The sequence below is a fragment of the Notamacropus eugenii genome, chromosome 2, assembly GCF_028372415.1.
Source record: "Notamacropus eugenii isolate mMacEug1 chromosome 2, mMacEug1.pri_v2, whole genome shotgun sequence".
NCBI classification, from domain to species: Eukaryota; Metazoa; Chordata; class Mammalia; order Diprotodontia; family Macropodidae; genus Notamacropus; species Notamacropus eugenii.
In genome coordinates, this window is record NC_092873.1 from 462,260,682 (window position 1) to 462,318,044 (window position 57,363).

Consider the following 57,363-nt stretch of genomic DNA (forward strand, 5'->3'; position numbering starts at 1 on the left):
CCAGTTGTCTGAATCCCTTATTGCCTTACTGTGGACAGAGAGTTCTGGAAGCTGCCTCTCCTGCTGCTGATTCAGTTACCCCCAAGGCCTGCTGCTGGTTTGCTAAGGCATGGTCTGCACTACACTAGCTCCATTCTCACCCTGGTGTGACAGACCTTTCCTGACAGCTTTCTAAGTTGTCTTGGGCTGGAAAAATTGTTTTACCACATTCTTTTGCAAGTTCTGCTACTCCAGAATTTGTTTAGAGACATTATTTAAAGATGTTTGGAAGGGAATTCCAGAGAACTCAGGTGAGTACCTGTCTTTTCATCTTGGTTCCGACCTCCAATTTAGTGTTAATTTTGACCGTTGCCTTATCTAATTTATGGTCAAACTACAGAGCTCATATCAATTATCTGTTGAGATCAGTCAATTTCATTCATTCAGTGCTCATCACATCAAACATCTTCCTACTCTTTTCTGGAAGAAAATATTCATGCTATACAGGCATGGAACTTCCGAAGAGTATCATACAATTGTACAAGTCTTTGGCCTCTTTCTTCTTTCAAATCTGAAACACATTTTCCAACATGTTTTGCTCCATCCTCCTCTATACTCACCTTGGCTTAGAGTATGCAATATCAAAGTATAAACTTAATTGGTTTGGAGAATCTTATCAAGTTCTTCATAGAATTTCTCTTCTTTACCCCAAATTAGTTTGTAAGGTCCTTGAGATGGGGAACTGTTTTTAGCTGTGTATCCTCAGGGCTTAGCAGAACACCTGGGTCATCACAGGCACTTAATAAATGCTGCACTAGGGCAAATGCTGGTGCATGAGCAGCAATTACCTTCATGATGGTCTTTTTACATATGTTCATTATGAGTACTTCCAGGCAAAATGAGCAAGTGTCTCATCAAATTATGTATGCATTTATCTCTCCAAGGATGTTTTATAAACCATCCTTCCATTTAGTGCAATTTTTTTTTGCTTTCTGGTTTTATCAAAAAAAATCAATATTAATGTCATTCCTTTCTTTCAATAGTATGGCAATTTGCTGGTCATTAGAGATCTCACATTTAGAATATTTACAGTTAAATTAAAGTTTCTAGATCAAAAAAGTCTGTTTCTTAGCACCCTTTCCTTCTCTTCCTGCCATTCTGTGTGTTATTCTGGAAGTCACAGAGTTAAGGGTTAAAATTAAAATTAATTTGAAATTAAAAGATAAGGGATGAAAAGGCCCCAAATGTAATTATAACAGCTTAAACCCAAGCTATTTAAATGAACCATTGATTCTGAAAAAATGGGAAAGTCACAGAAGTGAAGATGTTTACACTGATTACCACAGTTCCTTTGAGACATTTAAAAGATATAAAACATCCTTTGAGATGTTTAAATGATATAAAACAATCACCACAACAAAGAGGCCAAAAAACCCAGTAACCATTTCAACCAGCAAACAAATTTCTCTGTATCCTTCATATTAATCTTTTGAATACAAAACAAGAAAACTTTCATAGATATCTATATTGCAGACATTAAATAGGCACACAAATGAATGAGGGATTGTGGTTTAACCTGTGTTTTTATTGGTATAAGAAGCTCTTCTTGAAGTAATACCATCTACTAATGCAGGTTAGCCCCTTCTCTATAACGTTAAACATTAAAGCATTGCCTGTAGCACTGAGAGGTTAGACCATCAGTGTTTGAGGCAGAGCTTAAACTCAGATCATTCTGGCATTAAAGCAAGTTGTTTATCCATTATACCATGCAGTCTAGCCTCTCTTTGGGAGAGAAAACAAAAACAAAATAACTGAATGGCTCTGCCTTGTCTGAGTTGTCTATTGTCATTGCCTCATGCATTCCAACCAAAGTTCATGTCCCTACTTTTTTTTCTTAGGTCAGGATATGATAATTTTCTCCAGATATTTAAAATCTTGTCATGTAGAAGCAAAATTAGGTTTGTTCTTCTGGACCTCAAAGACCAGAAAGCTGACCAAAATTGGAATAGGATGCCTTGGTAAATATCAATAACTACTTGTCCACCATATTGTAAAAATGATTTTTACATGAAATTAAGGTTGGACTAGCTGACATTAAAGGTCATTTATGTCCTTTACAACCTCATGATTCTGTGAGACTAAGAATATAGAGTAGTCATTTGGAGGACCTTAGAAAAATGTTTATTTTCAGGAGAATGTACACTCCCTGAGGCCAGGGACTATTTTAAAAAATCTTTGTAATTCTGTGCCTAACATATTGCCTTGCACATAGTAGGGTAGAATAAATGTTTGCTGAGTTGAATTTTCTTTCCTAACTTACTTTCTACCTCACAGGGCTATTGTAAGGAGAATTCTTTATAAACTATATGGAGCTACATAAATGTGATCCGTTACTACTATTATTAGTAGTAAAAATAATAAAAATTATTCTACAATCCATCTCTATGCTTTTATCTCTACCCCTAACTGGTATGTGGGTTAATTTTTTCCAGCAGGATATGACTACTATAGCTAGCCTTTAGACATTTTTTTCTGTACTACTGTCTATATTTTTTCCGGAAGGGTGAGGTACAGGAAGGGAAGAAAGAGGAATTCCTGCTACTGTACTTCATATTCTTTCTACCCTTACCCTGCCCATCACAAAGGATGTCACAAATTCCTAGAAGCTTTCATCCCACAAGTTTCAAAAATCCTCTCATCCATTAATTAGGCAACATCAAATGAGGGTCCCTTCTCTTGTACAGACACCTATCTGTTGGTAGATGGTGTTAACTATCATTTATGCAAGTCAGAAGAAGACTACATGCCCAGCTGAGAGGGGTTATCGTTATGATCTAAAAACCTGAGAAATGAAAACAAGAAATAATTACATTCATACCAGTGACAGAGAGCTTTACTGATTCAAATCAATTCAACCAATATTCCCGAAGCACCGATGTATGTCAGGTGAAACGGACGAGAAGTGGCCTCCTGCTTAGTAACTAGGCTACGATTCAAATCCTGTCTCTGACACATACTGACCATGTGACTCCATAATCTCCAAAACAGTTGCTGCGTTGGTAGAGGGAGGTTTCCATTCCAACAAAATGACACAGACGGCCCAACTGATAATGTACAATGCTAGGTATAGGGGACCCAAAGACTGAAAAAACAAAACCAAAAACAAACACCAAAATTCTTAAGTATGAGGTAAGGTAGAATGCGATAAGGGGTCTAAGACAAAGTGCTATGAGAAAAATGAGAATGGTATCCTGAATTAGTTAGAATCTTCACATTTATATTCAGTAGAACATTGCCTCTTGGTCATAACTATTTATCTGTGGAGGAAAAGTAGTACCATAAGATTCAATTCCAAAGCATTAATTTATGAACTGTCCCCTCTAACATGTGTTAATTACATTAATACCAAGGATGTTTGGACCATACAAATGAGGTGAAACTTTCAAGCATGTAATTAGGAATCTGTTGTATCAATATACCAGGATATCACATAATAGGACGACAGAACATTATTTTACTCAAGTAAGAGGCAACGGACCACAAAACACGAGTTCTAGTCCTGGTCTAGTCACAACCCTTCTGAATCTTAGGTTCTTTACTGATAGGATAGTATTAGATGATCCCTAATGTTTTTTTTACTTATACCACCCTATTCTAGATTATTTGTGTCTTTTGCAAATATAAGCTGGGCTGCTATCCCTCCAAGAAGGCATCTGCTAGTCAACAGATCCAAGACATTTTAATCAGTCCTTCAGGTCCCTTTCCAGACATCTCCAGAACCAAAAACAATAGTTTCTGTTTCTACCCTTCTTTGAAGGACAGTCACACATTGTGGTTTTAGGCTGCGCGTGGTCCGTAACCTCCACTTCCTTTCTTTAATAGTCTATTTAGTCTCTGGACAGAACAAGTACTTGTAATTGTTCCTCTTGTATAATTTTATCTAAAATGCAATTAAAGTTGAATTTTTCCTTAAAAAAATTTATACAAAATTAAAATGCTGAAAGAAAGCAAACTGCCAAATGCTGGAGACCTAGCAGAACATCACTTGAAGGGCAAAGAAGCTTGAAACATTAAAGAAATATGTCTAGGCTTGTTCTGTAGCAAAGCAGTGTACAACTCTGTGCTAATTCAGAGCATGGACCAGAGGAATGCTCTGGGCACCGCCCAACCCTTTGGGAATGTGGCCTTTAATCAACCCTGAAGTTCTCTAGTGACCTCGTCTGGCCAACACAAGGAGAGAGGTTCTTCCAAAAACAGCAATTCCTCTGCTCCTCTCTCTAGCGAGGTAGTTGGAGCATGCATAGATCTTTGGGAGGGATGATGAAGGAGGGAAAAGTAAGTATGCTGAGGGGTAAAAATTAAAATTAATGGAAATAAATTTTGTAGCCTAGAACTTTAAAATAATACTAATAATGCATTAATTTTATCATAGTAATGTTATATCAAAATATTGTAACTAAGGTTAATAATGGATTATCATAACATAACAATAACTTACTATATTTAGACTTTTAAGCTTATACTTCTAACTAACTATACTTATACTTAACTATACTTATAGTTAATTAACTTATCACTTCCTGTCAGGTACCATAAGGTTAAGGTTTACAATTATTATTTCATTTGATCCTCACAACAACCCTGGGAAGTAGGTGCTATTATTATCTCCATTTTATAAATAAAGAAACTGAGGCAAACAAAGGTTAAGTAGTTTGCTCATGATTACACAGCTCTTGTTTGAGGCCATATCTGAACTCACTTCTTCCTGACTTTAGGCCCAGTGCAATTTTATAGTATTTACCAACAATTTCTAACAGGGATTAACAAGATGAAAAAAAGCCCACATATAGGTACAAGTTCCAAATGGAAAATTTCTAAAAAAAAAAAAAAAAAAAGAAAGAAAGAAAGAAAAAAAGAAAAAAGAAAACAAAAGAAAAGAAAGGAAGGGAAAAACCACTCTTAAAAAAACCCCCAAAGGCAATGGACTAGAGCTCCTACACAGTCCAAGCCTTACTTTTCCCCTACATCATTTATAGAATGACAGTGGCTTTCCTATAACCACACTAGAGCAATTGCGAACGGTGCCTCTCTCCCACTCCCTTTTCATGCTCCTCCCTCTCCCTGCCCCATAATGACTTACATTTTTATGTGCCACATAACTATTTCTGGGGCTCTATTAGTATGAAATTTCTGCAAACACCCCAGGGCTATGGCATCGGTATTTCAAATAATTCAACAATATACTCATTCATTCAGCAAATATTTGTCCAACAATATACTAAAAACACAGATTCCCCCCAGCCTTACTGGCTCAGAGTAACACATTCATATGTTGCTGACAGGCAGGACCAAAACCAAATCCATATATCCTGACACGGTGGATAAATGGTCTGAAAACCAAACTTTAAGCAAGATGGGAACTAGAAACAGTTTCTAGGAATATCGTGTATCAACCACTGATCTGAAGTAAGAAAACTTGGGGTTTCAATTTGGGTCATCTTCTCTGAGACTCACTTTCCTCATCTATAAAGTAAGGTGCCTCACTTATCAGTATGGCCCTGGGCAAGTTGGTTCCCCCTTGGAGGCCTGTTTCTCATCTGTAAAATAAGGAGGTTCATTGGACTAGAATTCAGATGGTCTCAATGTGCTGTAAGAAAACCTGAAACATCCCAGCTTTTTAAAAATTGAACTTTATAGTTTGTTAACAGCTATTAAAATAATAATAATTCAGAGAATTTCACTATAAAGGATATGCCAGAGTTTTGTTTAAAATGAAAGGTTCCTACCATTTCAGAAAAGTTTGTGAAACACTGGACTAGATGATCACTGAGGTTCCTTCCATATGTAAAACCTATAATTTGGTTTATGTTTCAAAGGAAGGTGAATTTTTTTGTTAATGAAAAATCAAAGTGGAAAGGGCAACATAATTCTAACATTACAATGATTTCTAATGACCAGAGTTGTTGTGAGTTTTTTTTTTAATATTTTCATAGTGAGAAAGGATCTCTGGATTCTTCACATCTAGCATCTAAGTCACCACTTTGGTACAGCCCTCATCATCTCACACCTGGACTATTGCAACAATCTGCTAGTTGGTGTCTCTGGTCCATCCTTCACTCATATGTCAAAATAATCTTTCTAAAGTCTGACCATGTCATTCCCCAGCCCCCTGTCCCCTTCAATCAATTCCAATATCTCCCTATTGACTCCCGGATCAAATATAAAATCGCGTTTGGCTTTAAAAACCCTCCATAACCTGCCCCTCTCCTACCTTTTCAGTCTCTTTACACCTTCCTTCCTTCCAAGATGCAGGGTAATGAATTGTTTAGAAAAATGTTTGCCTCAGTTTCCTCATCAGGAAAATAGGGACAATAGTAATAGAACCAACCTCCCAAGGTTGTTAAGAAGATTAGAAAAAATCATATTTTTAAAACACTTAGTGCCAGGCCTGGAGGCCTGAGGGCTACCCGAGTCTTCCCTTACCTCTATCGGAGCTCTTCGGTTGGCCAAACCGGATGCTCATATGAGAGAAAGGACGTTCCAGAGTCGAACAAGGGTTGAGCTTTATTTCAGGGTCTAGTTACAAGTGCAGGGGAATTCTTCCTTAGGAGGGAGCGAAGAATCTCCCAAGGAGGCAAAGATCTTACAATAAGAGATTGGAAGTAGAAGTATAAGTGGGGAGAGAGGGGGAGGGGAGAGAGGAGAGAGGGAAAGCGGAGCCTTGTTGTCCTCACACGTGGCCCCTCCGCCCAAGAGAACTTTCAGGCTTTCCTGATCCTACTTAAGCTCTCCAGCAGCATAGTTTGCAACTGAATACCGTGCTGTAGGTGTGCCCAGATCCGGGACAATCTCGAGGGCAGGGAGAGCTCTCTCCCATCACGTTTCTCACGGGAAGAGGCGGAAATACACGAGACAGCTTGGTTCACCTCGATTCCCAGTCGTTTCCTGGGGGGGTCTCGTGAGAACTCTAAGATTTAGAAGTTCCCACCTTTACCCGCCCGAGACTGTCCACATGGAATTGAGCTTCCAACCCCAGCAACTTAGCCCAATGACTGGCACATAACAGGCATTTAAAAATGTTTGCTGGTGTTGTCCATCATTGCTCTTTACTGGAAATCACGAAGCTTTGCCATTGAATGGAGTATCCCCAAATTCAAGCCAACCAGAAATCAGCTTGAAGGCATGAAAATAACCACTCTTGATCAAAGTTATTTTTAATTTGTTATCATTTTCAGTTGTTGTAGCTTTTTTGCTTTCTGTTGACAAAGGGCTGGGTCTCTAGTAGGTACTTAGCAAAGCACTGAGAGTGGTAAACATGTAGAGTGTCAGTATATTGTAGGTATGTGACTATATTCAAAGCTAGACAAGTGGTTCTTGATTATGTCTTCTTCTGTTAATTGTAGTCTTGCCATTACTGTAGATAAATTAATTTTCCTTAAACACAGATCTGACCATGTCATCCACTCTACTCAAAAAACTCCAGCAGCTCCTCATTGTCCTTAGGATAAAATATAAGTATATATACACACATATACATATACATATATAATATGCAATATTTTATAGATATATTTTATACATATACATATATATGTATAGAAACAGTGTTTGCGGGGGGGAGAGTTTGATTTAACAATCACCCTATGAGTAAATGTATGTGTAGAGCTTGGGCTGGGTATGTGGGCAGGTATCCCTGAGAGGAACAAGAAGACCCAATGATCAAGTTAAGTCCATTAACATTTATTAAGAGCTTATAATGGGCCTGACACTGAAGTAAGTGCTGGAAATGGAATGGCAAAAACATGATCTCTGAGGAGACAACATGCAAACAACTCCATACACTAAGTATATAACTAGAGGCTGTGGTCAGTCACACAGTTACTATCAGGATTCAAACCCAGTCTCTGTTGACTTCAAGTCTAATATTCTTTCTGCTATATCTTACTAATATGTGGAAAATATGGAGCTATTTAAGACAGCATGTTATAGTTATGTTGCTGATGTATGAGAAAAGGATGCAAATATTGCTGTTTTCTTCTTTTTTCTTTAAGTCCTTCTCTGGTTCATTTATTTATTCCCAATGCCTCAGGCAAAAATGGGTCAAATGTTCATTTGCCTTGCTGGGCAAAGCTGGTACATATTTTATCCTCAAGACCCTCAAGCTACTCCTGATTGTTCTGAGTGACCTCTACCTAAGCCTGATCTTCCTGATCATTGCCCTGTGCTCTTGATAAATTTATTCTACCACTACTCCTATGAAAATATTTCTCCTGAGTGCTGAAATACTGGAGTCAGGAAGACTGTGTTCAAATCTGGCCTTACACATTTACTGGTTGTGTAAGCCTGGGTAGGTCACTTAACCGTTGCCTACCTCTATTTCCTCAACTATAAAATGGGGATGATAATAACAGCACCCACTTCCAAAGGTTGTAGTGAGGATCAAATGAGATGATCTTTGTAAAGTACTTAGTGCAGTGCCTTGCACATAGTAGGTACTTAATACCTACTAAATAAATGCTTATTTCCCATTTTCTCTAGATTGATGAGAGATGAAAGGGAGGATTAATGTGAGCTTAATACTAGTGACTGTAGAAATAACACTCAAATTCAAATAGCATTCAAGTTTCACTGGGATTTCCTGAATATATACTGCCTTACCCAAAAAAGCAATTGAAAATGTTGGCAAACACTACAGCGAAATCAAGCAGAGTAGGAGGGTTATTTGGAGTTGTGAAGTGTTTCCCCTTCAAATCACATCATAGCAAAATAGAAGGGGCACTGAACTGGGAGTCAGTTGAGAAAGGTTCTAATTTTTGCTCTGTTACTAACTAGCCTTTGAGACCTTGGGCAAGTTAGTCAAACAGTTAGTCTATAGAGAGGTTGACCAATGGAACAGATTAGGTATATAACATACAGAAGTAAAAGAACATAGTAGTCTAGTGTTTGATAAACTCAAATTCCTCAGCTCCTCTTGGAAAAGAATTCATTATTTGACAGAAAACTACAGGGAAAACTGGAAAGCAGTCTGACAACAACTAGTTATAAATCAATGTCTTCCACTATATATCTAGATAAGCTTCTTATGAACAACAGTACTTAACCATAAGGAATGAAATCATAAACAGATTAAAAGAACAAAGAAGCAATTATCTTTCTGATCTATGGGATAGAGTTCATAATCAAACAAAGGACAGAGAGGCCACAAAAGATAAAACAGACAATTTGGATTACATAAAATTTAAAGTTTTGCACAAACAAAACCAATGTACCTAAAATTAGAAGGGAAGGAGGTTATGGAAAAAAATCTTTGTAAGCAAATTTCTCTGATAATCATCTTATTTTCAAGATATTTAAAAAACTGACTGAAATTTACAATTTGAATTTTATAATTTGTAATAATAACCATTTCCCAACTGATAAATGATCAAGGGAAATATATAGTCAGTCTTCAAAAGAAGAAATCAAGCTATAACAATTATATGAAGAAATGCTCCAAATCATCAGTTACTAGAGAAATGCACATTACAACAACTCTGAGGTTTCACCTCACACTCATCAAATTGGCAAAACTGACAAAAAGAGAAAATGTCAAATGCTGGATGGGCTGTGGAAAAATACACACTGCTGCTATGGTATTATATAAATAACAATCCTTGTTGATCTAATTACCATATACCTTCATACCCATTTATTATTTTTTCTATATGGAATATAATTACAAGTTCTCTCTGCTTACTCAAAACAGATCTAAAAATTTCTAATTGCCTACTCACAAGTTAGCCATATAAGTCCAGTAATTATTGCTACTCTAATACAATCTGCCTGAAGTTTTATAGGAGCAACTACCTTAATAATTGCCTGTAGCTCAATTAACATTAATGTGCCATTAATAGAGCTGTGAATTAGTCCAACCACTCTAGAAAGCACTTTGTTACAGTAACCAAAATGTTATTAAACTGTGTATATCCTTTGGCCCAGCAATAACATTGTTACAGCTAGAGATCAAAGAAAGCAGAAAAGAACTCAAATGTACAAAGTTACCTATAGTAGTTCTTTTTACATTAGTAAAGAACTGGAAACTAAGGGAAACGCTCATCAATTGGGAAATAATTGTACAAATTGTGGTATTTGAATGTAATGGAATACTATTATACCATGAATCAATCAATGAACTTTTATTAAGTATCTACTATGTAGCAGATACTGTGCTAAGAAATAAAAAATGATGAAAGGGAAAATTTCAGAGAAAGCTGGGAAGATTTAGATGAAGTGATGCAAAATAAAAGGAGCAGAACCAGAACAATTTGTGCATTGCTAAAATGAACCACTCTGATAGATTTAAGGACTCTGATCAACTCAATGACCAACCCTGAGTCCAGGGCACCAAAGACAAAGCATGTTTATCTGCCTCCTGATAGAGAGGTGATAGACTCAGGGAACAGAGTGAGACATTAAATTTTTTTTTGTCTTGAAAATCTGTTTTGCTTGAATTTGCATGTTACAAAGCTTTCTCCCCCCTTTTTTCCAATGAAAGGAGGACCATAGTAAGATTAGAAAGTAGATTTTTGTTCATAGGAAGATACATAATTTAACTTTAAAAATGAGTCTTTCTTTTAACTTTAAAATTTAAAGTTAAAATTTAACTTTAAAAGAAATAAAAATTAAATAGTGAGGGAAACGGTGTATACTAATCCCTAATATTTTGTACGGTCTCCCACAGCTCTAAAATTCTATTATTATTGTACTCACATGACAGAGGTAGTTTCCTGTTCTGCCTACACAGGTAGGGCCTTCTGGGACAGATGTTCTTTATTACTTTAGGAAACTAAGATTTATGAGAAACAAACTTATTTGGGAACAGAACACATCAAAACAGTTCTTGTCCTCAGAGAGTGGAATCTGTGTGATTGTGTCTGGACTTAGTAACATCTGGGTTTCCCCACAAAAGGGCCAGACTGGGTAAAACTACCCCAGAACATGATGAGTATTTTAACTGTTCCCTAAACTATGTTAACATGATAGCTAATGTTTTCCTCATGTTCGACCCAAATCCTAACAAAATGTTCTTCCAGATGAGTATGAAGGAAGGCAGGTGTTTTCCCAATATGCTATGGTGACGTCAATACTTCCAGTGTTTTCATCGCTAAATTGTAAACAGAAATTGTGGCAACCAATACAGTGCTCATTCAGTAGGGAAACAACACCAGAAATTATTTTTGCAGTGTCCTTCTCCACCATAAATTACTTCAAACAAATTCTTCAATTCCAAATGTGGTCCCAGATCACTCCTCTGACTGTTCTCAGCTGAAAATTCCTGACCTACTATTGCATCCCAGTCATTCTTCAGTGTGAGAATTCTAAGCTGTCTGCAAGATACATCACAATAGAGGCTGGGAAAGAGGCCCGAAAGTAGTGGAAAGAACATAGGATTTGGTCTTGGAGGACTTGGGTGTCAATCCCAATTCTGGCATTTGCTTACCTGTATGACCTTGGGCAAATCCCTTCCTGCCTAAGGGATTCAGTTTCCTCTTCAGTAAAATTAGTAAATTGGGCTAAAAACCTCTGAGATCCCTTCTGGCTCTAAATCATTTTATCATCAATTAACCTCTCTGAGACTCATTGTCCTTATATATCAATACTCCTTTGGGAATCTGTGATCTCATTGATACGAACAGGTAACTCACTTTTGCTCATTTCCTCTTTTGTTTGGACTCCACAAGGAGTTCACCAAATGTGCTAAGCCTTCCCCTGTCCTTTGGATATCTGGGATATATTTAAGGGATGCAAAGGCTGTCCGCTGGTCATCCCTTGATCTCACTACAACTCCAGGCCACGTTCTTTTCCAGTTATGCATTTCTCTAGAAATGTTTCCATCCCATCTACCCCAGTTTTTTGTAACAGGTCACTACCACTTCACTGCCCTGTTTCTGAGAGGGGAAAGGAGGGTAGAAGTCAAATGCTTGTACTAATTTGTAGTACTCTTGTAGAACCTCTCTTTACTCTGTTTTACCCCCATGACAGAAATGGCTGCCTGCTCTTATCCAGATAGAGTCTACCAATACAGATGACCTTGATTATTCTGAACCCCAAACCAAATCCACAAGATCACATACCTGGGCAGGATACACAGTATGCATATATTAGGGGTGTGGACACACACACAGATGTATATATATATATATATATATATATATATATATATATATATATATACCCATACTCATGTGTGCGTGTGTACACACATGTACACACACGTATACATACAGTGCATATACAAATACTCCACTCTGTGTCTATACATATATACAGGTATGTATGGATGTGTATATACACACACACATGCGCCTTCGTGTACATTATATAGACACCTGTATATACATATATGGATAGACACCTGTATATATAGAGTACGACCTTACACGTGCCCGTGTGCGTGGGTACGCGCGGTCTGTTTCCACACCTCGGCAGACTTACCTGCGCTCCCAGCACATTCCATGTGCACACACGGACGCAGCCACCCCCGTCACCCCTCTCTGGGCGCCCCGGAGCACAACGCCTGTCTGGGGAGCAGCGCCGTCTGTCTGACTTCCCAGGAGGCACCTCGCAAAGCCTTCACCCAGCGCACTGTCCTACCCCTTCCCTCCAGCGCCCCCAAGTGTCTGCGGACAGAGGGCGGCCCCTTAGGACGGGCTCAGTGGAGGTGGGGGGTTTCCGTGCCCGTGCTCTCTGTGTGTGCCACCGTGGTGTGCTTGGGGGAGGGGGGCATTGGGGCGGGGGCAGCTTCTTTAAATTCTCACTTATTCGGTCAAAAAAAGAAAACGGATCCGTCGCTCAGGCGTCCTCCAGGAAAAGGGGAGAGCTGCTGAGACCTCCGGGGTGGGGGGACCGCTCCGGAGGTTGTGCATGCGCACGGTGGGGGGCCGGCTAGCCGGGCCCCTCGAGTCCACGTGACTGCCCCCTACCCCACCCCCACCCCGTGCCGCGCGCTGCCGCTCGTTGCGGCGTCCGGGAGCGTGCCGCGTGCCCATTGGCCAGCTCGGTTCTGGGCGGGAAAAGTGGCCAACGGTTCTACCTCGCCGCCGGGCTGCGGACGAAATGGCGTCGGGATCCAACAATACGGAGACGGGAGCCTTGGCTATGGTGGTCAGCCCCGGGAGGCGCGGGGAGAAGGGCGCTTTCTCGGCCCTCGAAGAAGCGGCCGCCAAGGGCAGCGTGTCCCCGGTGCGGTCAGTCGTGGCCTCGCCGAGGCCCGTGAAGGGCAAAGCGGGCCGGGAGGCGGCCCGGCGGCGGCTGCAGCTCCTGCCCATCGCCCAGGCCGAGGGCCCCGGTGGAGAGGGCGAGGAGGAGGAGGAGGAGGAGGAGGAAGAGGAGGAGGAGGAGGGCCTGCTCTCGGTGCACGAGGAGGACGAGGAGGAGGCGCAGCCGCTGCCGCCCGTCTGCGCGTCCCCCATGAGGGGCATGTGGCGCGACGAGAAGGTGGCGCTCTATTGCGACCAGGTGCTGCAGGGCTGCAAGGTGAGGCCAAGGCGGGCCCGGGGCCTCGTCCGAGCCCCTCCGCAGCCCTCTTAGAGGGGTCCCCCATTGTACGTTCGTGGGAAACTGAGGGCACCCAGCGAGCCGGGTTTGCACCCTGGTGACCCTGCCCCCATGCCTTCCTTGGCTGGAGACAGACGAGCATGCGGGGCAGGCCGGGAGTGGACCAGCCCAGGACCACCCCCTCCCCCACCCCCGTCCCCCAACTGAATTGTGCGGGGCCCCTGGACGTGGCGGCACCCAAGGGTGGAGTCTTGAGGCGATGTCCCAAGGCCCGGAGCTTGGCGACCCAGGGCGCGGATGGAAATAATCCTGTAGAATACGTCAGAATTGACAAATGGCCTCCCAGACCCAGCCAGTTCCTGCCTAGTCTTCATTTGACCGAATGAGCTCGTGTGCCTCGGGCTAGGTTTGAACTTCAGGGCCGGCCTCCGGCTAGCGTTCTACCAAGTCCTTCCTCTGCGCAGGCTCCCGGTTTGGTAGGGGAGACCACGTGCAAAGCGCGCGGTACAAACAAGTACACGTGGGGCAGGTGGGAGATCATCGAAGAGAGGAGGCTCCCGCAGTAAGGGGAGGGAGAGAGACTGCCCGCAGATGTGGGGCCGCACCTGAGATTGGAGGGTGGTTTCCCTAAGGCCCGAGTCCTACCGTGTCACCTCACCAACCCCTCCTCGGGCTGCTCATCTCCCTCGTCATTCAGAGGCCATCCGAGAGCCCCCTCCCCCGCCTTACCCCACCTGTACTCTGGGATCCAGTGACACTGGCCCGGCGGGTCTTGCACTAGACCTTCCAGCTCTCGGCTCTGAGCGTTTCCTCTGGCTGTCCCCCATTCCTGGAATGTGCTCTCTCCTCTCCTCTGCCTCCTGGCGTCCTTTAAGTCCCAGCTAAAAACCCAGCTTCCACAGAAAGCTTTTCCCCAGCCCCTTGCATTTCACCTTGTTTGTACACAATTGTTTGCTTGTTGTCTCCCGTATTAGATTGAGGGCAAGCACAGCTTTCGCCTCTTTTTGTTTCCCTGGAGTTTAGCATAGTGCCTGGCCACTTACAAGCTTTGTAAGCCTGGGCAAGTGACTTAACCTTGGTCTACTTTGGATTCCTCATCAGTAAAATGAGAGTAATAATAGGGCCTCACTCCCAGAATTTTTGTAAGGATAAAATGAGATATATGTAAACCCCTAAGGACTAGTTGTTGTTTTTTTTCTTTTTAAAAATGAAAAAAAAAATTTTTTGTTGCATTTTAAATTTGAAACTATTGTTCCTCCTACCCCACGCTAAAGAAAGCCACCATTTCTCACGATAAATACATATACACACATGTATTTTACTTCAGTTTACTAGTTCTTTCGTGGGAGATAGATATCATCTTCCTTCATAGGTCCTTTGTAGTTATTTTGACCATTTATAATACTCAGAATAACTTAGTGGTTCACAGTTGTTCTTCGAATAATGTTGCTGTTACTGTATGCAACATTGTCTTGGTTCTGCTCCTTTCGCTCTTATTGTGCCGTAGGAAATGGTGAATTTTACTATTATTGTTGTAGTGTAAATAAATGTCGGTTACATTATTTTTCCACAGATGTGTAAGTTTACTTGGACAAGGGCTTCCCAGTTTAGGATTTTTCCATTTGGTAGTCCCTAAAAGTTGAAGGCATGTGTTCCTGTCGTTGTAGATTTGCTACATCTAGGGTTACAGTTAGAATTTTTATCTCATTGTTTTAGATTGGAATATTTAGATGTTGGGCCTTTATTTATTTATTTGGGTGAGGTAATAAGGGTTAAGTGACTAGTCTAGTACCACACAGCTAGTAAGTGTCAAGTATCTGAGGCTAGATTTGAACCCAGGTTCTCCTGACTCCAGGGTCAGTGCTCTACACTGGCCATCTACTTGCCCTAATTTGACCCTTATTGATATAAGTTCAGTTTTAATTTGTGTGCAACAGAGCCAAAATTCTTGTTTTAGGAATGGTTAGTTTTCAGATGATAAATATTTGTAGTGTATGTTTCTAAAAAATTAGATTTTTGCCTGTTTTCATAGATGTTATATGGTCATCCTGGGTGGGAGTGAACACTGAACATTTCAATAAAAACTTTAAAGTTAAGATACTCTTTTTTTAATGAGCCATATGCATTTGATGCTGAGATAAATGTAAAAAAGAATACCAAAACACTATTTACAGTAATTGGTAAAATATCAGTATGTAAATTATTGTGTCATTTATAAAGTAACATGTTTTCAAGTTATTTAACTTTAAATTTAACTTTAACTTTAAATTATTTAACTTTAGTCATTTGTCATTGTTGAATTACATTTAAACCCTTGGTGATCCCAAGACAGTTGGACTGTTGCTACTGTTCGCATTTATAAAATGGAAGAACACTTTAGATTTTTATATACTAAAAAATTTCTGTAAAGTTGTCTAGATATTAAACAGTAGCCCTTTGCAAAAGTTAGTCTGAGGCAAAGGATCATTTATTTTGTTTTTAATATAGTCTTTCTACTTAGAGAGTTAGAATTACACTATTTTGCTTTTGGATAAATGTACTATATTCTGGTTTTGGGTGAAAGGCACATCTACCAAGTACTATAGTAGGCTTATAGATCTCTTTCTAGTTTGTTTTAATTCTAAAGAAAATGCTCAAATGGTTTCTGTTTCTGCAAACTTCCTTTTTCTTTAAAAGGAATGTTCCTTTTCACCTTCATTAATTTATATTTAAATGGAAATCAGCTAGAAAATTTAGTCATAAATATAATGTTACTAATATTTTCCATTATACTTGTGCTAGGCAGAGGATGCTGATGAAGCAATGAGCAAATATCTATCAGAAAAATTAAAGATGAAAGACAAATGGCTTGGTGTCTGGAAGACAAATCCAGAGTTGTTCTTCATCAAATATGAAGAAGCTTCCATACCTTTTGTTGGAGTCCTTGTTGAGGTAAATTATTTTTAATTTACTCTTTTTTGAATAAAATTATTAGATCCTTTTAGTACTCTTATAAACTTATATAACTTATAAACTCTTATAAACCCAATTTATTTGGACATTGCCATTTTGGAGTTTCTGCTGGCCAGCAAAAAATGTAAAGGATGCAGATCTTCACAACATACCTCCTGTTGGTGGGCCACAAATAGCCAGCAGGCTGTACATTGTGCAGGCCTGATTTAGTAGGGCTTGGGATGTCTACTTTTACAGTTTTTTTAATGTCTTGCTAAACACTAAGACCTACACTAATGTTAATGAATACTTACTTTGTGAATTTCTTCTTTAAGGAGGCAGTGGGGTTAAGTAACTTGCCTAGGGTCAAATTGCTAATGTCAAGTGTCTTAGGTCACATTTGAACTCAAGTCCTCTTGACTGTAGGGCTGGTGCTATATCCACTGAGCTAGCTGCCCCATGAATATTTACTTTGGAAAATAAACTTTTAATATAGTTTTACTTTTAATAATGTAAACATTATCCCACATGCAAACCAAATTGCACTTTAAAAATTTCTGTTGGTTGAAACCTATAATGTCAGGAAGGTCTGTCAAACAAAACTGTTATCCAGTTTGAATTACTGTATGTGGTTAGATTCCTGTTGGAATAAAAAGCCAGGGACCCTTAAAGCACTCTTAGTAAAATTCTTATCTTTTAGCATTTTTACAGGGGCAGGCTTCTATTGGAGTTCTTATTTTCAGCAGATATGATTTGGGCCTGTTAGAGGTTAGAAAAAGCTACTTCAAAGGCCAAGGTTATGGGTTTGATTCCCCTGAGGGTTGGTTATCTTTATATGGAAAGAATCTCTGTTCCACAAACCACTTCTTTCTCCCTACCTCCAAAGGCACTTCCAGCCATGTATCTATTTATCTTGGAAATTTGTACTTTTGAAAGACATAAGTTTTAAGAATGTGTATAATTCAGTGTAATTCAATATTATTACTAGAAAACTCAAAACTTCTCTTACCAGAAAATGAGTCGGTAACATCTTCATATAAAAGATTTTTAATCATGCAGGATCTTTCAACCTGCAGATTATTAAGACAAAGATGAAAGGTTTGCAACTTTGGTTAACTTGGTTATAATTCTTTTGGGTATTTTCTTTCTTTTTTTCTTTTTTCTTTTTCCTGGACCAACCATATCATTAGTATAGGGAAGTCCAAGGAGAGAAAACACCCTCTACCAATGCAGGTCCACAGCTTTTTTGCTAATTCTTAGTTACCTGGAGCTGAAAGAGGCTAAATGACTTGCTTTGGGTCACACAGACAGTGTAACAGAGGCAGGTTTTTGTTGTTGATGAGTCATTTCAATTGTGACCAAATCTTCATGACCCCATTTGGGATTTTCTTGGCAAAAGTACTGGGATGTTTTGTCATTTCCTTCTCCAGCTCATTTTATAGGTGAGGAACTAAGGCAAACAAGGTTAAGTGACTTTGCCTAGGATCACAGAGATCAGTCTTGAATTCACAAAGATGAGTCTTCCTGATTCTAAGCCCAGTGCTTACAATGCTTTTGTTAAAGAGAATAGGGGGAGACAACATACCAAAGTTTATGGGATGTGGCCAAAGCAGTTCTTACAGGAAAATTTATATTTCTGTAAATGCTTACATCAATAAAATAGAAAAAGAGGAGATCAATGAATTGGGCATACAATTAAAAAAACTAGAAAAAGAACAAATTAAAAGCCCCCAATTAGAAAATGCTGAAAATCAAGGGGCAGATTAATAAAATTGAAAGTAATAAATTTCATTAAAAATTGAAAGTAAAATTGAATAGTAAGAAAACTGTTGAATTAATAAATAAAAGTAGGAGCTGGTTTTAAGAAAAAAAAACAAACCATTGGTTAATTTAATTTTGAAAAAGGAAAGAAAACCACGTTACCAGTATCAAAAATGAATAGAATGAATGCACCACCAGTGAAGATGAAATTAAAACAATTATTAGGAGCTATTTTGCCCACTTACATGCAAGTACACCTAATAATCTAAGAAAAATGGATGACTGTAAAAATATAAATTATTCAGATTAACAGAAGAGGAAATAGAATACTTAAATAATCTTGTCTTAGAAAAAGAAATTACACAAACCATTAATGAGCTTCTCAAGAAAAGTTCCCCAGGATTAGATGGATTTACAAGTGAATCCTACCAAAACATTTAAAGAACAATTAATTCCAATACTATATTAACTGTTTGGCAAAATAGGCAAAGAAGGAGTTATACCATATTCCTTTTACAACACAAATTGGTGATAGGTGATACCTATATCAGGAAGAGCAAAAGCAGAGAAAAGAAAACTCTAGACCAATTTCCCAATTGATGCAAAAATTTTAAATAAAGTAAACTAGCAAGGAGATTACAGCACTATGTTACAAAGATCATGCACTGATCAGGTGGGAATACAGGACTGGCTCAGTATTAGGAAAACTATTAGCATAATTGGTCATATTGATAATAGAAACAACCAGCATCATAGAATTATGTCAATAAATGAAGAAAAAGCTTTTGACAAAACAACACTCATAAGCATAAATGGAGGTTTTGTTAAAATGAAAGTAGTATCTACATTGGGTAAGTAGAAATGCAAAGAATCCACTACCGATCACCTCATGAAAGAGATATCAAAATGAAAAATATTAGGAATGTTATAGCCAAATTCCAGTAAGATCAGGAATGAAACAGGGATGTTCATTATCACCACTATTATTCAATATTATACTAGAAATGCTAGCTATAGCAATAAGACAAGAAAAAGAAATTGAAGTAATAAGAGGAAACAAAGCTACCACTTTTTGCAGATGACATGATGGTATATTAGAAAATCCTAAAGAATCAACTAAAAAAACTACTTGAAATAATTAACAATTTCAGCAGAGTTGCAAGATATAAAATAAATCTACATAAATCACCAGCATTTCTGCATACTACCAACAAAAGCCAACAGAAAGAGAAAGAAAGAGAAATTCTGAAATTGTAGACAACATAAAGTACTTGGGAGTCTACCTACTAAGACAAACCCAAGAACTATATGAACACAGTAACAAAATGTTTTTCACAGAAAATCAGATCTAAACAATTAGAGAAATATTAATTGCTCATGAATAGGCTGAGCCAATATAATAAAAATTACAGTTATGCTTAATTTACTTGCTCAGTGCCATACCAATCACACTTCCATAACATTTTATAGAACTAGAAAAAATAAAACTCATCTGGAAAAATAAAAGTTCAAGAATGTTAAGGGAATTAATGAAAAAAAAAATGTGAAGGAAGGTAGTCTAGCAGTACCAGATCTCAAAAAAAACCCCAACAAAACAAAAAACCCAGATCAAATACATGATCAGAACAATCTGGGACTCGGTGACTGAGCTCAAGCTTAGGTGGCCTGGGATCCCTGCGCAGCTGCCATCGCTGCAGCATCCTCGTAACCTGCTCGTCCTCTGTGATCCCCAGAGCTCCCTCATTTCCTGCCATCATGCCATTCTCCAGTAGCCACAACATGCTACCCGCTACCCCACCGAGGAGGAATATCCTGACCTCTCCTCGCACAACAACCACATGGCTAAGGTGCTGACGCTTGAGCTGTATGAAAAACTCCGGGATAAGGCTACATCAAGCGGCTTCACCCTGGATGGCATCCAAACCAGTGTGGACAACCCAGGGTACCCATTCATCATGACTGTGGGCTGTGTTACTGGAGATGAAGAGAGCTACGAAGTGTTCAAGGAACTGTTTGATCCCATTATTGAGGACAGACATGGAGGCTACAAGCCTTCTGATGAGCATAAGACTGATCTTAACGCTGACAATCTGCAGGGTGGTGATGACCTGGATCCAAACTATGTTCTGAGTTCCTGTGTTCAGATTGGCCGGAGTATCCAAAGATTCTGCCTGCCTCCACATTGTAGCCGGGGTGAGTGCTGTGCCATAGAGAAGCTGTCTGTGGAAGCTCTGGCCAGCCTGGAAGGTGACCTGAATGGGGATTACTGTGCTTTGAAGAATATGACTGAGCAGGAACAGCAGCAGTTGATTGACAGGTCTGTCCCCCCACTCCTCTTGGCTTCTGGCATGGCCCAAGACTGGCCCAATGGCAGAGGCATTTGGCACAATGACAACAAGACCTTTCTGGTGTGGATCAGTGTGGAAGGTCACCTGAGGGTCATCTCCATGCAGAAGGGAGGTAACATGAAGGAGGTATTCACACGTTTCTGCACAGGGCTTACCCAGATTGAAACCCTTTTTAAGACCAAGAACTACGAGTTCATATGGAATCCTCACCTGGGCTACATCTTGACATGCCCCTCCAACCTGGGCACAGGCCTACGTGCAGGTGTCCATATCAAACTTGCCCACCTGGGCAAGCATGAGAAGTTTGGTGAGGTTCTGAAGAAACTGAGACTGCAGAAGAGGGGGACAGGGGATGTGGACACAGCAACTGGGTGGTGTCTTTGACATCTCCAGTGCTGACCAATTGGGCTTCTCAGAGGTGGAGTTGGTGCAGATGGTGGTGGATGGTGTGAAGCTGCTCACTGAGATGGAGAAGCATTTGGAGCAGGGCCAGTCCATTGATGACCTTATGCCAGCCCAGAAAAGAGCAGTTGGCCCCCGGAATTCTGCACTTCCTAATTTATTGAATGAATGAATAACCACCATCCTTCCTGCCTGTGGCACCCTGGGGGGCTCTGGATGCAGCCTACCTAATCATGCTGTAGAGAAGTCTTCCTTCCATCCCTTGGTGTTAGAGTTTTATTTTTGATGACTGAGATGTTGCTGAATGCTGAAATAATAAAACTGTTGTTTTGGCCTGACCCAGGTCTCAGGGCAAAAAAAAAAAAGATCAGGTACTGACCAAGAAAGAGTGGTGGGTCAGTGGGATAGATTCGTTTCATAATACATAGTAGTGAATGTGTTTGATAAACCCAAAGTTTGATAAACTTTGGGACAAGAACTCACTATTTGACAAAAATTGCTGGGAAAATTTAAAAGCAGTTTGACAAAAACGAGGTATAAACCAACATCTTAGTCCTTTTACCAGGACACAGTCAAAATGCATATATGATTTAGACGTAAAAAGGTGCTACTATAAGCAAATTAGGGGAGAATGGAATATTTTACCTGTCAAATTTATGGATAAGGGAAGAATTTATGACCAAACATGAGAGCCTTATAGGATGTGAAATGAATAGCTTTGGTTAAATTTAAAAGGTTTTGCACAAACAAAACCAAGGCCGTCAAGATTTCCTTTCAAGAAGGAAAGCAGCAAACTGGGAAAAAAAATTTTTTTACAGCAGGTTTCTCTTATAAAGGCCTTAAGTCACAAACATGTAGAGAACTCAGTCAAATTCATAAGAATAAGAGTGATTCCCTAATTGAGAAATAGTCAAGGGATATGAACACAGAAATTTTTCAAAATGAGAAACCAAAGCTATCTACAAAATCACTATTGATTAGAGAAATGCAAATTAAAGAAGTCTGAAGTGCCACCTCATATGTATCAAATTGGCCAGTATGACGGAAAAGGAAAATGACAAATGTTGGAGGAAGTGTGGGAAACTAGAACACTAACGCGCTGTTGGTAAAGTTTGTGAACTCATCCAGCCACTCTGGGGAGTAATTTGGAGCTATGCCCAAAGTGCTATAAAACTCTGCATATCTTTTGACCCAGCAATACCACTACTAGGTCTATACCCCAAAGACATCAAAGAAAAGGAAAAGGACCCATATGTACAAAAAGATTTAAAACAGCTTTTTTTGTGATTGCAAAGAATTGAAAATTAAGGGGATGCCCATCAATTGGGGAATGGCTTAACAAGTTGTATATAATTATGATAGAATATTTTTGTGTTACAAGAAATGATGAAAAGGATGGTTTTTTTTGGTGATATTTTGTTTTTTCCAATTTAACGTAAAAATAATTTTGACATTCATTTTTTAAAGTTAGTTCAAAATTTTCTCTCCTTCTCTTTCCCCCACCTTGAGACAGGAAGCAATTTCATATAGGTTATACATGTGCAGTTACCAGTTGTGAAAGAAAACACAGACTAAAAAAAGTGAATAAAAGTCTACTTTGAACTGCATTCAGATACCATCAGTTTTCTCTGGAGGTGAATAGAATTTTTTATCATGAGTCCTTTGGAATTGTTTTGGATCATTATGTTGCTGAGAATAGCGAAGTTATTCACAGTTGGTCATTGTACAGTGTTGCTACTACTGTATACACTATCTGGTCCAGCTCATTTCACTGTGCTTCAGTTTATGTATGCCTTTCATCAGAGAAACTTGCTATAAATTTTTTCCCCCCATTTTACTGCTTTCCTTCTAATCTTGGCTGAATTCGTTTTGTTTGTGTAATTAAAAATGCGATTTTCGGTGACCTCTTGCTAAAAATAACGTTTTGCCTTAAAGTTCCAATAGCATGTTGTTTTTCAACTTTCTAATATCATCTAATATTATATATTATAATTATCCATGTCTTAGACTATAATTGAACTATAATCTCTATGAGGGCAGGGATTATGTTTCATTTAATTTTTATTTCTCACTCAGAACCTGTATACCATAAATGCATAATAAACATGTTGAATAAATGAATAAATGAAAAGAACCTTAAACAGGTCACTTAATTTTTTGAGCCTCAGTTGCCTCAACTGTACAATTAAGGGGTGTGAATTAGATGGCTACAATTTAGCTAAACAATTTAAAAAGGAAAGATAGTATAGCAGTTTATGAAGGTCAAGTCTGTTAATATTCTTTAGAATTTTAGAATAACAGAGGCAGAAAAGTAGCACAGTAGGATGAGAAATAACGAACAATGGCAAACTCAGCTTGAGTATAAGATTTATTGAGCATTTTTGTTTATTTTTAAATGAACAATTTACTTTTAAGTTCACAGTTTTAAAATAGTACTTACATCAAGTGTGATTTTTGTTATAACTTATGATCAGATAATTTCATTTTAAAGGCATATATTTATAACTTTAAATTCAATGGGAAAATAAGGTTTCTATATAGAAAATTTTTTTGACATGATCAATTTTGGGGAAACACTTGTTCTTTGAATATAAACAGTAATTATCTGGTCATATTATTTGGGATTTGGTTAGGGCTTTAGAGATCGAGTTCAACTTCCACATTTTACAGATCAGCTGATTGAACCCCAGAATTGCTAAGTGACTTGCCCTAGGTATTAAGCACCGTAATGCATGAATTTTTTCCCAGTAGTTTAATTTTTTACCTCAGTTAATTAAATCTTCATTCTAGACAAGGAATTTTTATCCTGTTTAATAAATTTTTTCATGATTTTTTTCATGGATTTGTATTATGAAGTACATTTTTTAGAAGTCTAAATCCAGAAAATAGAAGCATAATCTATAACAATAATAATACCTAACATTTATATAGCAATTACTATATGCCAGATAACTCTGCTAAAATCTTTACAATTATTAACTCATTTGATACTTACAGCAATCTTGTGAGGTAGGTGCTATTATTATCCCCATTTTACAGATGGGAAAACTGAAGCAGACAGGTTAAGTTACACAACTCATAAGTGTTTGAGGTTAGATTAAAATCAGGGCCTCCAGACTCCAGACCCAGCTTTTGGTCTACTGTGCCCCTTTGCTGCCTAGGTCCTTTGTTTCTGTCAAAAAATATTAGGAATCTGTTACAGGAATCAGTTAATTTTATAAGGTATTAAAACTGGGAAGTTGGGTCAAAAGATATTATACTTGAGTTTTGTGAATTTTATTGGAAAGGGGATTGCTAATGATGTATTAACAGTTACTTGTGAAACTACTTTGATAGGAAAAAGTCAGTATGGTTCTGTGGAATAAGCACTAGCTGCAGAAGCAGAGAGCCTGCGTTTAAATCCTGACCCCACCATCTGACCTGTGTGATATGGCAAGTCACTTAGCTTCCCATTCCTCAGATGACTTCGGGCCTTTCTAGCGTAGATCTAAGATCTCATAATCTTGGGTGCAGAATGGCTGTGCATATTTCCTGCTCGCTGAATGTGTTTTGCTATATCTGAAGTTAGAGTTCTCTAGTTTGTGTAGCTATATGTAGTATCTTAAAATTGCACTATAGTTGCACATGTTTACATTTGAAACATTTAATAAAGGACTAGTTCATATTTCTAAAAAATTTCAGTGAAATAATTTTTTATTAAATTAGAATATATTTGAAATAGTATTGAAAATATGCAAATTATGCCCTAGTATACCTTTATGCTAATACAATTTCTAAAGTACAAGCTGTAAGCAAAAAGTTTTTGTGTTTTTTTTTAGTAATGAAGTAATTGACACAGGATCAGAATTATATAACTATTACATGAATTTAAGTCAGGAAACTTTAATTTTAAAAACTACATAATTGGGCTTCATTATAAAAAGAAATACATTAGAAGAGCAAATGAAATCTTTTAATTATATGACATTTATTTTAGGTAACTTGTAAACCACGCCAAAGCTCATCATCTTGTTTCAAAGTTACTGTATCTGTTGCTGAGCCCTTTTCATCTAATATTGCAAATATTCCAAGAGATTTGATTGATGAAACATTAGAAGAACTAGAACACAGTGTACCTCTTTTGGAAGTTTATCCAGTTCAAGGGCAAGATGATGATATACATGATATTGCCTTGGCCTTGGAAGTTGTAAGGTATTAGTATTTTTTATTGGTTTTAAGTTAGTCATGTTCATTTTGCTGATTTTACTTGATTTGTAGCTTTTTTGTAACCTTTGCACATGGAAAGCTCTCAATAAATATTTTTTGGTTTAGTTTTAATTGTGTAGTACTAAGTTAAATTCACCCAGTACCTATCTAACTTTCGCAGTATTTGAAATTACCTTCTTTTTATTGTTCTTTCTGTCCTATATGTACATTGGGATAAGAGACTATGCTGTGATAAGAGCTTGATTTTTAAGAATTTTGTTTTTAAAAGTTTAGGAAATAAGCAACAAAAATATAAACACATTAGAAAAGAAATGTGATAATTAGCACCAGTTATTTCTGTTGCCAATCATCTCTTTCCTGTTTCTCCTGCCTCATTTCCTTTTGGTAGAGCTCCTTGCTTCCTGAGAAACCTGTCCCAAGACCTTGCTTATATGTTATCAAACTAATGGATTTCAGCATGGTTAATGTGTTTATTTCAACCACCTCACTATTGTATTACCTGTATCATCACATGACCAAGTCAGCTGAGGTCTGTTAGAGTTGTGGCCAGTAGGATATATGGGTTAGTTTTCTTTTAATTGTTTTTCCCATTTCTTAATCTTTTCTTCTGAAAACAACCAAAACATTTTGTTAGTTTTGGAACTATCAGTCGCACCACTGTTATTTTTCCTACAGGAATCTGTGATAAGTCTAAGGTAAAACACAGGACTTTCCACTTTTAAGTCTCTATCTGTATTAGTCCCTTTCAGAAATATTTCAAAACTTTAATTCTTGAGAAAAACTTCTAAAGTTTTGGATTTTACAACTTGTTTGATTATTCTTAAGGTTATGGATATTTTAAAACATAATTAACAAAAGATGAATATAAAACTTCATTACAACCAACTAAATTTGTTTAGTTTAATTGTGTTGCAAAAATTATCATAAGTTTTTTTAGTTTAATTTCTCCTGGTCCTCCTCAGGAATACTTTATTTTTCTTCACTTTTCCTCTTAGATGATCTAATTGGCATGTCCTTCATTCTTATAGTTTTTTCACTTTGCATTATTTCATAAAAACCTTTCCAATTTCTATATATATACTTCATATCTATCTTAATTGCATTATAGTATCCTGTTAAGTTAAATGTACCACAACTTATTTAATCATTACCGGTACTTTTGGACAATTTTTTTACTATCATGAGGAAAATCTGGGTTTATCTTAGGTTTTTTTATGATTTCCTTTGGAGAGACTGGGATGATGAAGAAAGTTGTGAGAACTATACAGCCCTAATTGAAGAAAGAATTAATCTGTAAGTATATTTTGACAAATGATCTAGTGCAACAGTGCCAAACTCATAAATGTATCCCTGTGGGCAGCATATATTAAGGTAGAAAATCACAAATTACTGTTATTTATGTTACATGTATTTTTATTTATTTTGTTAAAACACTTCCCAATTACATTTTAATCTGGTGCAGCCCTGTATTTGGGAATTTTGTGAGTTTGACACCTCTGATCTAATGGAAAAAATATTGAATTTTTAGTCAAAAGAGCTGGGTTTGAATCCCAACTCTTCCTACTTTATGACTTCATAAACAAGTCACTTTTACCAATCTTGGCCTTAATTCATTATCTGTAAAATTAAGTTTGGACTAGATTATTAGCACTCAACTCCCTTGTAGCTCTAAATTTTTATGATCCAAATTATATTTCAAAAGATAAGAGTTTTATTATATAATATTTCTTAGGTGGTGTGATATACAGGATGGTACAATTCCTGGTCCTATTGCCCAACGTTTTAAAAAAACTCTGGAGAAGTACAAAAACAAGCGTGTGGAACTAATTGAATACCAAAGCAATATTAAAGAAGATCCATCTGCAGCAGAAGCTGTTGAGTGTTGGAAAAAATACTATGAGATTGTAATGCTATGTGGGTTGTTGAAGATGTGGGAAGATTTGCGCCTCAGGTAACTATTTCATCTCAAACAGTAGTAAAATATGGAGTGATTCTTTTTTTTTAAATAAGTTATTTATTATGAACCTTAATGCTAAAACTAAGTAGACTATTATATTTACAACTACTTAATTTTTAAAATTACCTTCAACATACTCATAACATCAGTTATTCCCTCTATGTCCCCACCTCTTTTTTTACCCATTCATTTACTTTTTTTATTTGTCCACATATTTTCCTTTAATGTAGTTGCAATCAATATGTCTACTGATTTTCTGATTCACATTATTTTATGTTTTTCCATATTTCTTTGTACTCTATATTTAATGCAATTAAGAATGACAAGTAATCTCACATTACATTGATATGCTCTCAGTTTTTTTCAGCCATTCTCAAGTCAAGTATTATTTATTGTGGTTTAGGTGATGGGAATAGGAAATTATATTCTTTTGGGAGAAACAGCCTGTACATTGATAAGTAAACATAAAGTAACATATAAAAGTAATTTTAATAGGGGCGGGAAGTACTAACAACTGGGGAAATCAGGACAGGTCTCTTCATGTCATAGTTGAACTAAGTTTTGAAAGGGCTGTGGCTTCCAAGAGGCAAGATTGAGAAGGAAGAGAATTCCAGGCATGAGGGACAGCCTGTGCAAAGGCAACAGTGACAGACGTTTAAAATTGTTTTCATTTTTTACAATTACACATTCTAGAGATGTAATCTATGTACAGCTAGAGGGGATGTCTTTGTAGCCCCTCTTTTGATACATATTGGCTATTTGAACCTCAGTGAGTCCCTCAACTTCTTGATGTACTACACAGTTCTCTTAAGACTCAGTAGCAGAAAAAATACCAACCTACATTGGAAGGAGTTTCCTCATCTGGTAGTTCCTTGTATCAGTGATTTCACAAGTCTAGTCTCTATCCTAACCTTTGAACAGTTATATAGCTTTTATTTTTATTTTTTTTATTAATTTTTAACATTTATTTTCACACAATTTTGGGTTACAAATTTTCTCCCCTTTTATCCCCTCCCCCCCCAACCCGAGCTTTCTAATTGCCCCTGTGACCTATCTGCTCTCTCCTCTATCCTCCCTCCCTGCCCTTGTCTCCGTCTTCTCTTTTGTCCTGTAGGACCAGATAGCTTTCTTGACCCCTTAACCTGTATTTCTTGTTACCCAGTGGTAAGAACATTACATTTGGTCCTAACACTTTGAGTTCCAACTTCTTTAGCTCCCTCCCTCTCCACCCCTTCCCCTTGGAAGACAGGCAATTCAATATAGGCCATATCTGTTTAGTTTTGCAAATGATTTCCATACTAGTTGTGTTGTATAGGACTAACTATATTTCCCTCCATCCTATCCTGTCCCCCTTTACTTCTATTTTCTTATGGTCCTTTCCCTCCCCATGAATGTCGACCTCGTATTGCATTCTCCTCCCCATGCCCTCCCCTCCATCCTCCCCCCCACCCTGCTTGTGCCCCTGTCCCCCACTCTCCTGTATTATGAGATAGGTTTTCCTATCAAAATGAGTGTGCATTATATTCTTTCCTTTAGTGGAATGTGATGAGAGTAGACCTCATGTTTTTCTCTTGCTTCCCCTCTTTATCCCACCACTAATAAGTCTTTTGCTTGCCTCTTTTATGAGAGATAATTTGCCCCATATAACTTCTCCCTTTCTCCTCCCAATATTTCTCTCTCACTGCTTGATTTCATTTTTTTTTTTAATATATGATCCCATCCTCTTCAGTTCACTCTGTGCACTCTGTCTCTATGTATGTGTGCATGTGTGCATGTGTGTGTGTGTGTACTCCCACCCAGTGCCCAGATACTGAAATGTTTCAAGAGTTGTAAATATTGTCTTTCCATGTAGGAATGTAAACAGTTCAACTTTAGTAAGTCCCTTATGATTTCTCTTTGCTGTTCGCCTTTTCATGGTTCTCTTCATTCTTGTGTTAGAAAGTCAAATTTTCTTTCCAGCTCTGGTCTTTTCATCAGGAAAATTTGAAAGTCTTCTATTTCATTGAAAGACCATTTTTTCTCCTGAAGTATTATACTCAGTTTTGCTGGGTAGGTGATTCTTGGCTTCAGTCCTAGTTCCTTTGACTTCTGGAATATCCTATTCCATTCCCTTCTATCCCTCAATGTAGAGGGTGCCAGATCTTGTGCTATCCTGATTGTATTTCCACAATACTTGAATTGTTTCTTTCTAGCTGCTTGCAATATTTTCTCTTTCACCTGGGAATTCTGGAATTTGGCCACAATGCTCCTAGGAGTTTCTCTTTTTGGATCTCTTTCATGTGGTGTTCTGCGGATTTCTTGAATATTTATTTTGCCTTCTGGTTCTAGAATCTCAGGGCAGTTTTCCTTGATAATTTCATGGAAGATGATGTCTAGGCTCTTCTTTTGATCATGGTTTTCAGGTAGTCCCAGAATTTTTACATTGTCTCTCCTGATTCTATTTTCCAGGTCAGTTGTTTTTCCAATAAGATATTTCACATTATCTTCCATTTTTCGAATCTACGCGGTATGTTCTGAGATATCTGTCTTTCTCGAAAAGTCCTTAGCGTCCATCCGTACCATTCCAGTTTTGAAAGATCTATTTTCTTCAGTGAGCTTTTGAATCTCCTTTTCCATTTGGTTAATTCTGCTTTTGAAAGCATTCTTCTCCTCATTGGCCCCTTGCACCTCCCTTGCCAGCTGAGTTAGGCTAGTTCTCAAGGTGCCAATTTCTTCAAGATTTTTTTGGTTCTCCTTTAGCAGGGAGCTGATCTGCTTTTCATGCTTCTCCCTCATCCCTCTCATTTCCCTTCCCAGTCTTTCCTCCACCTCTCTAACTTGATTTTCAAAATTCCTCTTGAGCTCTTCCATGGCCCGAGCCCATTGGGTGGGCTGGGACACAGAATCCTCGATTTCTGTGTCTTTGCCTGATGGCAAGCATTGTTCCTCCCCATCAGAAAGGAAGGGAGGAAGTGTCTTTTCTCCGGAAAAGTACCCTTCAATAGTTTTATTTCTTTTCCCTTTTCTTGGCATTTTCTCCAACCAGTGGCCTGACCTCTGAATGTTCTCCTCACACCCACCTCGCCTCCTGGTCCTCCCAGCCAGCGTTTGGGGACTGAGATTCAAATGCTGCTTCCCGCCTTAGGATTTTTGGTGGGGGCAGGGCTGCTTTTCAGTGTGAGAATTAAGTTCAGGTGGTCAGGGGCAGGGCCGCCTCTCAGGCATAGTTCCCTCTGGGGGTTTATGCACAGACCTTCCACAATGGATCCAGGCTCCTGCCCATTTGGGGAGCCCCCGTCCGCAGCCGCCTCTCAGCCCCCACCTCCCGGGGGGGCCCAAGCCTTGGGGGTACCCCACTCCCCTCTCAACCCGCCAAAGAGACTCTATCACCCACCCCCGTCAGTCACCTGTTGGTGGGGGGGCCCGTGCCGCTGCTGAAGATCCCGCCTCCGGAGCCCTCTCAGATCTGTGCCTCTCGGAGCCGTGGCCGCCGCCGCCGCAGGTCCGGGCTGGGCTCCGCGTCTGCAGCGCGACGGACCTTTTGCGAGAGGTTTGCAGGTCCCTCTGTGGGTGGGGGGACCCGCGTGGCTGCTGGAGATCCCGTCCCCGTAGCCCTCTCGGATCTCCTCCCCTCAGTGTCGCGGCTGCGGCAGGGCCGCACTCCGCTCCCCATCCCGGCGCCCAGTCCGCGGCGCGAAGGACCCCCCGCGAGAGGTTTGCAGGTCTCTCTGGAGCAGGAATCTCCCTCACTCCAATACTCCGTGGTCTCTGGGTGCAGAATTCGCCCTGGCTTGGTCCCCTCTAGCCGTTCTGTGGTTTGTGTGTTCAGAGCTATGTGTATGTGCGTCTTTCTACTTCGCCATCTTGGCTCCGCCCCCCCAGTTATATAGCTTTTAAAAAAGCTATGGGCAACAGGTCCGTGAATTTTTTAATCTGTTCCAGGACTTTTACTTTTAATAAGGGAACTTATACCTCTCACATTTAATGTAATATCAAAATTGATTTGCCTCTTGTCATTTTTTTCCTATTTTATTAATATTGGCTAGAGAAAATGATTGCTGTTTTATTTACCTATAAATCAATCAGTAAACATTTACTAAGTGCCTGCTTTGTGGAAGGCACTGTGCTGAGTGCTGGGGACAAATATGAAAAAAGAAAGACAGTCCCTGCCCCTCAAAGAGTTTACAATCTAATGAGGGAGGGAAGACAATACACAAAAGGAAGCTGCAAGGTGGAGCATCATGGACAGGTCAGTCAGAGAATTCCCAAAGTAGTGCAGCCAAGTGAGAGACGAGGAGATGTTAGTCATTTTGCTACTTTACTAAAACTGATTGATGAACTAATTTAAATTTCTGTCTTTTACATCATTGATTCATTTGATTGTAAGCTGGAATGGACCTTAGAAGGCATCAACTTCAGTGCCCTCCTATGATGGTTGAGGAAACAGGCTCTGAGAACTTAAATGAGTTGCCCAGGGTCACATAGCTAGTGTGTGAGGTAGTATTTGAGCTTGATTTTTCCTAACTCTGATTCCATCTGTATGGAATTAGCTATGTGTATGGTTCCCTGAAGCTTGACTCCTATTTTTTTGGAAAGCTAGATCTCTGTTTTTTTTCTCCTTGTTAATTTTTTAAAACATTTTTTCTGTTTTTAAAAATAGCATTTTATATTTTATATACTTTAACTCTTTATTAATAGTACTACACATATTCTTTTGTGCCAAGTTAAATTTGTTTTTCAAAGCTTATATACATTACTTTTGTACTCTTCAGTTATAGGTAATTTTCTTGAGTACCTGTCACTTGATTAATCTCAAGGTCCTCAGTTTCCCAGGGTAATTGTTTCAGTTCTAGATTTTTTTTTGATATGATCTTTCAGCTATTGTTGATTTTTGAATCTCATTTTTCTTTCTTTAATCGAAATTTTATTTATGTCTGTGGGATACATGATTTTTTGGATCAGAAGTCTTGCACAGATTTTTTGAACAACTTTACTGTCTTCCTTACTGCTGAGATATCTGAGATTCCAAATTGATGTGCTTTGTTAAATAATTACTTCTTAATGCTAGAATAATTCCTTGTCTTTGTATTTGGAGGCTTGATAATTATATGTCATGGAGATTTGGATTTTGGATTTTACCAGGCTAATATCCTGTGAAGTTTTACTTTTGGCATTTTGCCTGTTCCTGGCCACATTGAGAAATTGTTTATATATTTCCAAATATGTCATTCTCTTCCCCTCTTTACCTTTATAATCCCTACTGTGTTCCCATTTAATCTAAGATTTGATCTTGATCTCTCTTCCAAGTCTTTTAGTTTATTCTGCCTTCTTATTTATTTAATTTTTGTGTTCCATGATATTCTGGGCTTTATAGTATCACAATCCTTTGATTTTTGCTTTTTTGAATTGTTCTTCTCTTGCTTGACATTTTTATAACACTACTGGTATTGATTCACCTTGCATTTCTGTATAAGTTTTATTGCTCAATCTCTGATAATGCAGAATTTCCATAACATGTTGGAGGAGTGTTTTTTTTAACTTGTTCATTAGCTCCAGAAGAAATCCTTTCTGCCACTACCCTCATTTGTTTATATGGATTTGGGGAGAGGGGATTAGTGTCCTAAATGTCAAGATGGTCCCCACTTTTGCTCCTCAAGATAAAGTAGTCCAAGGAGGACATTTTGGCCCACATGCTGCTATTTCATTTATTTCTTTTTTCTCCAATCATATGTCAATACAATTTTTAGTATTTATTTTTACAAGATTTTGAGTTCCATATTTTTCTTCCTCTCTCCCTCCCCTCCCCTCTTCCTAAAATGTTAGGCATTTTATATAGGTTATATATGTACAATTATGTAAAACATATTTCCATATTAGTCATAGTTGTGAAAAAAGAAACAGATCAAAAGGAAAAAAAGACAAAAAAATAAAGTAAAAAAATGCTTTGATCTGCATTTGGTCATCAGTTTTTTATCTAGATGTGAATGGCTTTTTCCATCATGAGTGCTTTGTACTTGTCTTAGATTATCGTGTTGCTGAGAAGAGCTAAGTCATTCATAGTTGATCATCACACAATGTTGCTGATAATGTGTACAATGTTTTCTTGGTTCTGCTTATTTCACTTTACCTCAGTTTGTACAAGTCGTTCCCTGTTTTTCTGAAATCTGCCTGTTCATCATTTCTTATTGCATAATAGCATTCCATTACATCCATATACCACAACTTGTTTAGCCATTTCTCAGTTGATGGGCATCCCCTCAACTTCTAATATTTTGCCACCACAAAAAGAGCTGCTATAATAAACACTTGTATAATTTTAATAAATGTTGCAGCTTTCTCATGCCCACCATACCCATCCATTTGGGTGAAATTCAATTTTTAATTCTTTGGAGTTTGTATTTTTTCAGTCTCAGAAGAATTTTGTAAGGATTCAAATTGGATACTAATTTTGTTTATGATTTTTTCCTATTCTTTTAGCATTTTCCTTTTCTTCAGTTACTTGTAGAACAGTCTCTCAGTGCTTTCAAGGTTATGTTGCTATCTGTACAGATTTCTCTTGTATGTTCTTCTCCTCTGGAACAGCATCCTTTCCCAACTTTTTCTTACTAAAGGCCATTCTTAATTCTTCATATATGGGACTGAGATGTTATACCCCAAGTAATGTTTCATTTGCAATGAAAGACTGCTGCAGAAAAGCTGACAAAAGGAAAACGATAAATGTTGGAGAGGATGTGGGAAAATTGGGACACTAATGATGCAGTTGTGAACTGATTCAACCATTCTGGAGAGCAATTTGGAAATATGCCCAAAGGGCAATCAAATTGCATATCCTTTGATCTAGCAATACCACTACTAGGTCTGTATCCCAAAGAGATCATAAAAAAGGGAAAAGGACCTACATGTACAAAAATATTTATAGCAACTACTTTTTGTGGTAGTAAAGAAATGGAAAGTGAGGGGATGCCCATCAGTTGGGGAACAGCTGAACAAGTTGTGGTATATGAATGCAGTGGAATATTATTATGAAATAAGAAATGATGAGTAGGTGGATTTCAGAAAAATCTAGAAAGACTTACATGAACTGATGAGAAGTGAAGAGAACAGAACCAGAACATTGTACACAGTAATGGCAACATTGTGTGTTGCTCAACAATGAATAACTTAGCTCTTCTCACCAATGCAATGATTCAAGACAATTTCAAAGGACTCATGATGGAAAATTCTGTTCATATCTAGATAAAGAATTTGTGTCTCAATGCAGATCAAAGCATGATACTATTTTCACTTTATCTTTTTCATGATTTTTTTTCCATTTTATTCTGTTTCTTCTTTCACAACACAACTAATAGGAAATATGTTCTACATGTGATTGTACATGTATGACCTATTTAAAATTCTTAACTTTATAGGGAGGGAGGAGGAAAAATTATGGAACTCAAAATTGTTTTAAAAAAATGAATATAGAAAATTATCTTTAAATGTAATTTTAAAAAATAAAAATTGTTTAAAAAAAAAAAAGAAAATCTGACAAATATGTTCCACTTTCTACTCGCCTTTTTTCCCCCTCTTTGTCATACAGGAGATTGTTATTTAGATATAGATTGACTTGGATGGACTATGAAATTCCTTCCAACTCAGAGATTGTGTGACCCTTGACAATTTCAACTGTAACGATTTTTTTGTTGGTACTGCTTAGATTGGTCTCTGGCAGGAATGTACTGATAAATGTTTCACAACTGTCTGCAAAAAAAAATGTGGGCATGATGTACTTTTAAATTAAATTTGCATTATTAATATTTCATCTTAATATTTTCTTAAATCTAGATAATCAATAAAGCCCTGATTTGAACTGTTTATTTATTTCTGAGGTGTAAATGCTCACACTGAAAATTTAACAGTGATCTCTTCCACCCTAGAACTCTCAAGCCAACCTTTCTAAAGACTTGTCTTCCCCTTTTCTTTTTTGCTATCAATGAAACTAAATGCACTACTGCTTCTAGTCTTTTGTCATTATGTTTTCCTCATGTTTTATAAATGAATTTATATTCTGAACTGTTGAACCTTGACTTCTGTTTCTCTACATGGCAAGGCAATGAATGTTGGTTGGCTAAGGCAGTTTCAGGGCTCTTTGGCCAACTTATTGTGATGACTATTTCATATCACTTCGAGAGAAAATGATTATTCCAGGTCAATCAGTGTCTTTGTCTTTTTTCTAGTTCCTAATTGTTAGCATTTGTGGTCTTTTTGAAGAGGTGAAACTGAACTGTTGCATTCATACTCAGTGTCTTTCTTATTCTTCTAATTTGATATTGATTGTGACATTTGCTCTAGTTTACTCTTTGCTCAGATACCTGATTCTGAAATGAATTCCACATCAGTAATTAGTCATTTCCTATCTGTTTAAGATAAAGTCACTTCCATTTTTGGTGATGTGGTTAGCTACTTGTCAGATAAAGTTTAAAAGTATTTACTTAATAACTTTGATTTTCAAACTTGGGATAACTGTTTCTGGAAATTTGACAGTGGAGAATGCTTACTTTTGTAAAACACTTTATTGTAAGCTTAATAGTCTCAAAAATGCATACATAAAGACTAAAACGATTACTTACGTTGTTTTTATAAAGAAAATGCATTTTAGCAAATGACAATGGTAATCATTTATTTACTTTGTCCTCTTCCTGACAGATAGTTTTACCTTAGCAAATCCTTGAATAAACATTTATAGCACTGAGTGTGTATGTGTTGGAGATGAGAAGACTTTTATCTACCAAAGCATCTGTTTCATTCCCCTGTGAGACTAGATGACTAAAGTTCTAACATAATAAATAAAACTAGGTCAGCCTGTTTCACATTCATTTAAAACATTTGATTGAAACAAATATCTGAATTTTTAAATTCCAGAGTTCATGGACCTTTCTTCCCAAGAATTTTGAGGCGTAGGAAAGGAAAAAGAGAATTGGGAAAAACTATAACTCATATTGTAGCAAAAGTGATGACTACTGAAATGGTAAGAAATGTACTTTAGGCATTTATTAATTCAAATTTAACTATCTACCTCATCATTATTGAAAACAATTACTAAATATTTCTTTGCATGTGATACACTATGGTAGGTACTGTTAAAAAGAAATTTGAGATTATTGTTGCCTTTGGGAAGTTTAAAATGTAAACTTGACAGGATTCAGACAGATGAAGTATTTCTTAATATGTTCAATCAGAAGTATTTTATGGAGGTAGAGAAGTTAGAAGAAATTCTGGTAATTTAATCATGTTGGTGATGAAATCACTACTTTTCCTCTAATTGGGGAAAATTTCTTGGAAGTTTGGATATTGGAAACTTCAATTTGAATGATGGGAAGGTCTGACCTCTTACCTAGGATGAGGAGCGTATTGTAGTCAATACTGTTTAAAAGAATACTCAGAAATTGTGTGATAAAAAGAAGGGGGAGTATTTATTAAATTTGTGTAGGAAAAGCTGAGCACCTTCAGAAAGGGAGAAGAGGGAAACAAAGGAAATGAAGTCATTTGTGGTGGCTTAGTGAAAGTTAAGGATAAATGTGGTGAAACAGAGAGATCTAAGTTCGAATCTAGTCTCAGACACTTACTGGCCATGTGACCCTGGGCAAGTCACTTCACTTTTTTTGCCTCAGTTTCTTTCATATGTAAATAGGGATCCTACTAGCATCTACCTACCAGGGTAGCTGTGAGGATTAAATGAGATAATATTTGTAAAGTACTTAGCACTTAGCTAAGCACTAGCACTACATAAATGCTTATTCCCTTTTCCTTCCTTTCCCTTTTTCCCCTTTGAAAAATAAATCATCTTTCAGAAGACCAAATGTTGAATTTTTAGCATGCTGAAGTCATTAGGCTGCTTAGAGGCTCTCTTCAGTTCCCTACTGTACATAAAATCTTAACAATTAACCTTAATTGAAGAGAAATAAAAAGGGCAGGAAAGTCCTTTTAAACTAATGGAGGAAAAAATTGTTAGATCTTTTTTAAAAAAATATTTATTTAATTAAATTAATTTTTTTGTTACATTTTAAGTTCTGAACTGTCTTCCTCCCTACCCCACACTAGAGAAGGCCACCATTTCTCTCTCTCTCTCTCTGTCTGTCTCTCAGACACACACACACACGTAAAACCATACTTTTACACTTCTAGTTATCAGTTCTTTCTCTGGAGGTGGATAGCGTCTTCCTTCATAGGTCCATTGTATTGATTTGAGTATTTATAATACTCAGAGTAACTTAGTCATTCATAGATATTCTTTGAACAATATTGCTGTTACTGTGTACTCTGTGTACTCATGACTCAGTTCATTTCACTCTTCACTATTTCATGCAAGTCTTTCCATGTTTTTCTAAAATCAACCAGCTCATCATTTATAGCACAGTAATATTCCATCACAATCATATACCACAAATATCCATTCTCTAATTGATTGGCATCCTCTCAGTTTCTAGATCTTTGCCACCACAAAGAGAGCTGCTATAAATATTTTAGAACATATTATTTACCTTTTATTCCTGATCATCTTGGGAAACAGAGCTAATAGTGTACAGGTTCAAAGGATATACACAGTTTTATAACTCTTTGGGCATAATTCCAGATTGTTCTCCAAAATGGCTGGATCGGTTCACACTTCCACCAACAAAGAATTTAGTGTTCCAATTTTTCTGCGTCCCCTTCAACATTTCACTCTAGCTAATCTGACAGGCATGAGATGATATCTCAAAAGTTGTTTTAATTTGTGTTTCTCTAATCGGTAATGATTTAGAGCATTTTCATATGATATATATATACATATATAGCTTTGATTTCTTCATTGAAAAATTGCCTGTTCGTGGCCTTTGACCATTTATCAGTTGGGAAATGATTCATATTTTTATAAACTTGACAAAGTTCTCTGTATATTTGAGATAAGAGACCTTTATCCAAGAAATTGTCCAAAAAATTTTCCCCCATTTTTCTGCTTTCCTTCTAATCTTGGCTACATTGGTTTTATTTGTACGAAACTTTTTAAATTTAATGTAATCAGAGTTATCCATTTTACACTTCACAATGCTGTCTATTTCTTGTTTATTCATACATTCTCCGATACACAAACCTGATCGGTAACATGGTCAATATTCTTCTAACTTCTTGTTGTTTGTCCTTTGTTCTCAAAGAGGACCAATGACATCAGGAAGGTGATATCTGGACTTGAAAATGAATAGGATTTAAGTGAGGCAGAACTTGGAAAGTCACCAGTTTCATTCCCTTCTCTGGAGAGTCATCAGAGTCCAGTGGCAAGACATAGGTCAAGAAAGAGTGGTGATGACCCCAGATTAAGTGGAACACCTTGGCCTTTTTAAGCTAAGGTCTTTCCCAGGTCTTAGTTTGTCTGAGGTAAATCCATTCAGTACTTAAGGCTAGGTAAGAATTGAGGTAAAAGATGATCTACTTTGCCTTCACAAAAGGATCAATCAGGGTGGAAATTTTCTGGCCAGAACAGAAACTATAGCTATTTACACTCACTCTGAGCCATCAAAACCAAAACATTGAACCTCTAATTTACTTATGACATCTTCCTTTACATCTAGTTCATGTATCCTTTTTGATCTTATCTTGGTAAATGGTGTAAAATACTGGACTATGCCCAATTTCTGCCAGAGTGCTTTTCAGTTTTCCCAACAATTTTTACGGAATAGTGAATTTTTATGCCACAAGGTTAAATCTTTACATTTGTCAAACTGTTACTAAAGTGTTACTAAATCACTTTTGTGTTTTGTCTACTCTGTTCTTTTGACCCACCTTTCTATTTCTTAACTAGTACCAGATAATTTTGATTATATATAAAACCAAAGGCTCATTTTTGTGGCATTTCTCTTGGTATTATAATATGGCAGCAAGACATAGGGATACCATTATTTTCAATGAATTAAAAATGAGTATCACACAGAAGGCAGTGGAGAGGTTCGTGGTGATTGGGAAAAGTCTGTAATTTATAACCAAAGAGGAACTCTGAAGAATAATAGTAAAAACTATCTTTAATGTCAGAAAAGGAAGAGAAGATGGTCACATGCAAGAATGAATAATAAGAGCTTAACAGACAAGGTACCTTCATGATGTGAGGATAAAGTGAGAAAGGCCTCTAGCATATATGGTACACACTTGGGATGAAGTTACAAAAAGGACGTGAGCAATTCTTGTACGTGATAGGGATGAGTTGCACTTTGCATTGTTAGAGGAAATGACCCAATTAATGAGATAACAGATCAATTTGAAAAAAGTATCACTGCTTCTAAGGGAAACAGGAATGTCTTGGTAAATTAGTAAATTATGTTATGAAATGAATGTACTTTAACAATTAGGGAAAAATAACAAATGACTATTTGAATAGAACTAGTATTTGAATAGAAAGACCTTGCTAAAAACTTCACTCTTAAATAGATTAACATTTTTCATATCTGTGAAAGCACTTTGTTTGGCAAACCTTTTTAAATATCTATAGGTAAAATTATGCTGGGTAAGCCCTAAAAAACCCAAAGATAATTTTATATTTCTGCAAAAAGTCCATCTTTGTTCATCGAATTGCATTAAATTATTTTTAGATTCTCTAGTACAACAAATATATTCTCTGATTTCTGTTCATGTAAGTTATTCCTCATGGGGAATATAGCATATTGTAGGCTGTTTTGCCCTATAGTTGGAGAAGAAAGAAGAATGGCTGAGCTACTCATTTCTTATTCATTAAGTAAAAGTTTCTTCCTTTCCTCAGAAAATCCTAGTCATTCTTAACTATATAAAACAAAATTTTCCAGGAGCTAATTTTATAGGATAATATGATATTTTAAGGAGTTTAAAGAGTTTGGAAAATTTTATAGTTAAGAAGTTTCTTTTGTAGTTTGGGAAGAGAAGCAAATAGATCACAGTGTGATGTGATAAGCAATGATTTCAGCAGTTCTTCCCTTACCTTTCATCCATTACGATAGATTAACTGATTTAAAACGAGAGGCCTCTGAGGTTCCTTCTTAGCCTGACATTGTATGACTCTAAGTGTAATAAATTGCCAAAGTAAAACCTTAGTTTTTATCACTGTTTCTGTGCTCACTGTTTTGCATAAACAGATAGGGATTATCAAATGAACCAATGAAGTGAAGAAATGCTCGTTCCAAATGACTTTAAAATTATGATTAGCTTGAAAAGAAGGTGAGAAAATAGCAAAGATAAACACTGTATGTGTAGCCCATGGTTTTTTTAACCTAGAGTCCATGAAGATGGATTTCAGAGGATCTGTGAACTTGACTGAGAAAAAAAAATTGCATCTTTATTTCGATGTAATGGCTTTCCTTTGTAATGCTGAATATTTTATTTTTATGCATTTAAAAATATTGTTCTTGAGAAAGTATACAGTAGTTCCACCAGACTGCCTGGGGATTCCATGACACAAAAATGATTAAGAACCCATGCTCTAAATATTATTTAGAACAGTGATCAACTGTAAAAGACTTAGCTACTCTAATCACTACAGTGATTCAAAACAGTTCCAGAGATTCAATCCAGCTCAGACTCTGTCTAGCTGGGATTGTGTCTGGCCTGCTTGTGAATACAAGCGTTACAAAAGCTTAGGCTCCTTAAGAGGCAACCCAATTAGGCGAATCCTTAATAAACTTTGTTTTCTTTGGCTTTAAAAAAAAAAAAAAAAAAAAAAAAAAAAAAAAACAGTTCCAAAGGACTCATGAAGAAAAATGTTATCTGTATCCAGTGGGAGAATTGATGAACTCTTGAGAGCAGATTGAAGCATACTTTTTAAACTTATTTTATTTTTCTTCCTTTTTTTGCAACAGGGCTAATATGGAAATATATTTTTCATGACTTCATATTTATAATTGATGTCCTACTACTTGCCTTCTCAGTCAGTGGGTGAGGGAGGGGCTGGAAGGAAGGAGAAAATGGAAAACTAAAAAAAAAATTTTTAAATGAAAAATTTTTTTACTTTTAAAAATATTTTCCCAGTTACATGTGAAAACAGTTTTTAACATTCATTTTTGAAATTTTGAGTTCCAAATTCTATTCTTAACTCTCTCCCCTCTCCTTTCCCTAAGATGGAAAGCAGTTTTATGTAGATTATACATGTGTAGTTATGTAAAACATTTTCCACATTAGTTATATTGTGAAAGAAAACACAGACCAAGAAGAAAAACATGGAAAAAAAGAAAGTAAAAAATAGTATGTTTCAATCAGCATTCAGACTCCATTAGCGTTTTCTCTAGAGATGGATAGCATTTTTCATCATAAGGCCTTCAGAATTGTCTTGAATCTTTGTATTGCTGAGAATAGCTAAGTCATTAATAGTTAATCATCATATAAAATTGCTGTTACTTTATATAATGCTCTCCTGGTTCTTCTCACTTCATTTTGTATCAGTTCATGTAAGTCTGTCCAAGTTTTCTGAAATCTGCCTGCTTTTTCTTATAGCACAAGAGTATTTCATTTCAGTCATATACCACAACTTGTTCAGCCATTTCTCAACTGATGGGCATTCCTTCAGTTTCCAATTTGCTGCCTCAGAAAAATCTGCTATAAATATTTTTGTATATAAAAGTCCTTTTCCTTTTTTTTTAATCTCTTTGGGATACAAACCTAGCAGTGGTATTGCCAGGTCAAAGAGTATATCCCTTTGGCATAATTCCAAAATGCTTTCCAGAATGGTTGGATCAGTTCATCCACTAATGGTGCATTAGTGTCCACATTTTCCCACATCTTTTCCAATATTTAAAATTATTTTCCTTTTTTTATTGTATTAGACAATCTGATAGGTGTGAGGTGGTACCTCAGAACTGTTTTAATTTCCATATAATAATTTTTAAAAAAGAATCCATGTTCTAGGATTTGAGACTGACTTCCAAAAATCTTCTGTAATCTATAGAATGTTATAGTAGTTATTGAAATAGTTACAGCAGACATGTTTCCTAAAATAAAAGACCATTTCAAGTTATCAGGTCATTAGCAAGTTAACAGGCATTCATTAAACACCTTCTATGTTTTAGACACTTTAGTGAGGCAACAAAGAAAGGCAAAAACTGTCTCTGGTCTCAAGATATGCACTGTGTCATGGGGGAGATGACATGAAAATAACGGTGTATAAACAGATAAATGTGAGACAGTCAACAGAGGAAAGGTAACTAACATTAAGGACCAAGAAGGACTTCTTGCAGAGGCCCTTTTAAGAATTTTAGCAGAGACTTTTAAGGCCAAGAAAGCGAGGAGACAGAATGAGGGGGGAGAAAATTCAAGGCCTGAGGGACATCCAGGGAAAATGCAGGGGGTTGGGAGATGAATTGTTTATGTTTGAGGAGTAGTAAGGAGTACATGAAGGAGAAGTGTGAAGAAGACTGAGAAAAGTAAAGAGATGAGGTTACATGAAGAACCTTAAAAACCAAACAGAGGTTTTTATATTTGATCCTGGAGGTAGTAAACTACTGGAATTTATTGAATAGTAGAGTAACATGGTCAGATCTGCACTCTAGGAAGATCACTTTATTGACTGAGTGGAGGATGGACTGGAGTGGGGAGATACTTGAGAGAGAAAGATAAACTAGAAGGCTAGTATTTTAGGCATGAAGTGATGAGGGCCTCTACCAGGCTGGCAGTATTGAGAATGGAAACTTGGTTACATTAGATAATGGGGGAGGGGGTGGGGAGATGATCAAGTTGTCACTGGCATCTGGGTTCCTACTTAAGAAAAGGAAGAGTGTGGTGTAATTTAGGTAAGGAATAATTTGAAGTCAAAGGACCTGAGTTTGAAACTGAGCTCTGCCTTACTGTCTGCTTGTCTTGGGCCAATTACTTGTCTTATTTCTTCATCACAAAGTGGAAGGATTAGGCTACATGATCTATTAAATTACCTTCTTGTTATAAATCCTGTAATCCTATATAAGTTCATTAAGTAAATCTACTATTAGAAGTAGAGTGTTTCTTTTTTTCAGGTTAAAGACTTATCTTCAGACACACTTCTCCAACAACATGATGATTTAGATCTGGCTTTGGATAGCTGTTACAGTGGTGACACAGTGGTTATTTTTCCAGGAGAATATCAAGCTACAAACCTTGCCTTATTGACTGATGACATCGTTATTAAAGGTTAGCCTGCCTCTTTTTTCTAGTTCTTGGCATCAGAATAATTATATATGGTAAAACTTATGCTTAATTCCATAGTTATAAATGGGGAAATTGTTTTAAGTTCTAGAAACATATTTTTGTGTCAGCCTTCATGTAGTTTTTCCCCAAAAAAATTAGTTGTAAGTTTAACTTTCTCCAGTGTGTCCCTCTTTTACTTCCACATCAAGGATGTGTGATTTTATTAGTGTGAGAATTCCCTCCACTGAGACTACAACCCATTTACAACTTAGGCATTGTACCTTAAAGAGGTTCATGAAGTATACTGCACAGGAGAAAGGATTGGAGTGGGAGTCAGAGAACTTGGTTCCTAATCCCACCTCTTTTCTGTACTGCCTGCATGATGCTGGACAGTTTCCTTCACCTCAGTGAACTTTAATTTTTTAGATCTCTAAAGTGAGGTTGGTTGATATGATTTACAGTCCTTCACATCTGTAGTCTATAGTATTACTAGTTCATAGTCACAGAGGTGATTACTACCAGTTAGGGTTTGAACTCATATTGTTTCCAGTTGTTAATCTCATTTGATTGGGAAAAATCCCAATAACATAAATTCACATACAAACAAAAAACATTTAATTGAAAGGAAAGGCCAAATTGATTGTTTAATTTTATTTTTTATTTAGGTCTGTTTGTCCTAGTCTTCTCTTGAATACAGATGGACCTTCAGTATTGCCTATATATTAAAATTATATGTGTATATTTTTTATCTAGTATAGATGTCACCAAATTTTTTCTTAGATCTAAATAGTGGTATTACATCTGATGTTAGTGACAATAATCTGAAAATGAGTATAGTAATAACTCATGTTAAGATAGGGTTTACAAATCACTTTATTCATAGAAGTGCTGTGAGAGAAGTAGTGTATACATTTATAGCCCTATTTTACAGATAAGGAAACTGAAGTCCAAAGGAATGAAGATGAAATTTGTTATCTATCTCCTAAATGAGAGGTGAATGAGATATATGTTTTTGGACATGTCCAGTACAGGAATTTGCTTTGCTTAACTATGCATATTTATTATAATGGTTTTTGGTTTTTTGTTGTTCAGTAGAGGGCTGACAAAGAGAAAATAAATGCTTGTTAATTAAAGATATATTATAAAATTACATTTTAAAATGATGTTACACAAATCATCTGGACCTTCACTGCAGCAGGGAAGTCCTTTTATTCCTCTCCAAATGATTGCTTATCTCACTCTCTACAAAATTATTTCAAACCTCTTTGCTCTGTAAACATCTTATACCTTTCCTCCTTCCTCTTTTCTCTCTCAGCTGAAATAATTCCTGAAATAATTGAGGCTTTTTGGCATTTCTGTTTTCCTATTCTCTTCATCTCAAAACCTCGTGACATTACCTTCTACCTTCTTTTTTTCCCACTCTGACAAAGAGGTGGTCCTGCTTGCCAAAGCCAAATAATCTCTACATATGCAGTTAATTGTGAGCTCCTTGAGGACAGGAACTTTCTTGCTTTTCTTTGTGTTTCCAGAGCTTAGCACAGTGCCTGGCATACAGTAGGTGTTTTATAAATTGTTATTGACTAGCTGATCTAACTCCTCCAATGCATCTTTATTTAACCCCAGTTTCTCTGCAGCTTTTGTTGCTTTTTTCCCTACTGCATTCAAATGTGCTCCAATCTATCTCATTCTTTTTAAAAAAAATCCTTCAACCTAAATTAATTTACTTATTTAGTGCCATACCAATTAAACTATCAGATAATTATTTTCTAGAGCTGGATAAAATTATATCAGAATTCATCTGGAAGAACAAAAGGTCCAGAATATCAAAGGCACTAATGAAAAGAAATGCTAGGGAAGATGGCCTAGCACTGCCAGATCTCAAAATGTATTATAAAGCAACAGTTATCAAAACCACTTGGTACTGGCTAAGAAACAGAAGGGTAGACAAATGGAATATGCTAGGTACTCAAGACACAGTAGGCAATGAATATAGCAATCTCCTGTTTGATATACCCAAGGACCCCAGCTTCTAGGATAAGAACTCACTGTTCGACAAAAATTGCTAGGAAAACTGGATAGCTGTGTGGCGGAAACTAGGCATAGACCCATGCCTGATACCGTACACAAGAATAAAGTCCAAATGGCTACACGATCCAGGTATAAAGACTGATACCATGGACAAACTGGAGGAGCAAGAAATAGTGTATTTATCAGATTTATAGAGAAGGGAAGAATTTTTGACCGAAGAAGAGATGGAAAGCATTATGAAGTGCAAGATGGATAATTTTGATTACATTAAACTGAAAAGTTTTTGCACAACCAAACCCAATGCAACCAAAATTCGGAGGGATGTAGTATACTGGGAAAGAATTTTTACGGCTAATCTTGGTTATCCCCAAGGCCTCATTTCTAGAATATATAGAGAACTGAGTCAAATGTACAACAATACAAGTCATTCCCCAATTGATAAATGGTCAAAGGATATGAACAGGCAATTTTCAGAGGAAGAAATTAAAGATATCTATAATCATATGAAAAAATGCTCTAAATCACTTTTGATTAGAGAGATGCAAATCAAAATAGCTCTGAGGTACCACATCACACCTATAAGACTGGTTAACATGACAGAACAAGAAAATGATAAATGTTGGAGAGGATGTGGGAGAGTTGGAACACTAATTCATTGTTGGTGGAGCTGTGAGCTCATCCAGCCATTCTGGAGAGCAATTTGGAACTAAGCCCAAAGGGCTACAAAAATATGCATACCCTTTGACCCAGCAATATCACTTTTAGGACTGTATCCCCAAGAGATCATAAAAATGGGAAAGGGTCCCACATGTACAAAAATATTTATAGCAGCACTCTTTGAAGTTGCCAAAAACTGGAAATCAAGGGGATGCCCATCAATTGGGGAATGGCTGAATAAATTATGGTATATGAATGTAATGGAATACTATTGCGCCATAAGAAATGATGAACAAGAAGACTTCAGAGAGGCCTGGAAAGACTTATATGATCTGATGCTGAATGAAAGGAGCAGAACCAGGAGAACTTTGTGCACAGCAACGACCACAGCGTGCGAGAGTTTTTTCTGGTAGACTTGGATCTTCATAGCAATGCAAGGACATAAAAAAATAAAAAATTCCCAATGGTCTTCTAAGGCAAAATGCCTTCCACATTCAGAGAAAGAACTATGGAATTCAATCACAGAATGTAGCAGATCATTTTGTGTGTGTGTGTGTGTATGTGTATTATGTTTTGGTTTGTTTTGATTTCTCCCATTTTAGTTCTACACAGCATGACTACAGTGAAAATGTATTCAATAGGAATGTATGTGTAGATCCTGTATAGAATTGTATGTCGTCTTGGGGATGGGGGGAAGGGGCGAGGGGGGTTTTGGAGGGTAGGTAGGGTGAAAAAAATCTAAAGTTTTATGGTAGTGATTGTAGAACATTAAAAATAAATTAAAATGAATATATTCTAAAAAATCCTTCTTTAGACCTAGTCCCTGCCATCTCTTGGGGCTGTCCCCTCTAGATAGATAGATAGATAGATAGATAAATAGATACCATATCCTCTCTTTTTTAGCTAAGCTCCTTGAATAATTGTCTCCACTTCCTCCTACTCCTTAATTTTGCAGTTTGGCTTCTTTCCTTATCATGCAACTAGAACAACTATATCAAAAGTTACCATGACCTCTTGATCCCTAAATCTTATGATCAATCTTCTCAGCTTATCTGCTGCATTTGACACTGTTGACCACATTCTTCCTTTTAGACACCATTTCCTCTCTGGGTTTTCATTACACGACTTTCTCGTAGTTCTTTTCCTGTCTGACCACTGTTCCATCTTCCCACCTTGTCTTTCCCCATTCACACACGCTGATACCACAGTCATTTGTCTTAAGCAAAGATATGACCATGTGGGTCAGAGGAATCAGTCAACTCTAGTGGCTTCCTATTACCTCTAGGATAAAATATGAACATGAGTTAACTCATAAAGTCCTTTAAAATCTAGCCCCAAAGTCTGTTTTTGGCCTCTACTTCCCTTCCTACACTATTGACACTCCATCTCCTGTCTTCATACCTTTGTAGTGACAATCCCACATGCCTGAAGTGCACACCTTTCTTACCTCCACCTCATAGTCCCTTCTGTTGCAGCTCAAGCAACATCTTCTGCATGAAAACTTCTGATTCCTTCCATCAACTGCTTAGTGCCCTCCCTCCCCAACTATCTTGTATTTAATTACTTGGTAAGCATTAGTATTTATTTACTTTATATTTATATTGTATGTATTTAAGTATCTACTTGTTTCCCCCATTTAGAATGTAAATTCTTTATGAATAGCTTTATTTCCTTCTTTGTATTTCCAGGGCCTCCCATACTGCCTGATACATATAGTAGGCATTTAATAAGTTCTTGTTGTTTGATTAATCTGTTTTCATCACTGTGGTCACTTGCTTACAAACTTTCCATTCTTGATAGATAAGTAGCTGTGACCAAAAATATCATTACCTTGTAGCTAACCTTCTGGTGATGAGATTCTTTGAATCTTTGTCTGCTTTTCATATGATAGTCTTTCACTTAGTCCATGTGTCATGCCTTTCCAGTTTCATAGGAATTACCAGAGATTGTACTATGCTAGCATTAACCTTCAAGAAATCAGTCAAGTCCATGCCACAACAGAGTAGGACTTCAGTGAAGCATTAAAGTAGGCCTTAAGTGAAAGATTTTGAATAGAAAAATGGGTAAGTATAGAGGTTGTTTCTATTGTGCTACCCTGTAATTGAGAAAACAAATTTGGAAAAATCAAGCTCTTGTAGATAAGTGTCTTCTTCAGTTGTTTATTAGACATTTTATTGTATATATGAAAAGGAAAATTTTTATTACTAGATGACCAAAAGACTTTAAATCTGTTCTACTTGTATTAAGTAATTATATATTTTCTTCTGTAAATCAGGAGTTGGACAGAGAGAGGAGATTGTGATCACTTCAGAACCTTCTCGTGACAGTTTTGTAGTATCTAAAGCTGAAAATGTGAAATTGATGCATCTTACTTTGGTACAACAAGGGACTGTGGATGGTATTGTGGTTGTGGAATCTGGTCACATGACCCTAGAGGACTGTGTATTGAAATGTGAAGGAACAGGAGTATGTGTTCTTACAGGAGCGGCTTTGACTATCACTGACAGTGAAATTACTGGAGCTCAGGTATTTAATTTTAATAATATCACTACTTAGAGCATAATTAGAACAAAGTTAAGTGGTTTTCATGTGCAAATAATTGGCAGCTATTTAGAGAAGATTCAGATTTCATATTATTTTGTAAAGTAAAGAAAGTAATCAGAAACTAAAGCAAGCTAATTCAGAAAACAGGTTGAAGAGTACATTTAGGGGGGAAAAACACTAGATCATATTGATTCAAGATGAGAAGACTAGTTTATGGAACTATGACTGAAAAGGTTCTTACTGAGTAAAAACCAAATGTGAATTGATTAATGTAAAGTTCTTATCTTTTAAATAAAACTTTACATTCAATACACACACTACACACACACACTTTTTAGAAACATTTATGAAGTATCAGACATTGCTACAGATCAGTGAGTTAAAAAATAGGACCTAAAAATTCAGAGACAATTCATTTGATAGCTGAAAATGTTATTGATCAAGAGGAAAAAAATCTAATAAGAAATTAATAAAAAATTTTGGAAAAGAATAAAATAAGGAGTAAAATGTTTATTAATTATTAGAATGATGACCCACTTTTTATTTTGGTCCAGGACAAAGAAAGGTAGACTTAAACTGATGCATGAAGAGTACAATTATCCTTTCTACATTGTAGGGGTTAAGGGCACAGCACACCATGATCTGGAAAAATATGTGTAAAATTTTTTGCTTTTCCCTTTGTACCAAAGAAGTCTGAATTTTTTCTTTTTTGGGGTTTTTACAGTACCTTATTGTAAAATTTAGGGTATTTGGTCATAGGTTCTGTATCATCTGCTGGCCTCTTTGCATGTTGTCTGCAATTTCCACAAAACTCCCAAAAAATTCCCATTTAATTTCTTATGCCAACTTGCAATATATCAAATCTTCAAAGGGGAAGGTCGAGATGTGAAAGGGATAACTAATTTCTTGATAGAAATTAACATTGAAGGGGAGATTTTAGAATATCCTTACACTTGTGTAGGATGGCAGGGAATTGGACTACATGATCTTACTATCCCTTCTATCCTTGTTTTCTTTTTTCCTTCCATTTTTATTTCTTAATATTTTATTTTTTCTTATTACATATAAAAACAATTTTTTAACATTTGTTTTTTAAAATTTTGAGTTCCAAATCCTTTCCCTTTCTCCTCCCTGAGAAGACAAGCAGTTTGATAAAGACTGTACATGTGTAGTCACGGAAAACATGTTTCCACATTAGCCATATTCTAGCCGTATTTTCCAAAGGAGATTTCTGCAAGTTTGCCACACTCATATGTTCTTTCATGGTGTTTCAGAATTTAAACACCTATTCCATTCTTTGAATTTCCGTAAGTCAAACAGAAGCCTTTTTTCCTTAAAAAAGAAAACAGTTTCAGATTTAAAGCTCATGAGGTTTTTTAGCTTGTAATTTTTGTTGGCTTTTTGCTTGTTTTTAATTTGCAGGGTGCTGGTGTTGAACTGTATCCTGGCAGCATAGCCATTTTGGAAAGAAATGAAATTCATCACTGCAATAATCTTAGAACTAGTGACAATTCAAAAAGCACCTTAGGTGGGGTGAATATGAAGGTAATCTCATTTTTTTCAGTTATCTTAAAGTTTTTACTGGGAAGAATTTTAAAATATTCATTATAGAAATTCAGATGGTTAAAATAAAGGACAATGGGACATCAGATTTATTCTACACAGTATCAGAATATAAGAAAGGATTCCAGGGGCCTTTTAGTTCAACCTGTATCTAATGAAGACTCTCTTCTACAACTCTGGTTGTCCAGTCTCTACTTGAAGACTTAGTGTGAAGGGGGAATCTTTCAAGGCAGCCTCTTCGATTTTTCTTAGGAAGTTTTTTCCTCATGTAAAACCTAATCTTTCTCTTTGCAACTACCACCTGTTATTTCTAGTTCTGCTTCCTGGAGTCAAGTAGCACAGATCTAATCCCTCTTCTGCATTAACAATGCTTGAAATATTTAGGGACAGTTATTGTGTCCCCTTATTGTCCCCAGTTATTGTATCCAAGCTAAACATCTCCAACTCCTTGTATTGATGAATGAAGAAATAAATGAAAAACCATTTATTAAGTGCTTATGCCGGTACTAGATGCTGGGAATAGAAATTAAAAAGTGAGTCAGTCTGCCCTCAAGGAGCTTTACATTCCAAAGGATACAACACACAAATAAGGGCACTGATGACCAGGGAAGTGAATTTTGGACTGGGGAGTCACAGAGATGGCAAGTTGATCCATTTTCCTATCAAAATGACATGCCTTTTCCTGAAGCAATAGTAGTATTGATTTGATTATTGTGTCCATAGCAAGGGGTAGAAAACAGGAGTGGGAACAATACTTGACAAGGCAGATGAGAGGATGGTCAGTGGATTGATTGTTGGACATATGGTCTGTTTTTGGGCCCTGCTACATATATGTATGTATATGTGAGTTTGTATGTATCAGTCAAGGTTTAAAATGTGATTTCTGGAAGTTTAGTTGGTTGGGTACACTTGGAGATAGGGTACCTGGGGACAGTGGCAGGGCAGGTGACAAAGATAGGCCAACTGGACTGCTAAATGGGACATTCATCCTCATTTCGTATCCTCTCTGATCCTTTCACCATCCTGATGAAAGATGAGTCTTTTAGACAAGACTTTGGACAGAAATTATCTTATCTTTCTTTCCTAAAACGTAGTTCCTAGACCATAACAAGGTATTTCTAATGTGCTACCCAGTACTATATCAGCTTCTTGGTTATGCAACAAAGACTGAGTATCAACAGTTAAATTAATGCTTCTAGATTGTGTTATTCTTAATTCACTTTCTCTTTTCCCCTATTGCTACCATCATTGTAGAATGGATAGTGTGACTACTCTGAACTGTCCCCAGGTGGTCATAATTCTGGTAATAATCCAATTAAGCTTGTCTTTAGATAGCAGACTCAGTCTATCAAAGGGCCCATACATGGAAGATTTTCTAGCTTTTAGAAACTTTTAGAACTTACTATCTGTTAGAACTGCTTTTGAGAATCCAAGGTCACATCCAAGTAGGACTTGTCTGAAGGATTATGTTACATAGAAGAATCCATCAAGTAAGTCTGAATAGAATAGTTACTAGCATTTTAAAAGAATTATTTATGAGGACAATTAAATTTTGTAAGAATATTAATCTAGATATATTAAAGTGATGAATTGGTCATTTTGAAGTATATCTTATAGTTTTTACTATTCAGAGTATGGAAAGCAGCACTTATTAAAAACTGAAACAAGTAGCACTGTTTACAGTTAATGTTTTTAAAGATAGTTATTTAACTAATAGACTGATTAAGCTGAAATTAGGTGTTAATATCACGCTATTTATCTCATCTTTATACTTTTGTAAGGGAAAACATGAAGTTATGCTTTAAAAAACTAATCAATTTTAATACCCCAACAGGTTCTTCCTGCCCCTAAACTGAAGATGAATAATAATCATATTTATAGCAACAATGGATATGGACTAAGCATTCTACAGCCAACAGAACAGTTTTTTATTATAGCAGAGGGAACTCTTAACAAAGGAGCTGCTTCAGGAGATAAAAAAGATGACATGCTTTCCAAAGTAATGCAAAATCTGAATCTGGAAATGAATAATAATAAGATAGAAGCAAACGTAAAGGGGGATATCAGAATAGTCACAAGTTAAAGCATCATGATTCATGTTGAGGATGCGTATTTGAGATATTTGTTTAATAAATAGTTGCTGATTCCCAAGGACATGGTAGTTGTAATTAAGTTTTGAGTTTGTTTAATTAAACTATGAAGATTTTTTAATTAATAGTCTTGGAGGGAATGATTCATTTTAAAAAAAAGTTTTATGCTTTTCCTTTGGATAGTTTCTACTTTAAAAAATATTTTAATTATAGATAAACTTGGGTATCCTGTTCAAGAAACCTTTGAAACAAAATAGATTTAGTAGTAAGGAGCTTACATTCTACTGGGGGATTACAGTAATTACCCAGATAGTAAACACACATATATACCAAGTTCTTCCAAGAAAGAAAGATTTTAGATTATACCTCAGTTTTCTTTAGAAGGAAATTAAGAATTCTAAGGGGTAGATTGAGGAAAGTGGGAAAATCACCCATACAAAGACACAGAGATGGGAGTTAGAATGTCATGTGCAGGGGGTGGGGAATATAGCAAGTCAGCAAGTTTGCCCAGAATATACAGTATGTGAAGGAGAGTAATTTGAAATTAATTTGCAAGCCAGATTGTGAAGGACTTTAAAAGCCAATCGGCAGAGTTTATATTTTATCCTAGAAATAAAAAAAGGGCCACTATGCACCTTGAGCAGGCATGGCATGGTCACATCTGTGCTTTGCTTTAGAAATACCAATTTGGCAATTGTGTGGAAGATGGATTAGAGAAGGAAGAGACTAGATTTCAGAGAGACCAGATAAGAGGCTGTCCTAGTCTGGGCAAGAAGAGCTAATGAGGCCCTGAACCAGGGTAGAAGTCATGGGTAGAGAGAAGCAGCTGCGCAGGAGAGGTTAGCATCTGTAATGTAAAACAAGACTTGATAACTATTTGACTCAGGAGTAAGGGAGAGGGAAATGTTTTCAGGATGATCTTGAGATTATGTCTCAGACTCACTCAACAGAAACTTGGAATGGAAGGGGATGGATTTGGGGGATAAATATGAAGTTTACTTTGGATATATTGAGTTTGAGATGCTGATGGGATGTCCACTAAGGTGGCTGGTAACATAAAACTGTAGTTCAGAAGACAGATTAGGGATTATAAATCAATTTGAAATTTATCTGTATAGAGATGATAGGTGAACTGAAAGCTGATGAGATTACTGAGAACAAAAAAAAAAAAAAAAGGGCTATATCTGAAATTTGTGCATGTTTTTAGTGGGCCAGAGAAGGATGAAGATTAAGTGAAGAAAACTGAGAAGTTACAGAGGTAGACAGGAGAATCAAGAGGGCAAGTCATAGAAGCAAGGTAGGTATTCATGAGGAGGGGAGGGTAGACATTGTGAGAAGTACAGGGAAGTCAAGTAGAATGAGGGCTGAGGAAGGCAGTTAAGAGGTTGTCAATAACCTTGGAAAGAGGTTTCAACTGGGTTGTGGAGTCAGAAGATACAATAGATTGAGAGGTTAGTGGTTAGGTAAAGCTATGAAATACATAGGTGTGTATTCTGGAATTTATTCATGCCTTTCCATATTTTTTTCTTCCAACTCCCTCCCTTCTGGATCATAGATGAAGGAAGCTCTACATTACCATTGAAAATTCATTATAGATGATAGGTTACATTATGAAAAAAAGCCAGTCAGAGTCTCATGTGTTTATTTTACCAAACATCCTCAGTTTGGTAAAAGAAAGAGAAAATAAATGTTATTTTAATACGCACTAAGAGGAACAAATCCAGAATTTCAAATTACAGACATAGGATACCCTCTCACTTTCTTGCTAGTTTTTAGCCCCTTTGTACACTATGTGAAAATTTCTAATCTAGCCAAAGGTGATAATTTTACCCCTTAGGAGAAAAGTGCTCATTTTGACATTAGGAAGATTTTAGTATAGAAATTTCCAACGTTCTTAATTCAGTTATTTGAAATTAGATGTTTGAAAATACAAAGCAAATCTCGCTAAGTTCACATGGTAAGAGGAAAACCAAAAATTATATATCATTTCTTTACGCAAGGATCTGTAATCAGATTGAAATCCAGGATGTCTTGGGAAGACACAAATGGAAATCACTTATGAATAAGGGATCACATTATAGGAAGGGCCCTTTAAATATTATCTTTTCCAGCCTCCTCATTTTAGATAAGGAAACCAAGACCCAGAAATTATGGAACTTGACCCAAGTCATGCAGGTTGTGAGTAGCCAAGCCAGATTCAAACCTGAGTTTCCTTTCAAATCCAGTTCTTCTACTATACCATGTTGCATGGTCCAAGAATATGAAATATCTGCACAAACCCAGTATGCTCTTCTGTGTTTGACTTCACAACCATTAGCCAAACTATGATTTAAGATTGAGGAAGTCCTGTATTTTCATAATCCTAAATAAGGGTGTATATGAGTAACTTGTTGGGATGGATCATAAGGGTGTCTGAATTTAATTGACTGCATTGGGCTTATTTATCCATTTGTAAAACTTAACAACAACAACAAAAAACCTCATTATTTCTTCAAAAATAACTTCATCCAAGGACTTTTTTGTTCTTTTTAAAAATTTTTATTCATTTTGAATTTAAATACAACACAAAGAATTTCCATCTATATAGCAGAACATAAAGAGGATTCAGTATGAAACTATGAATTTCCATTTCATACAGTTTACTTTAAAAAAAAAATCAACTATGTAATAAATACTACACATTGTTTTCAAGGTTACCCTGCTTCTAAGTTTTCTAATCTGCTATGCACTTTTAAATTTATTTTCCCTAGAGAAGACCATTAGATGTGTGTGTGTGTGTGTGTGTGTGTGTGAAACCACATACACATACTTTTATTTATGAATCCTTTCAATGGATGTAGATGGCATCTTCCTTTTTAGGCCTCTGTAGCCAATGTGAGTATCAAAATGACTTATTTGTTTAAAGTTATTCTTAGAACAACATTGCTGTACAGTGTTCTCATGGCTCTGCTCATTTCACTCTTCATTATTTCATGCAAGTCTTTCCATATTTTTCTACATTTCTTTTAGTACAGTAGTATCCTATCACAACCATATACCACAGTTTGTTCAGCTGTCCCCCAACTGATAGGCATCCCCTCAATTTCCAGTTCTTTGTCATCACAAAGACAGCAGTTACAAATACCTTAGAGCATAGTGGTTCTGTTCTTTTTCCCAATCACCTTGGAAAACAAACCTAATAGTAGCATTGCTCATCTAAAGTGCAGTTTTATGGGGTATCATTCAAGATTGCTCTCCAAAGTGATTGGTTCAGTTCACAATTTCACCAACAGTAAATTAGTGTCCCAATTTTCCCACATTTGTGTTCTCCCTTATCATTTTAGCAAAGCTGATAAGAGATATCTTAATCTGCATTTCTTAATTTCTTGCACACCTTAATTTGCATTTCTTTAATCAATAGTGATTTGGAGCATTTTTTTCTTATGATTATATATAGTTTTGGTTTCTTCATCAAAAAACTGCCTATTCATATCCTTTGACCATTTATCAATTGGGGAATGACTCATTGTTATAAATTTGACAAAGTTCTTAGTATTTTTGAGACATGAAACCTTTATCTGAGAAACTTACCCCCTTCCTTTATAGTTTTTTTAAATTAGTTCCTTTGATATTTTTGAGCTTTTTGTTCTTCCAAATGAATTGTTATTTTTTCTAGCTCAGTAAAATAATATTTTAGGTATAAATGCTTCTTATCATTTTAAGGAAAAATCCCTTCATATCTATGCTTTCAAGTGTTTTTTTAAATAGGATTGAGTGTTGTATTTTATCTAAAGTTTATTATGTATTGAAATAATCATATAATTTTTGTTACTTTTGTTTTAAATATAACCAATTATGTTACTAGTTTTTCTTATGTTAAACCATCCCTGCATTCCTGGTACAAATCCCATTTGGTCACAACGTATCATCTTTGGTATTATATTGTTGCAGTCTCCTAGCAAGCATTTTATTTAGGATTTTTGCATTCATGTTCATTAATGAAATTGTTCTATAATTTTCTCTGTTTTGGCTCTTCATAGATTAGGTATCAGTACTATATTTGTTTCATAAGAGGGAGTTTGGTAGGATTCGTTTGGCTATTATTCCAAATAATTTAGTTAATATTGGAATTAGTTGATTTTTAAATTTATCTGGTCCTGATGCTTTTTTCTTAGGAAGCTCACTTATGGTCTGTTCAATATCTTTTTCTAAAATAGGTTTATTTAAATATTCTATTTCTTCTTCTGTTAATCTAGGAAGTTTTATATTTTTGTAAATATTCTTTCATTTCACTTAAACTGTTAGATTTATAGGCATATAACTTGACAAAACAATTCCTTAGAATTGCTTTGATTTCATCTTCACTAGTGGATATTCACTTACATTTTTAATAATAGTTATTTGATTTTTTAAAATCATGTTAACCAATGATTTCTCTATTTTTTCCCCATAAAACTAACTCCTAGTTTTATTAATGTGGTGGTTTTCTTACAATCAGTTTTATTAATCTCACTTTTAATTTTTAAGATTTCCAACTTGGTGTTTCCAAATAGATTTTTAATTTGTCCTTTTTCTAGGTTTTTTTTTTTAATTGCATACCCAGTTCACTTGTCTGCTCTTTTTCTATTTTATTGATATAAGCATACTGCTTTTGCTGCATCTCATACGTCTTAATAGGTTGTTTCATTATTGTTGTTCACCTTAATGAAATGATAGCTTGTTTCTATGATTTGTTCCTTAACCCACTCAGTCTTTGTTTTGGAAAATATGCTTCAATCTGTATTAGATACCATCAATTCTTTCTTTGGGGATGGATAACATCCTAAGTCCTTCAGAATTGTCTTGGATCATTACATTGCTGAGGATAGCTAAAGTAATTCACAGCTGATCATCTTACAATATTGTTGCTACTAGTACACGGTACATTTCATTTTGCATCAGCCCATGTAAGTCTTTCTAGGTTTCCGTGAGAGCATCCTGCTCATTCTTTCTTAGAGTACAATAGTATTTCATCATAATCACATACCACAACTTGTTCAGCCATTCCCCAACTGATGGGCTTCCACTCAATTTGTAATTCTTTACTTCTTTGCTGCTATGAATATTTTTGTACAAATAAGTCCTTTTCCTTTTTGTCTTTTATTTCTCTTGGGATACAGACCTAGTAGTGGTATTGCCAGGACAAAGGGCATAGGTGGTTTTATGGCCAGCCGTTTGGACACAGTTCCGAATTGCTCTGCACAATGTTGAAATCAGTTCACCACTTCACCAACACTGC

General features: G+C 36.7%; 1 protein-coding gene and 1 pseudogene across 1 annotated transcript; both read left to right on the forward strand.

Annotated features, from left to right (window-relative positions):
- Positions 1 to 12,972: 12,972 nt before the first annotated feature.
- SHCBP1L (SHC binding and spindle associated 1 like) lies at positions 12,973 to 52,231 on the forward strand. The gene is made up of 10 exons (XM_072648440.1): positions 12,973 to 13,494; positions 16,297 to 16,446; positions 24,934 to 25,148; positions 26,370 to 26,456; positions 26,896 to 27,114; positions 36,001 to 36,106; positions 43,074 to 43,227; positions 48,185 to 48,435; positions 49,876 to 49,998; positions 51,851 to 52,231. Exons 1-10 carry the CDS (start codon positions 13,075 to 13,077, stop codon positions 52,097 to 52,099), a joined length of 1,974 nt encoding a protein of 657 aa, XP_072504541.1. The 5' UTR covers positions 12,973 to 13,074; the 3' UTR covers positions 52,100 to 52,231.
- On the forward strand, positions 19,877 to 21,211 carry LOC140529643 (creatine kinase B-type pseudogene; annotated as a pseudogene).
- Positions 52,232 to 57,363: the final 5,132 nt, after the last annotated feature.

Coding starts and splice junctions, on each gene's coding strand:
- SHCBP1L (XM_072648440.1), top strand. CDS start 13,075: ATGGCGTCGGGATCCAACAATACGGAGACGGGAGCCTTGGCTATGGTG. Junction 43,228..48,184: donor TGATGACATCGTTATTAAAG/GTTAGCCTGCCT, acceptor TCTGTAAATCAG/GAGTTGGACAGAGAGAGGAG. Junction 48,436..49,875: donor GTGAAATTACTGGAGCTCAG/GTATTTAATTTT, acceptor TTTAATTTGCAG/GGTGCTGGTGTTGAACTGTA.